Source organism: Sminthopsis crassicaudata, chromosome 5 (genome assembly GCF_048593235.1).
Source record: "Sminthopsis crassicaudata isolate SCR6 chromosome 5, ASM4859323v1, whole genome shotgun sequence".
NCBI lineage: Eukaryota > Metazoa > Chordata > Mammalia > Dasyuromorphia > Dasyuridae > Sminthopsis > Sminthopsis crassicaudata.
The window spans coordinates 226,103,433-226,175,521 of record NC_133621.1 but is presented as its reverse complement, the minus strand read 5'-3'; the positions used below and the strand labels follow the sequence as shown (position 1 = coordinate 226,175,521).

The window sequence follows — 72,089 nt, the reverse complement described above, 5'->3', positions numbered from 1 at the left end:
GAGTGCTGATAATCAATTTTCTCTGTACCCCACCTCTACCCAACATGCATTTACTATTTCCATAGAACTGCTAATTTGTTCCTTCTACCCCAAATTTTTGGTGTTCAAACCTTCACTAGGTTATCTGGGACCTGCCCAGGGGGTTGTAGGTAAATATATATAGCAAGTTCTTTGAAAAATGCAGCTCACACTTTAAAGTTTAATCTGCATTATTATTAATTATATATTATGATATCATTTTCCTATCACTTTCTTAACTGTATACAATCAGTAAATCAAGCCATGATTTAGCAATTTATCAATCATCTCTCACAAGCCAGTGAGTGCTAGCTCCCATACATCTTTGGACCCACTGTTATATATAGCTCAAAAAGCTGGTAAAAGTCCAGTTCAGAGAAACAAATCTGTGGATCTTCCCACATCATCTACAATCTCTGCAGAATCCATTGCTGGTTACTTAACTTTTAATGAATTATAGTGCCAACTGGTCTGTTTCTTTCTGGATTTAGAAGTTAGTTTATCACAAAACCTCTCATTTAGAGGACAATTGTTAAATGTAGGAAGAAAAAGGAATGGAAGAATCTGATAAATTATTTTCTAGAACCCCAAATTTTCTTGAACCTAACACTTTTGGAAAAAACCTCTTCATCCATAAAATGAGGATAAATAATAGCAACTGCCTCTAGAGTTACTCTAGATCACAAGATACACAGTGATTAGAACATGAAATTTGTAGCAATGAAGATCTAAGATCAAATCCCACCCTAAAGATTAGATAAGAGATCCTGGATTGCCATCTAATCTTTCTGTGTCTCACTTTCCCCATTAATAGAATGAGGATTATAACCACACAGGGTTGTTGTATCAAATAAGTAAACCTATGAAAAAGGCCCTGCAAAATTTAAAGTACCATCTGCTTTATGATGAAACACTAGGTTGGGAGAGCAGTTCAGAATGTGAAAAACTCACAAAGGCAGTCTCATAGCCAAAAGGAGTGCTTTATTTAGTGAAAGGTTCATGACCAACTAAAGAGAATCTAGCAGGGACTGAGAGTGAAGAGCTGAAAATTTAGGGGCAAGAGGGAAAGGAGAAATAAGGTCAGGGATTTAGAGAGTTAGGGAAGAGGGTCCTAGGGAAGATCGAACTGTCATGCACAATATGTCTACCTCAGCAAGTGCATGATGATAATCCATGAACAAAAATATCATAGTGCATGGTAGTGGGAGTGCTTTTGTCAAAAAGGTTACTATTAGATAAAAGTATGCTCTTAGTGTATCTACTCAGGGGGAGGGATAGTCCCTCAACCATAAGATCCTTGAACTAAGAAGTGCTCATTATTTGGCCCCAGATGCAAGCTAGCAGCCCAGACTTTTGGATGACAAACCAGAAATCCTTGAAAGATAGCTGAGAGGAATAAAGATATCAGGTCTAACTTCCTTTTTTTTTTTTGTCACACATATTATGCCACATTAATAGTCATTTCCTAAGGGGATTACATCATTCTCATGGCTAGGTAGCTGGGGCTTCTTAAAAATTTGGGGAGTTTCTATTACATCACTTCCAAAGGCCACATGTGTCACATCACTTTATGCAAAGTATTATCATTATTCATTTAAGAGAGGAAAGAGACCAATTTGGAAGTTATTGTAATAGTCCAGGTACATTCAATGAGAACCTGAATTAGGCTGATGATTCTGGAGAGAAGAGGATGAATACATTCATCATAGAAATAAGAAAGTTAGAGTTGTGAGGTTTGCACTTCATGAAGGTGGTGTCATATTGTAGTGCTTGATGTACTTTGGTTGTACCTTTGGTTCAACCAACCCTCTTGATAAAATTGTCATCTTGCTTGTGGATGTGGCCTATGACCATAAAATGCAAGGGCCTTGGAGAACAGATTGTGTCAAATAATTAGTCCACTGTGTTTTCTTTCACAACATTAATATGGAAATATAATTCCATGACTGCACATACATAATCTATATCAAATTGCTTTCATTCTTGGTTGAGAGGGAAGGATGAGGAGGGAGAGAATTTGGAACTCAAAAATTTTTAAAAAACAAATGCAATATTTTTTACATATCTTTAAGGAAAATAAAATATTAAATTAGATATGGCTGCCTGTTCTACTTCAGTCCCTTGGATCTTGACATTCCAAAAAAAAAAAAAAAAATCCAAGTTTTTTACTTAGTTTCACATTTGGTTTATAAGCCCTTCTGAGTTTACTTCTCATTCTTTTTTTTTTTTTTTTAAATCCCTATTTTCTTTTTTTTTTTTCTTTATTAAAGCTTTTTATTTTTCAAAACATATGCATGGGGGCAATTAGGTGGGGCAGTGGATAGAGCACCAGCCTTGAATTCAGGAGGACCCCAGTTCAAATCTGTTCTCAGACACTTAACACTTCCTAGCTGGGTGACCCTGGACAAGTCACTTAACCCCAGCCTCAGGGGGGGGGGGAGAAACATATTCATGGACAATTATTCAACATTGCAAAATCTTGTGTTCCAATTTTCTCCTTCTTCCCTTCACCCTCTCCCCTAGATGACAAGTAGTCCAATATATATTAAACATTGTAGAAATATATGTTGAGTCCAATATATGCATATATTTATACAATTATCTTGCCAAAAAAGAATCAAATCAAACCAGAAATGAAAATGAGACGCAAAATAAACAAATGGAAGTGGTCTGAGTCATCTCATTGTTGAAGAGAGCCACATCCATCAGAGTTGATCATATAATATTGATGTTGCCATGTACAATGACTCCTGGTTCTGCTCATTTCACTCAGCAGCAGTTCATGTAAGTCTCTCCAGGCCTTTCTGAAATCATGCTGTCAGTCATTTCTTACAAAACAATAATATTCCATAACATTCATATACCACAATTTACCCAGCCATTCTCCAATTGATGGGCAATCACTCAGTTTCCAGTTTCTTGCCATTGCAAAAATGCCCTTAGTTTTTCAGAAGGGAATTTCTCCAATATTCTATCAATGGTATGTTTTCTCTATACATGGGGTGAAAGAGAAGGTCAATAATGTCATTTTCATATTTGAAGAATTTTACCTTATTAAACTAATGAAGCATCATGGCACAAAATGACCACTATTTCTCTCGGGCTAGCTCCTTCAATTTTCAACATTGTGGAACAAGATGCTATTCCCATGATAAAGTCTTTCACTTCTAATCTCATTACCATACTGCTAACTCGGGGCCGGGAGGCACCATATCCCTCAGCATCCTCTTCCTTCTTATTTGAAGACTGGAGAATGGAGTATCAAAGTCCTCCCCAAACCAGCCTTTTTAGAGAGCAGAGACTAAACTTTCAGCTCACTCTGCTTTGCATCTGCTGCTCTATCTGATTTTGATTCCACCTGGTCTTTTTCCTCCCAACTCCATTCCCTAGTCTCTTACCTCCCAATCCCACTTCTTTCCTGCCTCCTTTAAATGTGTTATCATTCACCATAAATTGCAAGCTCCTTGAAGATATTGTTTTATTTAACTCTTTGTGACCCCATTTGGGGTTTTCTTGGCACAAATATGGAGTGATTTGCCATTTCCTTCTCCAACTCATTTAATAGAGGAAGAAACTGAGGCAAATTGGATGATGGGGCTTGCTCAGGTCACACAGTCAGTAAGAGCCTGAAGTTAGATTTGAACTCAGGAAAATAAGTCTCTCCGACTCCAAGCCAGGTGCTTTTATGCACTATGGCACCACCTAGCTGAGGACTGTCTGTAAACCGAGCACTTAACACAGTGCCTGACACATAATAGGCACTTAATAAATGTTTATTAAATTGCATTTAATTACTCCACCAACCTGTCCTCCTGGTGCCAGGGCTGTGGTTCCCGGAGAGCCATACTGCTGATAATTCAAAATCTCTCTCATGGTTCTAAAAATAACCTTGGTGTGTCCCAGATATACTCCTACTACTCCAACAATGTAATTCCTGAAGACCAACTGATAGGCTTCCAATTCATACAAAATTAGTCATCTCTATGACACCATTAGCTCAACTTAAAACATTTACTTAATGATAAGGTAAAAACAAAAATAGTCACAGTAACATAGTTCCTTAACATAAGGCAAATGTAGCAATAATAAAAATATCACAGTCCATACATTAATCTGGGACACAAATGCACATAATATTTGTTGGGGGAGAGTGGGCACACAATCATAGAAATGGAGTAGGGAGGAGAAGCTAGGTGGTGAAGTGGATAGAGGACAAGCCCTGAAGTCAGAAGGACCTGAGTTCAAATGTAGCCTCAGACATTTTAACACTTCCCAGCTGTGTGACTCTGGGCAAGTCACTTAACCCCAATTGAGAAAGAAAGAAAGGAAGAAAGGAAAGAAAAGAATTGCACATATTTAGCAAATATTGGATTGCTTGCTGTCTAGGAGAGGGAGTGGGGGGGGAAGAGAGGGAGAAAAAAATGGAATGCAAGGTTTTACAGAGGTGAATACTGAAAACTATATATTCGTATATTTTGAAAATAAAAATTTTTAAAAGGTTGATGTCATCATTTTTCCTTATACAAGTTTTTTTTTTAATCTGCCTCCTTTCACTAATCAAACTTTTTTTTAATATGAAAGAGGAAGCACTTTATACTAATTTATATTTGCCTGGTGATTTATAACCAAAAAAATGCATTCATATACATGAATTATCTCTTTTGAGGTAGTACAAGAATGATTGTCACCATTTTGCAAATGGAAAAACTTAGGATGGGAGAAACCAATTGACAGATGGGACAAGGACTTGAACAGAGGTCTTTCAGATTCCAAATTCATTGTCCTTTTTTTTTTATCCTGCTTTTTCTTTATTAAAAGTCCAAATTCCAGCTTAGGTCATTGTTATCAGTCTATTCTCAGTATGATAACATTGGATATTCAAAACAAACAAAATGTTTGCTTATTAACTGAGTTTAGTAATGTATCATCCCAGCACTACTGTGTTTGCTGTTGGTGGTGCTAATTTAAAGATAATGTTTAAGTTGTGAGCTACTCGGTTTCTCACCTCAATTTTCTTCAGAACTATCTACATTGGAGTGCACCATTATCCTATGCCTTAAAGGTGCAATCTATCATAAAACTAATCAAATGTTGAAGTCAGAAGGAACCTTAAAAATAATCCAGTACAACTTATCAGACCGAGGTCTTTCTAACTTAGATTATTAAAAGCTCATTCTGGGTATCGAAAACATTAGTCATTTTCAGTAGGAGTTCTTTGTCACCATTGATGAGTGAGATGATGTGTGGTCCTAAATTTATAGCTTCCACATCTGATTTGTGGCAACAGCTTTACCCTTCAATTACTCTGACTGATCACAACTGACATTCTCAGTGGATGAAGGCTTCAACACATTGATGATGTCTTCTGGCAAACTCAGGAGGAGCAGCTGGGCCAGTTTACCAGAATGGAACTAGGGTTTTATTTTATAATGTATAAAAAAAGGAGAGGGGAGGGGAGGAGATTAGGGGAAGTAAGCAAAGAGAAAAAGACAGGAATGATAGTAAGCAGGAGCACTCACAAATAGATGCACTACTTGGCAATTTGGTGAACAATAAATATTTAGAACAATGTTAAAGAAAAAAAAAAAAGAAATTTGTGTTTTCCATCCATATTTCCCCCATATTACTCTATTCCAAAGGCTGCTCTCCTCATAATAGATATCTATGTGTTATCAGTAAATCAGTCACTTGAACATCTCACTAAAAACAATAGAGATAGATATACAGAAGATATGAAAGTCATCTTCACAGCTCCTGACTTATAATGGTGGGGGAGGGGTATACAGATGCCTAAAATATACAAAAACTTGCAATGGTACATTGAAATAATTGCAAATTAACCTAGTGTAATTGGGATAGTGTTCAATAAAATTATGCAGTAGAGAAACTTTGTTGGTGACAACTTTTTGTTGATTCTTGTCAAGGCCTAGTGACTTCCCTCCCAAACCACCTTATATTTAATGTATTTGGGCATTATAATTATGTATATGCCTTGAACTGTTGTGATCCCTTAAATACTTAGCTCAGGGTTGTACAAAAATAATGATAGCAATAATTGGCACTCATATTGTATGTTAAGGTTCACACAATGGTTCCTTAATGTTTACGTAAATATTATCATCCTCATTTTACAGATAAGAAAACTGAGGCTCAGAGAAGGTAAATGATTTGCCCAAAATAATAGCTTAACAACAACTCACACTTATATAATAATAATAGCTAGCACTTACTATGTACCAGACATTATGCTTAGCACTTTACAAATTTTATTGCATTTGATCCTTTCAAGAACCCATGGTTATAAGCACTATTATTGTCACTATTTTACAGATGAAGAAACTGAGGCAGATGGAAGTTAAATGACTTACCTAGTGTCACATAACTAGTAAGTATACGAGGCTGGATTTGAATTTATATCTTCCTGACTTGAGGCCCTGTGCCCTATCTACTGTGTCACCTGGCTGCCTCTTAACAGCACTTTAAGGGTACTATAATACCTAATACAGCATTTCTAAGTTAATGAAGCAGTGTCCTTACAACTTTGTGAAGCAGGTAATACAAATATTATAATCCCCATTTTAAAGTTGAAGAAACAGAAACTTAATGAGATTGTGATATGGCCAAGGTCACATTACCAGTGTCAGAGATGGGACTATAAATCAGGCTTTTGGACTCCAAGACCAAGATGAGACAACATACCAAAATTCCTGAGATTTGCTAAGGCAGTGCACAAGAGAAAAAAAAATCATCTCTCTATGTTTATATATTAGTAAAATATGAAAAGAGGATTTATGAATGGAATGTGAACTTTTAAAAAATTGAAAACCAATAAAAATAAGTACAATGAAAAGAATATTAAGAATTATTGAAATTAATAAATTGGAAATCAGAATAGAAGTGATAAAATTAAAAATATGTTCTGGGAAAATACTATTTGATCAATTCTTTTATTGTTAACATCTTGCTATATCTTCTTATTTTAGGTACATCATCTCAACTAGGAGCTAGTTTGGAGAAAAAGACAGATTCACTGAGTTTTTGATGAGAACAGGATAACCAAATAGAGCTTATGGAAATATACTGGGAGAATTATGGGTTCATAGATAGAACCAGAAGGAACCTTAGTCCAAATCTTTCATTTTACAAATGGGAAAACCGAGTCTCAGAATGATATAGGGACCTGTCAGAAGTCATACAATGAGTCACCAGCAGAATAGGGACTAGTCTCCCAACCTTTGTGCTGGTACTCTTTCAAAAATACCAGGCTCCAAAACACTCAGTGGAATGCTAAATTAAGTTTATCGTAAATGGATTATAGTTTTTGGTATTAGCAATGATAACATCATTAGAGGAAGCTGCATAGCTTCATAGTTTCATTTAGAAGGCAGATAGAGATATAGGACAGACACTTAGCAGAGATTGGACTGGAGATGTAGATTTCATATCTAGACAATCTAGGGTGTGTTCATAAATATATTAACAACCAGCTCTCTGAGGGAAAAATTATTCATGATACACTTTTCAGTTTAACTTGCATATCAACATTTTTTCCATCACTTTTTTTTTTTAATTTTATGTATTTGTTGTTTGTTATATATTTTTTTAGTTCCAAGCTGTCTTCTCCTCCTCTCCTCCCACATTAAAAAAGTGAATTAGGGGCAGCTAGGTGGTGCAGTGGATAGAGCACCAGCCTTGAATTCAGGAGGACCCAAGTTCAAATTTGATCTCAGACACTTAACACTTCCTAGCTGGGTGACCCTGGGCAAGTCACTTAACCCCAGCCTGTGGGAGGGGGGGAGTGAATTAGAATATATATTGGTGGAACATACAATACCTACTTCCATATATCAGTTCTTTCTCTGGAGGTGGATAGCAGTTTCCTTCAAAAGTACTTCATAGTTGATTGGAATGATCATATTACTCAGAATAGCTTAATCATTCAGGTACTCTTTGAACAAAATTACTGTTATTGTATACAGTATCTTCTTGGTTCTCTTTTTGCTCTGTATTATTTTTGCAAGTCTTTACATGTTTGTTTGTTTTTTTAAACCAAGAGTCCTGATTTAGATCCAGGTCAAGATCTCAGTAGAATATGAAAGAGAAAAGGGGTAAAATAGAAAGAGCAGGGGGGTAGGAGATAGTCTTACAGTAGTCTTTAATACGGGGGGGGGGGGGACTTGGGTATGAATTATGCCTCTGAAATTTGCTAGCTTTGTAACCCTAGAAAGGTCATTTTCCAAGTCTCAGTTTTCTCAACTCTAAAATGGGAATAATAATGCCTATATTATCTGTTTCACTGAGCTCTTGTGATGATGAAATGAGATAATTCATACAAAATCCTTTACAAACCTTCAAGCATTTTGTAAATATTATTAGTTAACTGTGTAATTTTGGGGAAGTTAGTTTCTCTGGTTTCAATTTCCCCAGATTTTCAAAAAGAGAATATTAGACCAGATGAATTCAAAGGTCCTCTCCAGCTCTAATATTCTATGACTTTATTTCAATCAAATTTATCTGGTAAAAACACAGTTTAGAAGATTGTGCAGAAAATGGGAAAGGTTCCCAGAGTTCCCTCTTGTGGAACCTTTTTATAATTGCATGTCCTTTTTCTACAAGGGCAGTGTTTTAGTAGACATAAGTCTTAGTAAAAGCCCTATGGTCCAACTTTATTTCTTAAAATATGAGGAAACTAAGGCTCAGGGTGGATAAACCAAATGAATAATAATAATAATTAAGCACTTTGAACAATGGAATACAAAGAAAAAAAATAGTGGCCATTTCTCAAAGAATTTTTACATACATATATATGGCAATGCTAACAGGTAAATAGCCAAATACAAGAAGACAATCAAAGAGGGGAGGGTATTAGTAGCTGGGGGGGGCTGAGATTTCCTATAGAAAGTGACATTTAGCTAAATCTTGAAGAAAACCATTTAAAAATTAAGATGCAGAAGGCCATTTCTGGTATGTTTGCATTGTGGGATAGTAGAGGATGGGGAGGAGTAAAATGTAAGAAAATTAACTTTTTACTAGTCTGTGAATACATGAAGACTTTCTTTTCTAAACTTAAGGCAGAGTCTAACAGAAATTACATTAAGATAAAGATGCATATGGAGGGCATTTTGTTCATTTCTTTCCAACTTTCCCCCAAACATCAGAAGATCTATAATGCAGATGTAAAGGAATATATACTTCAGGGATTTAGGATTGGTGTAGGAATTCCCTGTATGTCAATTCCTATCACCAAGGTAGACATCAACTTTTTTATTATTTATAGTCTTAGAAAGGTTTTTGAGATTCAGAGAGATCACATGACTTCCCATAATCATAACTAGTAAGTGTCAAAGGTAGGATTTGGATCCTTAATCTCCCTGACTTTAAGCACAGTACTCAAATCACCATGTCATGTACTCTAAGGTTTATGATAAGGCTTTACTGGTCATTTAAGAAACCTTCAAAGTTGAATTTTTTTAAATAAAGGACTTTGAAAGACTTTGATTCAATGACTATTTCCATGATAAATGTTAGTAGTTCTCACATGCCCTCAGCTTTGGGCACTTTCTCTGATTCTCACCCCAAGTCTGGAGCTTCCCTTCCCCATGTCTGCCTCCTGGTTTCCCTTCAAGTCCCAATGAAAATCCCACCTTCTACAGGAAGTCCTTTCCAATCCCTCTTAATTCTTTCTTCTGTAATTACTTAAGTAAAAGGAGCACATATATTGTTTGTATTTGTTTTCTTCTTGTCTCCCTCTTTAGACTGGGAGTTTTTTGAAGGCAGGGACTGCCTCTTACTTTTCCTTGTATCTTCAGCACTTAACAAAGTACTGGCAGAGAAGGTATTCAATAAATGATTTTTGACTATGTCACTAATTTCATACCTGAAAAATAACCTGAAAATATCCTTCAGATTGAAAACTGATGTCTACCTTTAAAAAATTCATCTTATCTTTCTTGGACAAAAACATCCTTGCCCAAACATATCCATAACTATAATAAAGACAAACATGTTTTGTTTTCTTTGGGAAAGACAATGAGGCTTTCTTGCCATCAACTGTTGAGAAAATGAAGCTGAGACTTCCTATCTTGAATAAAACTGTCTTAATTTGCTAATTACTTAGATTCAGCTGCAGGCTGAAAATAGTCCATTTGTGTTGGTGGTGGGTTTTTTGGTAATTGCCTAATAATTGCCCAGAGTGGACCATTCCAGGCTTATGCCTGGAGTAACATCTTGTGTTTTAGGAGCTGGAAACAGGCTTCAAAGCACTTATCTTTTTTTTCTAGTCAGTAATTTATATTCTGCAGTCTGGAGATGTTTCCTTCTGAATATGATGCTGATGATGATGAAGCCTCAACAATTTTGCTCTCTCTCTCTCTCAAATTTATTTCAACAACTATAAATTTCTTTTCACTCTCTGAAGTAGTTTTTTATCACTCTCTTTTCCAACATGTTTAAAGCTGAGACAACACCTGCTCCTTTTTTTTTTTTTTTTTTAACTTGCAACTATTCTGGTTAAAACTAAGAATTTTACAGAAAGCTTTTATAGCTCATAAAAGATATATGACTCATGTATCTTTGTGTAACTTTTACCTTTTTAAATTAACATTTGTTTTTTTTCTCTTCCCCTTTACCTCCCCCTGAAAAAAAAAAGAAAAGAAAAATGAGGCCCTTGTAACAAATACTGATAGTTAAATTATCATATTCCACAATAAATTATGTAAATTTTCACATTTATGATGTCCCCCAAAAAGTTTCATTCTGTATGAGTTAGGAAGTAGGGATAGCATGGTTTATCATCAGTTTATTGGAATCCTGATTTGTTATTTTATTAATCAAAGATCGAAAATCTTTTGAAGTGATTAGTCTTCATAACATTATTTTTATCAATTTCTCTTCTGCTTCTTACTTCATTCCACATTAGTCCATAAAAGTCTTTCCAGGTTTCTCTAAAACCATCTCATCATTCCTTACAACACAATAGTATTCCATTACATTAACATATAATAATTTCTTTACCCATCCCCCAACTGATGGATACTTCCTTAGTTTTCAGCCCTCTGCCCCCACAAAAAGAGCTATTATAAATATCTTTGTCCTCATTGGTTCTTTTGCTCTATCTTTGATCTCTCTCTGGGGTCCATATATGAATTTTTATGACTTATAAAATGAGGATAACAATAGTACTTATTTCAGAGGGTTTTTTTGAGGATCAAATGAGATAATGAATATAAATCATTTTGAAAACTTGAAAGCTTTATATAAATGTCAATTAGAGGCATTATTATTATTCCCTTAATCATATTGTTTTCTGATAATTTCAGAAGGACTTATTGTGAGATAGTTAGTTTGTGCTGGTTATGCTGCACATAATAGTTATAGATTCCAAGTTACTATAGCATCTAGACGTATTACTAACTAGGGATTTTTGTGCCTAAAGAAAGTTTCTCCACAGGAACATCTTTACTTACAGCTGACTGAAATGAGGGCATTGGTTTGGGGATTGGTTGGCAAAAGAACATAGTAATATGGGCTTGAATAGGGCAGTTGGAGATAGAAGACAGACCCAAAAGTTCTTTTCCTCTTATTATACAAGACAACTAGAACAGGTAAGTGGCTCAGTGGATAGAGTATTAGCCCTGAAGTCAGGAAGATCCAGGTTCTTAGACACTAAACAAAATAAAGCCCTAAGTGATACAGACAAAATAAAACCAAGTTTAAAAAAAAACCCAACAAGAAGGATAATAAAAAACTCTTTTGCTATCTAACCAAGGGATAATAGTGGGAACAATACTATTTTTTCCCATTTCCTTCCTTTGCAACCCATCAAGATAAAGTCTTCTAATTGCTCCCAGTTGTTAATATTCACCCTCCATATTTATTTATATTGATTTGCTGTATATTTTATATTTATTTATCTGCATTTTGATTCCCCCTCCCCACCCCAATAGAAAACAAGCTTCTTGAGGGATTGGTTTTTTTTATCCCTAGAGTTTAGCACAATATAGGTAACTAACCAGTCGATCTACAGGCATTTATTCTGTGCTAGGTACTTAACAAATGTCAGAAGATTGAATTGAATTAAATTAAAGCTTATCTAATTTTGGCTTGAATAGCCACATTTCAGGATTAGCTAAAGTCAATATTGGATAAGAACAATTAGCAAATAAATACATTACGATTCTATTAATACTTCTGTTTCTGTCATAATTCCTGTTTCCCCTCTACAGTAAGACATCATATCTTGTATTCAAGATATGATTTCAAAATATGAAAATATTGACTTGTCCAGCTCCTGCTTTGAAATGCAAAATATTTACATTTCAAAGATATTGTGGAGAACTCAAACACATTTTCATTCCTTCATAGATATTATTAGCTGCTGTTCAAAGCAGTTTCTTCCAAATCCTTATGGTCAAACTTGATAACAAAGTATGAAACGAATCTTAATTTATATATTGAGTAATTCTTCATTTCTCATTTAGTCCTTAGCTAGTATGTTTGTCCTTTGATCTGGAAGAGGACCATGACATTAGGGAGGGGGCAAACAAGTGAAGTGGATTTAAGTAAAGCAGGGCTCTGAAAAGTCGCCAACTTCACTGTCTACTCCAGAGCCATCTGAGTCCTGATGACTGAAAATGGCCCTGAATACGGTGGGAGATAGACATATAAGGAATCCATAGAGTGCTGTCCTAGGGTCCTTTCTTTCTCAACCCATGTTCTGTAGATACTTCTCCTTTGTTTATATTCATTGGGCTCATGAGAAGAACATGAAAAGCTAAAAAGCTTCTATTAGCTGATGGCAAAAACTTCTTGTAATATTCTAGGCACCTGGAAGCTGATTTGTCATACCACAAACTTCTCCATTATATTTACCCCATTCCCTCCTGCAGTTCAATTCCCATGATTGCAAACTCTCCAAGATCAGGGTTTGTATCTCTTTTTTCCCCCTCTACATTCCTCTTCGCTAGTGCATGAGGCCAGATGAGGAATGTCAAGGGTACTGGCAGATTATTAATCTACTTGATGAAGGCCTGCCCCTACAGACTTTGGGACCTGAAATCTTCTAACAAAGGATCATTCATTACACTCTGAACCTGTTACTCTTCCTGATCAGTGTCCTTAAAGTATAACCTCTTTGACCCTTTTCTTCTTCTTTCTATTCTTTTGTCTTCATTCCTTCCTGAGGTAGCCTGTAATGGGAAAGAGAAATAGCCCCAAAGGTCTTGATGCTTTTCCCCCACTCAGGTTTCAGGACATGGAATGAGAAAGAGGAGGTTGGAGAAGGGGACAGTATATGTTAAGCCTGGAAAGAAGGCCAAGATGAAAAGGACTATCTAACAGCTTCCTATTATATGCCCAGGGCCCTCCTCTGTGCTACTGACATGCCATTATTAACTAGCAAGCAGGAAGGGAGAAAGAAGGGAAAGAAGGAAGGAAGGAAGGAAGGAAGGAAGGAAGGAAGGAAGGAAGGAAGGAAGGAAGGAAGGAAGGAAGGAAGGAAGGAAGGAAGGAAGGAAGGAAGGAAGGAAGGATTTGCAGCCATCATAGCTATTGTAACAAGAACTCACAATTTGACAAAAACTGCTAGAAAAACTGAAAAGCAGTCTGATAAGAAATAGGTTTAAAGCAACATCTCATACCATGTACAAAGATAAGCTCTAAATGGGTACATAATTTAAATATAGTGTGATACTATAAATCAAGGAAGAAATTACCTCAGATCTATAGATAAGTAGAGTTTATGATGAAATAAGGGATAGAGAAGACCACAGATATTAAAATGGGCAATTTTGATAAAATAAAAATTAAAAGATTTTTCACAAATAAAGCCAATGCAATGTTTTCACTTTAGGGGGGGATTAGACCTTTACAATAAGTAATTTTTACATGATGAGAATTTGTCCAGTTAAAATAAATGTCAAGCCTTTGTCTGTGATAAGTTGTCTAGAGATCAATGTATGCTCAGAAGCCATTATAATTTTACCTGTGATCTGATCTTGTCTTTCAAGGGCTTCTTGTTTTAATACATGATAATAGATAATAGTTATATAGAATCTTGTGTCCAAGTTTTTTCATATGTTATCTCATTTGATCCTCAGAACAACCCCATTAAGTAGGTGCTGCTAGTAATATCTCCATTTTACAGATAAAGAAACTGAGTCTGAGAGAGTTAAGCCTGTTTTCACATGACTAGAAAAATTTGAGGCAGGATTTGAATTTATATCTTCCTGCTTCTTTTTTTTGTTTATTTTATATAATAGCTTTTTATTTTAAAAACATATGCAAAGATAGTTTTCAACATTCATCCTTGCAAAACCTTGTGTTCCAAATTTTTCTCCCTCCTTTCCTACCTTCCCCTCCCCCAGACAGCAAGTAATCCAATATAGATTAAACATGTGCAATTCTTCTAAACATATTTTTACATTTTTCATGCTATACAAGAAAAAGAATATCTTCCTGTTTCTAAGTCCAGTGCTTTATGCACTAGGCTATCTACCTGCCTAAAATAATACAAACTGAAGGCAAGCATGAAACTGATATTTAGCATAGTCAAGGAAAGAAAGTAATAGCTTCCAAATGTTCTTCACTATAATTTTCTTATCACTCTGTGGATTTGGTAAAACTGGGACACTAATGCATTGTTGGTGAAGTTGTGAAATGATCCAACCATTCTGGAGCCCAGTATAGAACTATACTTAAAGGGGTATCTTTTAACCCAGCAGTGCCACTACTGGATCTGTATCCCACATGTGCAAAAACATTTGTAGTAGCTCTTTATGTGATGGCAAAAAAAAAATTGGAAAATGAGTACATACCCATCAATTGGGGAATGGCTGAATAAGTTATAGTATATGAAAGTAATGGAATATAAAGAATGGTGAACAGATTGATTTTAGAAAGACCTGGAAAAATTTACATGAATTGATGCTGAATAAAGCAAGCAGAAGCAGGAAAACCTTGTCCACAGTAACAGCAGGATTATACGACAATCCCAATAAACTTTGGATGGAAAAACGCCATCCATATCCAGAGAGAGAATTATGGAGACTGAATGTAAATCAACACATGCTATGTTCACTTTTTTTACTTTCTTCTGTTTTATTTTCTCTCATGGTTTTTCCCTCTTATTCTGATTTTTCTCTCCCAACATGATTCATAAGGAAAAAGTTTAAAAAAATGAATGTACAGGTATAACCCCCCCCAAAGGAAACCATTATTTTATAATTAATGGCCAAATAAACAAAAATAAAGGAAATACTAAATTTCAGTTAATGCGTTTACTGAAAGTAAAGATTTTCCCCCAAAAAAAAGTTACTTTCCAAATTGGGAAAATATTTTTAAAAACAAAGGTTCTGACAAAGGTCTCATTTCCAAAATATATAGAGAACTGACCATAATTTATAAGAAACCGAACCATTCTCCAATTGATAAATGGTCAAGGGATATGAACAGACAATTCTCAGAGGAAGAAATTGAAACTATATCCACTCACATGAAAGAGTGTTCCAAATCACTACTGATCAGAGAAATGCAAATTAAGACCACTCTGAGATACCACTACACACCTGTCAGATTGGCTAAGATGACAGGAACAAATAATGACAAATGTTGGAGGGGATGTGGGGAAATTGGGACACTAATACATTGCTGGTGGAGTTGTGAAAGAATCCAGCCATTCTGGAGAGCAATCTGGAATTATGCCCAAAAAGTTATCAAACTGTGCATACCCTTTGACCCAGCAGTGCTACTACTGGGATTATATCCCAAAGAAATACTAAAGAGCGGAAAGAAACATATATGTGCCAAAATGTTTGTGGCAGCTCTTTTTGTTGTAGCTAGAAACTGGAAGATGAATGGATGTCCATCAGTTGGAGAATGGTTGGGTAAATTGTGGTATATGAAGGTTATGGAATATTATTGCTCGGTAAGAAATGACCAGCAGGAGGAATACAGAGAAGGTTGGAGAGACTTAAATCAACTGATGCTGAGTGAAATGAGCAGAACCAGAAGATCACTGTACACTTCAACAACAATACTGTATGAGGATGTATTCTGATGGAAGTGGAGGTCTTCAACATAAAGAAGATCCAACTCACTTCCAGTTGATCAATGATGGACAGAGGTAGATACACCCAGAGAAGAAACACTGGGAGGGGAATGTAAATTGTTAGCACTAATATCTGTCTGCCCAGGTTGCATGTACCTTCGGATTCTAATGTTTATTGTGCAACAAGAAAATGATATTCACACACATGTATTGTACTTAGACTATATTGTAACACATGTAAAATGTATGGTATTGCCTGTCGTCGGGGGGAGGGAATAGAGGGAGGAGGGGTAATTGGGAAAAATGAATACAAGGGATAATATTATAAAATATATATATATATATATATATAATAAAAAAAAAAAAGTTACTTTCTGCTCAACTTTAGGATTTGGAGTAGAGGAGAAGGATGAAAAGAATTCAGAGCAGGATCTCACAATGGAGTCAGAATACTCTAGAGGAAAGGCCAATTCTAGAAAAGGCTTCTCTGAGGATCTCTCAATGCAAGGATATAGCAAGTGTAATAGCTAGAGCAATCTTTCACATTTGTAAACTGCCAAAAAGGCTAAGTCAAGTTCAAGATACTGTGGGAACATTACCCACTCTAATTACTGCAGCTTCTGAACCCCTATAAATGTATTTACTTTGACCAGTCAGCAAGAGGACATGTTAGTTCAAAGTAAAAAACATTTGAGTGAAGAACATGGTAAACAAAGTGATAAAAGAAAGGACCTCCATGCTTACTTGGGATATAATTTCTCACAGGTAACAAAACTGCCAGTAGAGAATTGTACAAACACAGAGAACGTTTGTGAGCCAAGAACATGTATGAAGGGGAGGGGCAAACATGACAGGAGGTTATGTAATTGTGTGACACTAAAAACCATTCTCTTCAATTCAAAAGATAAAAATAAAAAAAATAAAAAACCTAACCTCAAAGAACAGCTGGATGGCACAGCAGTTTCTTAGCCTGAAGTCAGGAAAATTCATCTTCCTGAGTTCAAATCTAGCCTTAGCTTATTTGCTATGTTAGCCTGGGTAAGTTGCTTTAACCCTGTCTGCCTCAGTTTCTCATCTGTTAAATAAGCTAGAGAAGGAAATGACAAACCAAATATTACTCTTTTTTTATGTTTATGTATTTTCTACAGGATGAAGAAATAGGCACGGGACCCTCCTCCAGCCCAGGTGTTTGCTCAAGAAAAGCTAAGGTATATTTTTGGAATCTTTGAATTGGATAAATTTCAACTTCCTTTCTTTTGTGCTGGAGAGGCATATATCTTTCTTTTTCTCTATTGTATGAAATCAAGAAGTCTGGATTTCAGTCCTGATTTGCCCTTAATAAATGTAATGACTTAAAACAAGAGATGTAATCATTGTGAGTCGGTTTCTTACCTGCAAATGAAAGGGTAAAGCTAAATGATCCATCCAAATTTACTATGGTTAAATTTAGATGGTATTAACAAAATACAGCAATAAAAATTATTTGAAAAAAAAAGTTTCTGTAATACCATGTTCAAATTTTATTATCTCTGAGCCTCTCTTTTAAAGGTGTTTTTTTTTTTTTTCCCTCCCAAAGAGTTTAGTTTTTTTCTAGAGAGCTGCAACCTGATACTGGAGTGATTTGTGAGCAGAAATTGAGAGAAATGAAGGAATACTATTTTTTTCTGTCCTCATCAATTCCCTAGTTCCTTACCACTTATTATAATTGGTGATTCTCTATGTGGACACTCCCCAAGGGATTTTATTTTCCTCTTCTTCCTTCACTGACTTGTGAATGCCTTTTCAGATAAGGTGATAAGACATGTTGGAAGGGCTTTGATACTAACCACCTTTCATTCTACTTATGGTGGATAACTAGATCCTCTGGTTCTTCTCTCATATTAAATCTGGCTTCCTCTAGAAGCCATCCAATTATTGTACAAGAAGCTCTGACCAATCCCAGTACAATGCTATGTTAATGTCACACGTCAAGATGTGTCAAAATGCTTTCTTCCATGATATGGCACTGAAGATTTGGGTAGAACCATCTAAGTATTATATATTTCTGCCTTCAAATATATTTACCATGTATATATGTATATATAGTGTATATGTATACTTATAAAGGCATTCCTTCAGACTAAAAGATATTTTCCTTCTCTGAACTTATTTTATTTTATTTTTTGCAGAGGCAATTGAGGTTAAGTGACTTGCCCAGGGTCACACAGCACTGCCCTGAACTTCTATAGCACATAATTCAATGCCCTATTAAACTGTGAATTCCTTCAGTCTTCTGTTGTCCTTCAGTCATTTCAGTCCTGTCTAAGCCTTCGTGATCCCATTTGAAGTTTTCTTGACAAAATGAAATAGTTTGCCATTTCCTTCACCAGCCCATTTTGCAGATGAGGAAGCTGAAGCAGATTCAAGTGATTTGCCCAGGGTCACACAGCCAGTAAGCATCTGAAAACAGGAGTCTTCCTGACTCCAAGTTTGGTACTCTATCCACTGAGTCACCTAGCTGAATTGGTCTAACCAACATGAAAATCAATTTGTATCTATGCCCTCAAAGTTACAAAACGTGCATATCCTTTAATCCAATAATACTGCTACTAGACCTGTTCTCCAAAGAAATGAAACAAAAAGGAAAAGGAGACACATACAAAAATATTGATAGCAGCTCCATTTGTGGTGGCTAAAAATGAGAAGCTAAGAAGATATCATCCTATTGGAGAATGGCTAAATGAATTTGGACATATGAATGTAACAGAATATTACTATGCCATAAGGAATGATGAAACAAGCAGCTTAAAGAAAACTGGGAAGACTTCTGCGAATTGATGCTAGGCAAAGTGAGCAGAACTAGGAGGATAATTAAAAAGAAAAACAGCTCTTGGAAGACTTTAGAACACTGAATCAACACAAATGATAGACTACAAGTCCAAAAAAATAAAGATGAAACATGCTAGTTACTTCCTTTTAGAGAGGTGATGAACTTAAAATATAGAAAGAGTCATATATTTCTTGATATGGCCAATATGATAATTTGTTTTGGTGGAATATATAGGAATATTGAGAATCTTCTTTTTAGGTTTAAAAAAATGCTCAAAAAGGATAAGATATAGAGGGAAAGGTACTTGGAAGCACAGATTAATTATTTTTATTTTAAAATTTTATTTATTTTTAATACACATTGCTTTATGAATCATGTCGGGAGAGAAAAAATCAGAGCAAAAGGGAAAAACCATAGGAGAGGGAAAAAAAACAGAAAAAAGAAGTGAACATAGCATGTATTGATTTATATTCAATCTCCATAGTTCTTTTTCTGGATGCAGATGGAGATTAATTTTTTTAAAAGATAACAACAATAAAGGCTACTTATGCTATAATACATCATATTTCTTTCTATATAGTTTATTGTTTTGTAGTGGTGTTGTTCTAAATTAAAACTTATGCACTGAGCCACATTGTCAAAGAGTAATGAAAATATACTGCATAATCTTGCTACTAAAAGAAAATGTTATATTAATGAACTCCCTTCATTGAATAAAACTGTCCGTGATATTATTAGTAGTATCGAATGGGAAATATGTATTGAAAAAATAGTGCATTAAGTGCATAGCATTTAAATGCTATGGGGACCTCCCTTATATTTTAAATATATTATGTTGCTAAGACATTTGTCTGTGTAACAAGATAAAAAATTGTTAAAGAGTTAATATTTTTCTTTGAAGCATACTTACCTGCAGGCTCATAAATTTGCCTATCACAAGTAAAACAGGTTTCTTTGGTTTGTGTGTGTGTGTGTGTGTGTGTGTGTGTTTGCTTTCTTTTTTAAGCTTCTACAAAAGGCTTCCCCCTTACTCCTTGAAAAAAGTAGATTTTATCAAGAAATTTATTAGTATCTGAACTATGCAGACTATGCATCCTGAGATGGTAACTGCCAGTGTTATTAATCACACATAATCCTTGGGCTCATTATGGGAACTATCCTATCTTAGAATTTTCCCAGACAACAAGTGCCTGCATCTGAGGCTACTGAGAGTCAAAGACTATTCTTGAACATAGAATAGAATTTACATGCTAGGTACTTGTGTACTGTTCAATTAGCACCCAGAATAGACTACTCTGTGAGCTCAGACACATGCCATCTGACCAAAAAGCTTTCTTAAATCTTCAAGACCATTTGAAGAATAAGGAATGAGATGATGAATGGAAGGTGTTTTGTTTTTCCTTTAAACTATATAACCAAGAATAATCCAGCCTCAAATCACGCAATTATTCCACTCATCCCTCCCCACACACACCCAATGACTTCCACAATATTAGTATTATGTGGAGAAGGACCAGAGGATACTGTATACTTTATAGACCAGGAGGAGTATATTTTTTATCAGCAATTGGGGCCACTGGAATTATTAGTACTACCAGCACTCCATATCCATCCAAAATTCAGCTGGCCATAATTCAATAACCCTGTTCCAATCTGTTCCAGTATTAATTCAGCTCTGAGATAACTCATAGTCTCCATCATTTCGGAATTTCATGAAACTTAAACATATTCTGAGTTTTGCTTTCATTTGTGTGTGTGTCTGAATATTTATTATATAAACTTGTTCATACCTTCATACCATCTTGGGAGTCTTACCAGATTTGCCCAATATGCTGGAAGATTTCTAGGTCTTTTGATATTTCATGGATAGTTGTGTGATGCTCAGTCTTCCCATCTTTCACTACAAGACAGATACATGTACCATGTAATATAATATACCTGTTAAAGAGAGAGAATAAAAATAAAAAGAGAGAGAGAGAGAGTACATTGATTTGGAGAGGGGACTGTCTGCAGAATCAGGAAGACTCAGATTTATATCTTACTTCTGACATATAGTAGTTATGGCATCATGAGCAAATCGCTTATCCTCTCAGATCTCCAGGAACTTGAAAGACTTTTATGATTATATAGTAAATTACAAACAAGTTATCAATCTTCACTGGTGGAGGGGATTAAATCTAAGCAACAGAAGTTTCCTTATTTTTCCCACCTCCCCAGTGCTCCCTCCAAAACATAAATCACCAATATATACATACTTACATGTAACATGTGTAAATATACTGATAATGATGACTATTCATGTCGTGTGAAGATGTTACATAAAGCAAATTATACTTTTTCTGATGTTCCAGCAATAATCTTTGGTCATTTAGATGATGCAGTAGTTAGAATGTCTGGCCTGGAGTCAAGAAAAACTCTTCATGAGTTCAAATCTGGCCTCAGACTCTTACTGACTATGTGACCAGTGTCTCATTTAACCCTGTTTGACTCAGTTTTCCCATCTGTAAAAAAATGAGCTAGAAAAGGAAATAGTAACCCCTCCAGTATCTTTGCCAAGAAAACCCCAAATAAGGTCATGAAGAGTTGGACATGGCTGAATAACAGCAAAATATTAATTTTAACCTTATACCCACACTCCAATCCTGGATGCTGGGTTCCAAACTTCATCCTAACTATTTTTAATTTCCTTCCTTAAAATGGCAGTCCAAGGGACTGAGCTCTTCTTAGGTCTAGAGGAAAAGTAGCTGATTGGTGGTCAAGATGAAGAAAAGAAAGGAAAACAACTGTATCTGGGAATATTTAATCAATGTTCATGAAATAAAGCAAAATGAGAACAGGAGTAGAGCAGCAAAGTTAGTCAGCTGCTGCCCAGGGAAAGATCGTAAGACCTGGTCATTAAGCCTCAAGGACTCTGAGGTTCAGAACTAATTGCCCATGTAGTATTTCCTTTTTTAGATGCCCCAAGAGACCTCAACAGTGGGGAAACAATTGGCGTGAGGGCAAATAGAGTGAAGGACTTAGAGGAAAGAGGGACATAAGTTAAGATCCTGCCTCAGTCACTTACTAGCTGTATGGTTTCTGGATAAGTCATCTAACCCCTTAGTTCCACTTCCTTCATATGTACAATGGAGGATAATAATAGCACCTACCTCATAGGACAAATGAGATTAAATGTACAATGGAGGATAATAATAGCACCTACCTCATAGGACAAATGAGATTAAATGTTTAAAGTATTCTGCAAACTTTAAAATTCTAATGGGAACTATCATCATCATCATCATCTTATGAGAAACTTGGAAAGAATAGCTAGAAAAAATTAGTGCCATTAACTGGAATGAGAGTTGGATGAAGTGGGTTTCAACTTGGAGCTAAGCAAAGAGTTATCCATATGGTAGAAATGCAAAAAGATCCAAGAGACTCCAGAATTAAAAACTAATAAAAATTAATTCTCTCTCTCCCTCCCACTCCAAGGAGAGTTTTGCCTAAACATCACCCTGTAGTTTTCCAATATCAAATTCTCAGTCTTCATTTTTGGACCATTGGAAATTTGGGTAAAATTCTCACATTAATAACCAAAACTCACAACAAACTTTCAGTTTTAGAAAAATAAATGGAATCAGTTTGGTGGGTGATCTCCAGGTTCTGGTTCAGATAAAGTCATTGTGGTTATATACCAGAAGACTCCCATTGACAGCAGTTCTATTCTTATACTGAGCAAAAGAAAATATACTTAAACAATAACAAAAGAGATTTTGATCATGCATAAGAAAGCTCCTCCTTGATAAGCCCTTATCACTTCCCTTTTGGATGAAGGGGAGCTAATTAATGACTCTCAGGCACAGCAGCAAAGATGCTAAGATTCCTATGAGAAGTTTTTTGCTTGGTGGTCTTAAGAGCCCAGATTTTATCTTATGCCACTGATCCAAAATGTTTTTTCTAGGAGTACCCACAGTTTGGCCATGTGTTTGTAAAGACAAAAAATAGAAAGAGAGAAGGGGGGGGCAGGGAAAGGAGGAAGGGAGGGAAGGAAGAAAGGAAGGAGGGAAGGAAGAAAAGAAGGAAGGAAGGAGGGAAGGAAATAAAGAAGAAAGGAAGGAAGAAAGGAAGGAAAGAAGGGAGGGAGGGAGAGAAAGGAGGGGAAGGAGAAGAAGGAGGGAAGGAGAGGAAAGCAGTCTAATTTAATCTTTTTTCTTCTTGCTAAGGCTGAGATAAATGGACTTTTTTCACTTTCCAACCTGCCTGTGATCATTAAAATCCAGTGAGGGGTAAATGAGGAGGTTCATGGAAGCTCTTTCCTGAGAAATCAGGATAGAATTTCCTGTGACCTAAAAGGGTTCAAGACAGGGAGGATAGACTGGATTCTTTCACACCCTAGAATTCTCTGCGTCACTCAGGCTCCTGGAAAGGAAAGGATGATTCAGAAATCTTTACAGCCTTACATGGAATGACAATTCTAAACTGTTATCTTTTGGTCAGTACTGGGACATGCTCTTCTGGGCACAAAACTAATGTCATTGTAGAATTAAATACTTTTTCCCATCCTCTAACCACCTACCCCCACCCCTTAGAGAATCACCAGCTCTTGGAATCCGGCTCTGCTGTATCCAACAGGTGCACACATGCCCAGCATCTAGCTCTCCCTGTATGGCGTAACTTGCCTTCCTGTTGTAGGAGCACTCTCTCTCTCTCTCTCTTTCCCCCTCCCAGGGCTTGGCCCTATTGAAAACTGGTTTTTAAAGAAAGACAAAGAAAGATCTAGTGGATTGACTCTCTAGGACCTTCAATCCATCATTCATTCATTCTAGAAGCATTGACTAAGTGCCTACTATGTGCCAAGAAATATAATAAGCATTAGGATATAAAAGCAGCTTATATTCTATCAGTGGGAAAATGTACAGAGAAAATTAAATGCAAATACCCATCTGTGTATGTACATATATGTATACCCATGTGTATACACACACACACACACACACACACACACACACACACACACACACACAAATGTTGAAGTAATTCCTAAGAGAGAGCTTCAGTCTCAGAAGAGACAGAAAGGCCTGATTCATTTGACACGTTGATCACTCCCTTCTAAATACTCTCTTTTCTCTGGCTTTTGGTGATTCTGCTTTCTCCTGATTTTCCTATCTGTTCTTTCTCAGTCTATTTCCTAGATCATCATCTACATTCCACCACCAATTTATGTGAATGTCCCCAGTGATGTGATAGTGAATGTTTAACAGCTGGCTCTGGGAAGAAAAAAATATTACAAATCATGCATATACTTTAAATTTAATTTGTATTATTAATATTTTCTCTATGGCTTTATTATTTCTAGACAGTCAACAAAACAATAAATCAAATTCTGGTTGATAGTTTTTCCTGATTTCAAAATGTAAATGGTCACACTCAAAATTTAACAATTGGCTCTTGGAAAAGAGTTCAAGCTAACTCTAGTACAGCCCTTGGTGTGTACCCCAGACTTCTATCATAGACTCTTTACTCCTTGACACATTGGCACTCTTCATCAGAGTCCATGAATCCTATTATCTCTCTAAGGATTACTCCTGAAGCTACACAACCAATCTTTGTCTGTTTGGAGTTTCAGTCCCATACCACCAATTGCCTCCTGGAGACATGGAGAATGGACAACTCAGAAGCAGCAAACTCAAAAAATCCAAAATAGAATGCATTATCTTTCCCAAAAAAGACTTCCTTCTTTTTTTGATCATTAAATAAATTTATTTAAGGGAAAGTCCTTGTTCTACAAACTTCAACTTAAAGCAAATCTAAGGAACATTCTTAAAGTCTACCCCGGACCTACATGAAATGTGTGTCTTTTTTTCTTTCTTTCTTTCCTTCATTTTCTTTCTTTCTTTCATTTTCTTTCTTTCTTTTTCTTTTTCCCTCTTTATTTCTTTCTAGCTTTTCAATAGTGTTTTATTTCCAAATACATGTAAAAATAGTTTTCAATATTTATTTTTGTAAGTTTTTGTGTTCCAATTTTTTCTATCTTCTCCCTTACCTCCCCCTCCCCAAGACAACAAGCAATCTAATTTAGGTTAAACATGTGTAAGTATTGTAAGCATATTTCCACATTTGTCATGATGCGCAAGAAAAATTAGATCAAAAGGGGGAAAAGCATGAAACAAACAAACAAACAAAAAACAAAAAGTAAAAATACTATGCTTTGATCCACTTTCATTCTCTATAGTTCTCTCTCTGGATGTGATGGCATTTTCCATCAGAAATCTTTTGGAATTGCCTTGAATCAACATATTGTTGGGAAGAACCAAGTCCATCACAGTTAATCATAACATAATCTTGTTGTTACTGTATTCTCTTGGTTCTGCTTACTTCACTCAGCATCAGTTCATGCAAGTCTTTCCAGGCTTTTCTGAAATTACTTAAGATCTTTCAAGTGAGCCCTGAGATCTCATTGAGCATGTAAGTTAATTTACTTACTGTATTGTCAAGTCTACTAGACCAAAAATGAAGAAAACCACTCTGGAAGATTGATCTCCCCTATTTTAAATTTCTTTCTTTCTGCTGAAGGCATCATCCTTACTTCTAGCCACTCAGATTTACCAAACTGGAGTTAATTCAAATGCTTACCTTGCCAAATTGTCAAGTCTGGTCAATTTACTGCCACAGTATCTTTTGCATTTATTACCTTCTTTCCATTCACAGAACCACCGTCATCTTTCAACCTGGAGAGTTGCAATTGTATCTTTTTGTTTGTTTGTTTTGTTTTGTTTTGTTTTGTTTTGTTTTGTTAAATTATAGCTTTTTATTGACAGTACATATGCATGGGTAATTTTTTACAACATTATCCCTTGCACTCACTTCTGTTCCGACTTTTCCCTTCCCTCCCTCCACCCCCTCCCCTAGAGGGCAGACAGTCTTATATATGTTAAACATGTTAAAGTATATCTTAGATACAATATATGTGTGCAGATTCATACAGTTCTTGTGTCGCACAAGAAGAATTGGATTCAGAAGCTAAAAATACCCTGGGAAGAAAAACAAAAATGCAAACAGTTCACACTCATTTCCCAGTGTTCCTTCTCTGGGTGTAGCTGGTAAAATTGACCAATGCAACTGAATTAGATCTTCTCTTTGTCGAAGATATCCACTTCCATCAGAAAACATCCTCATACAGTTTTGTTGTTGAAGTGTATAATGATCTCCTGGCTCTGCTCATTTCACTCAGCATCAGTTGATGTAAGTCTCTCCAAGCCTCTCTGTATTCATCCTGCTGGTCATTTCTTACAGATGCAATTGTATCTTAAGTGTTTTTCTTGTCTCATATCTTTCCCCTCTTCAATGCATCCTCCACAGAGCTACCATTTGGATGTTCACAGAGCATATATAACTGGGGCCTTGTATAAATACACAATTCTCCTAATGCATGAAGGAGCCTCTGATTAGCTGAGTAGGAAGAACTTGAGGTGTCTTCTAAAGACACTAGTATACCCTTGACTGATTCTTCTTGTGGATCTCTGTTTTTGACTTAATTTCTTCCTTTGGCAATAGCACGTAGCCCAACGCCTGGTGCATAGTAAGTACTTAATAAATATTTTTTGACAACACCTGATCTTGACAGATGGTGCTGTAAATTGTATCTTTATACTACTTTATATACTTTATACTATTAAAAATTATTATTTAAGATCTGTCCAAAGAATTTTTGTTTATGTGGGTTATATTTAGAGATATTTACCTTATTAGAAATAAAAACTAACTTTGAATTTGTAGCCTTCCTGAAAAGATTTCAGAATTTTCTGGACTATACATTGTCCCTATAAAGCTGACATAGGGCTTTCAACCAACAGGCAGGTAGCTGATACACTGGATAGAATATTAGGCCTGGAGTTATTAAGATCAGAATTTAAATCCAATCTCAGATACTACTACCTGTGTGAGACCATAAACAAGATATTTAGCCTCTGTCTCAGTTTCCTAATCTGCAAAAGTTATAATAGCTACCATTTATATAGCACTTGCTATGTGACAGGCATTGTACTAAGTGCTTTACAATTATTATCTCTTTTGATTCTCATAAGGTGCTATTATTATCCCCACTCTACAGATGAGAAAACTGAGGCAGGCAGTAGTTAAATGATTTCCTCAGGATTTCATGCCTAGTAAGAATCTGAGGTTAGATATGAAATCAGTTCTTTATGACTCCATGTGTAATGCTCCATCCACTGAACTACCTAGTTGCCCCAAATGGGGGTAATATATAGCACCAATCTAGCAAGGTTATAGTGAGATCAAATGAGATGATATTCATAAAGTGCTTAGCACTTTATGCTATGCTAACTATCATTACTATCAAACATATGATTCTTTTGATTTAGGTGAGAGAAATTTATCTAGTGGATCTGACCTTGGGAATTTCAAAAGACCAGGAAAGTGAGCTTTCAGGAGACTCAGAAATACAAGAACCTTGCAGTCACAGTCTCTCCTTGACTTTGTAGATAGCCTTTTACAGATTCCCTTTGGGATCAGGGAATGAGGACCTTCCCTTACAGGCATCTCTTTCACATTTGGGCAAGAATTTGATGAGATCCGAGTTTATGAAGAAAGTGTTCTAAGAATGAGCTGGGTCTCCCCGGAGATTAAAGTGATGTGGGGTTTTTAGGGTTTTGTTGTTGCTTTTAAACTATATCCTCAAAGTAAATATCACTTTGTAATGAATATTAATTAGTTAAATAGAATTGCAGAAGTAGTCAAAGTGGACCAAGATTGGAGAGTACATAACTGGTAAATCAAAGACAGTAGAGAAAGCAACCCTAACCCCTCAAAGCACCCTTAGACCCCTGAAGGAGTGATGCAGTTGCATAAATCTGGGAAAGTGAAGCCAGTAACCTTGCATTACCTATAGATTTCATCATATTACTTCTCTGCTCAAGACCATCCAATGCCTCCCCCTTCCCTCTTAGATAAAAACCACAAATTCCTCCATCTATTTGTTTTTTAAATCTTTCACAATCAGGCTTCAGTCTATCTATACAGGTTTATTGCATATCTCTGCACTTCATGAATTCTCTATTCTAGTCCAGTTTCTGCTCCTTCTAAGTCTTTACACAGAATGCAATCCCTTCTCACCTTTTAGAATCCCAAGATTCCTTTGAACTTTAGATTAAGTGTTGTTTACCACTGGAAAACAATCCAGATTACCTTCCTAGTCAGTGCTCCCACTCAATTAATCAAGTCAAAAAGCATTTACTTTAAAAAGGGGGGGAGGGGTATTTTCAAAACATATGCATAGTTTTCAACATTCATCTTGCAAAACCTTGTGTTCCAATTTTTTTCTTCCTCCCTTTTCCCCACTCCTTCCCCTAGATGGCAAGTAATCCAATATATATTAAACATGTACAATTCTTCTATACCTATTTCCACAATGATCATGCTGAAAAAAAAATCAGATGAAAAAGGGAAAAAAAAACGAGAAAGAAAATAAAATATAAGCAAACAACAACAAAAAAGATGAAAATATTATGTTGTGATCCACATTAAGTCCCTACATTTCTCTCTGGCTCTCTCCATCACAAAGCCATTGGAACTGGTCTGAATCACTTTGCTGTTGAAAAGAAGCATGTCTGTCAGAATTGATCATCATATTGTTTTTATTGTTGCTGTGTACAATGTTCTCTTGGTTCTACTCATTTCACTTCGCATCAGTTCATGTCAGTCTCTTCAGATCTTTCTGAAATCATCCTCCTGATCATTTCTTATAGAACAATAATATTCCATAACATCCATATAGCATAATTTATTCAACTATTCCCAAACTGATGGGCATCCACTCAGTTTCCAGTTCCTTGCCACTACAAAAAGGGCTGCCACAAATATGTTTGCACATATGGGTCTTTTTCTCTTTCAAAAAACATTTACTAAACACCTACTTTGTTCTAGGCACTGTGCTAAGCCCTGGGGTTATAAAAAAAAGGCAAATGAAAATCTGCTTTCTAGCGGCTCAGTCTAGTGGTTGTCTTTGTTGTGTATTCAATTTTCTGTGAATATATTTTCCCCAAATAGAATGTAAGCCCCTTGAGGATAAGGATTATTTTCCTGTATTTTCATCCCCAGTGCTTAACACAGTACCTGGCACTTAATAGGTGCTTGGTAAATACTTGCTGTTTGAATTAGTCTAATGCCTATTTCCTTATGCAAATGAAGTGTTTTAAGGAGCATAGAAGTCCTATCTCTAATTGACTTGGAAGGGTTTCACCAATTCTGGGCCCTCATTATAGAGAAGACAATGATAAGGTGAACACTGTTCACTGGAGGTTAAGTAGTAGATAAGAGTCTTCATTTCATGTCACAAGAATATTGTTTGGAGGATCAGAGGGTAGTTAGCATGGAAAAGGAAAAATTGGATGGGGCTAGGGAGGTGGCAGGGAGGAAGCAAGAGCCATCTTCAAGCTCTAGAAAGACATGTAGAAAAAAGGCAATTGGATTGTTCTGAATGGCCCAAGAGGTCAAATCAAGAGTCATAAATGGGAGACACACAAAAGATGGATTTTAGATCAGAAAAGAGTTCCGTAAATTAGAGCTGTCCCAAAGTAGAAAAGTAAGTGCCCCCCTTTGAGGAAATTTTCAAATAAAGGCTGGATTATCATTTATTCTGTATATTGAAGTGGAAGGAGGTGAGATAGGGTGGGGAACAGCTTAGACCAAAACTCAGAAATTCAATAAATCTAAAACCATCTTCTCAAGGTGAGGCACTACTTATGGGGAGACCAAAGTTCCCTGGTTTTCTGCTAACCCTGTGTGTAAAATTACCTTTAATGATGGTAATTACTGTACCAGAGCAGAGTACTCCTCAGTGCAGCTTTTCATCTTCAAAAGGGCTTCTGAGTTGGAATATTAACCTTTGACATGAAAGTCTCTGGAGTTTGAGAACTGAAACCAAAGGTGCCCTACCTACTGTGTGGGCTGAGGCCCCTGCGGGCTGCCTGGAAGGCTGGTATCCAGGGAGTTAGCCCAAACAATTCCTATTATGTGGCCTCCGGCGTAATGGCTGGACAGACCCTGATAACTTTTATTGTCCCAGAGTCTCTGAGGTCTCAATTCCAGTGTTACTTCAGCAACTTCTTGTTTGGAATTTTGGGTAATTCATAGGAGCATCAGATTAAGATCTGGAAAAGATTTGAGAGGTCATTTTGGAGATCTAGAGATCGTCCTTCTGCTTACTTGTACAGATAAGGAAATTGATGGTCAGAGAGGAAAAGTCCTTTGCCTGGGTTCCCAAAGCAGGCTTTTGTTGGTTGTTTAGTTTTGTTTTTATTTACTATTTTCATCCCTCTGGGTATCTATTTTTCCACCTAGTGACTGACCTTCTGACGTCCCTTCCCTCACACACAACACTTGAGGAGGTATTCTTTTTTTTTTTATTAAAACTTTTTATTTTCAAAAAATATGCATGCATTATTTTTTAACATTGACAGTTGCATAGCCTTGTGTTCCAAAATTTCCCCTCCTCCCCCCACCCTCTCTCCTAGATATTAAGCAATCCAATATATGCTATACAATATTCAATATATGTAAACATATTTATACAATTATCTTTTTTTTATAATATTATCCCTTGTATTCATTTTTCCAAATTATCCCCCTCCTCCCTCCACTCCCTCCTCCCATGACAGGTAATCCCATACATTTTACATGTGTTACAATATAACCTAGATACAATATATGTGTGTAAATACCATTTTTTGTTGCACATTAAGTATTAGATTCCGAAGGTATAAGTAACCTGGGTAGATAGACAGTGTAGATAAGTAACCTGGGTAGATAGACAGTAGTGCTAACAATTTACATTCACTTCCCAGTGTTTCTTCTCTGGGTATAGTTATTTCTGACCAACATTGATCAACTGGAAGTGACTTGGATCTTCTTTATGTTGAAGATATCCACTTCCATCAGAATATATTTTCATACAGTATTGTTGTTGAAGTGTATAGTGATCTTCTGGTTCTTCTCATTTCACTCAGCATCAGTTGATGTAAGTCTCTCCAAGCCTCTCTGTATTCTTGAGGAGGTATTCTTAAGGACAACTGGCTATTATCTCCCACCTTCACGAGGCCAAAGTATTTGAGTATTTTGAATACCTGCTACTAAGGCTCCCAGACAAACTGAAGGTACTCTATCCTGGAGGTCAGTATGCAGAAGAAACTTTAGCTGAGCACATCCCTCAAAGCCTTCCTGAAAACAAAGGCTTATCTGTAGTTATTTAGGTGAAAGTGCCCTAGGAAAAGGAACTTTATCTGTTCTTCCATTTCCCCTTCTTTTCTCTTTTTTGGGTCTTCCCTTCACTCTAGGTTCACTCTGCCCCTCACCCCATCCTTCTATAACCCACTAATGCTATAGTAGGAGATCTCTGTGTCCATGAACTCCAGTCACCTGGGCTGCCAAGGGTAGAAACTCTTTAGCAATAAAACTCAGAGCCAACCCCAACCAACCCCAAAATAGCTCCCTGCCAAGGCAACAGAATCTGGGTTGCCCGATGGAAGCCCAGCTAGTCCAGACCTGAGCGAGAGAAACGGACAGTTTCCTGACAGGCAGGGAAGGCGAGCTGGTACTTGCCACAACCTGGAATAGTAACTGGGAAGTTGTAATGCCTGCTCTGAGCCCAAGTGAAACTCTGGGGCCTCCCCACCTCGGTGCTAAGTGAGAGTCCCGGCCCTCTCCAGTACTTCCACAACTGGCTTCTCCAGCCCAGAGTCAAAGGACTATGAACCTTTGTCACTTCCATCCTGCCCACAGGGCACAACCCCATGCATGAGCAGCACATGCATTCCAAGACAGAGCCTCAGATAGTACTTCTAAGCCTGAGGCTCTTCCAACCCTAGTTAGTCAGTCCCTTCTTCTCAATACTTATTTGTCTTCCATTTTCCTAACTCTTAGCATCTAGCCTTGCAAATTTCTACCAGTATTCTGAGAACTGGGGGCCTTTTAAAATCATATTTATTTTATTTTTAATTTATGGAGTAAAACAAACATTTTCATATAAGAGAATAATAATATTAAAAAAATGATTGCACATGAAACTGAAAAACTGTTATGTACATTTTGCTATTCCTTTTAAATATATAATAATGTTTTCATGCATTTTTATTCCTCCCTGCCCCCTGGCTACTATTAGATCCAATTATATATATATTTATATATATATATGTATATATGTACACATATATGTGTGGGTATTATATGTGTGTACTCACACATTTTTTATATCATTCTATGCATGGTCTTATTTATCAGTTTTTTACTCTGGATGCAGATAAGCAACTTCTTCCATGAGTCCCAGGCCTTTTAAAATACAGAAAAATTCATTTTTAGAAATGGAGTTGGATTCAAATTCATTACTTGTCTTCCTTTGAAGTTCAATTTAGTCATCAATTCCTCCCTGCGTTACATAAATAACTAGTATTTATATACTGACTTAAAGTTTGCAAAGTGTCTTACAAATGATATTTCATTTTACCCTGATGACAATCCTTAGAGATAGGTGCTACTATTATTCTCTCTTTAACAAATGAGGTAACTGAAGCAGAGGCTAAGTGATGGTCATACTGTTGGTGGGCGTCTTCAGGGTGGATGTGAACTCAGATCTTAAACCTCACTAGAGATCCAGCCTTCTTTTCCAAGAAGCCACCTGGCTCCACTGTCTCCTCACTCAATTTTCTCTCCATTCATTTTTTTGTGTGTGACTGTAGTCTATTCCTTCCCCCTTTTCCAATGGAATTTTAGCTCCTTGAGGAAATAGAGGGTTTTTTGTTTGTTTTCATTTTTTATATCTCTAGCACCTAGCTAAGGGTACTTGGCATCTAATAGCCATTTAATTGGTGATTGAAATTAGAATGGAATGGAACCTATTTTAAAAAAAACTGGAGTGTTGTAGAAGAAAATATTATGAAAAGAACAATTTTTTTTTTCTAGCCATTTTGAGAAAGGGAACAAGACAAGTTCTTTCTCTTCCCCTTTTTCATTGGATTAGCCATTCATTGACGTAAAGGAGCTCCTAGGAAAGGAAGCTCCACTCACTAAAGCCATTCTGCAATGGATAACCAGGAGGTTTGGGGGGGAGGGAGGAAAGGAAGAGGGTAGTGAGATTAGGTAACTTGTTTTAGGATAAAGCCGATAATTAGTGGTTCTAAGCTAGACTTAAATCAAAAGAAAACCTGGTGTGACCGTGGGCAATTTACTAAATTGCTTTGTGCCTCAGTTTCCACATCTCACAAATGTGGAAAGTTAGAATTGATGATCTCTAAAATCACTTCATATCCAAATCTATGAAGAAAGTTGGAGTTTTCCTGACTGAGACTACATCCGCTAGGATGTGAATATACAACATAAGAAGAGTGGAAAATAAGGCAGTTTGATTAGATGATCCCATTACCTAATTTTAAGCAGCAATATAGAGAACTCTAAGGCTTATTTTCCTGAAAATAACCCTGAGATAAACTGATAATGTGGATATTATTTGTTATTATTCCCATTGTATTAATAAAGAAAGAGACTGGAAGAGGATAAGGTCGCAAATAAATACTACACATCTTAACAATTTAGAGTTTCATTTTATAAAACTTGTCTGATTTTCAATGGTAGTCCATTGAAATAGTAAACATAATTAACATATTTCCAATTGGTCAGTTGGGGGAATGGTGTAAAAAGAACTTCACATGTACTTATGAGAAACTGTGAGATTAGTGTTCCCCTTCCCCTCACTTTAAATCAGGCTAAAGTTTAGTCTACACTGATCCTTTCACATTTATTGTTTTATGTCCTACTTTCCTAGAATCCCACTTGCCTTCATTTCCTTCTATTTATCCAAAAGACAGGCTCACTTTATTTCTTTTGAAGATGTTTTGGAAACAGCTGAGCAAGAACATAGATGTATTCTCTGCTAGCTGAGGAATCGACTCAAGTGACAGTCAAGAACTCTCTGGTTAGGAAAAGTCCAGATTTCCTTGATAGATACCAGAGGCCATTATTCCTCCCAGAAAGGTGAATCCTGCTAGCCTTGGTAGAATAATACTATGGAAAGAACAAGAGAAGGATACATTAAGGTCCAAATTGTGGTTCTATGTGACTTCAGGCAAATCACTTAATCTCACTAAGATTAGAGAAAATTAGTTCAATTTCCTCATCAGTAAAATGAAGCAGTTGGACTACAATGGCCCACACTTTGCTTTTCCTTTCATTCTCCTAATAGTTTACACATGATTTCATAACTCTGCTCTCTGCCAGCTGAATTTTTAGGGCTCAGCTGAGCTTAAATGAAATCATATTTACAAAATATTCAGCAGTGTCTGGCACATAATAGGTACGTAATAGATGCATCTTCCCTTCCTCCTTGTTACCCTTTCTCCTTTTTTAACTTCCCTATCTTCCTTGACAGTGGGTATCCCTGCCCACCTTCCTTTCTTCCCCCGACCCCAGCATCTTCCCCCCCAATCCAATTGGTTCAAAGTTTCCTGTCTCTGTAAAAGATAAAAATAGATTCAGAATGTTAGGACTGGAAGGAACCTTAATGGTCGCTTTATTCATTTTACAGATGAGAAAAATAAGGTCCAGAGAAAGCAAATGATTTGTTCAAGATTATATATCTAGATAGTTATGGTAGGACTAAATGCCTACCTATTTTGACTTTTTCTATAGTACTCCTCTTCTGTGTTCCTCTCTTTTTCTCTTTTGTATACTTTGGTATATAATAATTCATTAAAGCATAAAGGTGATTCAGGCCAATTCCAATAGACATGATGGAGAGAGCCATCTGCATCCAGAGAGAGGACTATGGAGGTGAATGTAGAAACATATATTTTATTTTCACCTTTGTTGTTGTTGTTTACTTGCTTGTTTTTTCTTAGTTCCCCCCCCCCCAATTTTGATCTGATTTTTCTTGTGCAGCTTGATAAATGTGGAAAGATGTTTAGAAGATTGCATATGTTTAATCTATATTGGTTAAATTGTTTAATCCTATATTGGATTGCTTACTATCCAGGAGAGGGGAGAGTGGGGGTGGGGGAGAGAAAATTTGGAACACAAGGTTTTGCAGGGGTGAATATTAAAAACTATCTTTGCATGTATTTTGAAAAACAAAAAGCTATTATTATAAAAAAAAGCAGACTATAAAAGGCTGATAAATATAGCTACTATTGCAAATAATTCACTGACTATTATGTACTGTTGTAAGTAATTCACACTCTCTAGACTTTCTTCTTTATTGTGTGATACAACAAAGGTCCTCTAATTCTAAGATTCTGATTAATGTGACTTTAAAACATTTTTTGCCCATCTTTATCCTTTTTTCCTCCTTTTCTTTTCCACTGATCTTGTTCACACCCTCATCTTCTAAGGCTTCTAATGTCATGCTTCCATTCATCCTATTCTGTCAGTTTCACCCTCCTGATGTTTGTTCCTTTATTTAAAAACCTCCTTCGACTCCCCATTGTCGATGAAATCAAGGCAAATCTCTTTAGTCTAGCTCAAAGCTCCATAAACTGTGGGTTGCAACCCTTTATAAGGAGAGGGGATATTGCTGGATGTGGGGGGTCACAAAATTATGATTTATTATTAGTAAATATTTGATCTGAATACTTATTTTATATGCTTATATACCCAGGGATGCGCAAAATTTCTTAGGGAAAAAGAAGTCACTAGTAGGAAAAATTTAAGAAGCTCTGGCTTAGATGGTGCTTTAGCCTAGAGTTCTGAGCCTAGAGTCATGGTTAAACTCAGCCTCAGACACTTATTAGCAATGTGACTCTGGTCTTTTCCCTCCCTCCCTCCCTCCCTCCCTCCCTCTCTCCCTCCTTTCCTCCCTTCCTCCTTTCCTCCCTCCCTCCCTCCCTCCCTTCCTTCCTTCTTTCCTTCCTTCCTTCCTTCCTTCCTTCCTTCCTTCCTTCCTTCCTTCCTTCCTTCCTTCCTTCCTTCCTTCCTTCCTTCCTTCCTTCCTTCCTTCCTTCCATTCCTGAGGCAATTGCGGTTAAGTGACTTGCCCAGGGCCATACAGCTAGGAAGTGTTATGTTATGTGTCTGAGATCAGATTTAAACTCAAGTCCTTCTGACTTCAAGACTGGTGTTCTATCCACTGCACCACCTAGCTGCCCAAGTTAATATCTTTTTAATATCTGTTTGCTTCTGTTTCCACATCTGTAAAATGTGGATATTAACAATACTCACCTCAAAGGATTATTGTGAGGATTAAATGAGAAAATATTTGTAAAAAACAGCATAGTGATTCCATAGAATACTTAATATTTCCTTTCCCTGATTGTTAAGCTTCCTTTATACCTTCCCCAACACCTCAAATGGGTTCAAGGTTAATTCTCCAGGCTTATTAGAACTCATACAAATAGAATAACCTTTTCTTCCTTAAAGTCAGAAGGCTTTGATTCCTCTTTCTTTTCTACCTTTCATCTTTGTTGCTGCAATCCCCTATCCCTAGAATATACTATCCCACTATCCATCCATCTCTGCCTTTTAAAATTTGAAATTTGTTTGAAATTGGAGTCACCTCCTTTCTCCAAAAGCCTTTCCAGAATGCTTCAGCCAGAAGTGATCTCTCTTTCCTCAAGTTCTTATCCAGGATTTTGTACCTTTATGTCAATCTATCTTGAATTATGGTTATGTGCCTACTATTTTATCTTCCCTAATAATGATAAGGCTTTAAAATGAGAGAGCTTTAGTATCCATTATCTCACTGGATAGCCTCACAATGAAACTATAGAATAAGTTATGCAAATATCATTTTCCTCTTTTTGCTCCTGAGAAATCTAGTGATCATAAAGGTGAAGGTATCCACCCAAAGCCACAGAGCTAGACCTGTCAGAAGGCACATTTTGAACTCACAGCTAGACATGTCAGAAGGCACATTTTAACTCAGGTCTTCTGGCTGTAATTCCTTTCACTATACTTTGCTGCTTTGAAGTATGAAACCTCCTACAGTACTTGGCGAACAGTGCACCTTTAATTAATACATGTTGAATTAATATATGTTGGATTCTCTCACCCCACCAAAAAAAATATATATGGGTGATTTGGTGGTGAAACTGTGGTTGGAAATAACAGCTGATCTTAAGAAAGAGAAAGTTCTCACGGTGGTGAGAGGGGTGTGGTTGTAGGAGACCAGGAGGGAACTCTTTATCAGTTCTAACTGTCAAAGGGCCCCATTCAAAACCTTCCTTCTTGCCCTTTACTCCATACTTGATTAAGAGAGGAGGATACAGATGCTGGAGACATTGAGGAGATGGAATTGACAAGATTTGGCAAATTTGGCTCTTGGGAATGAGAGCTCTGCACACATGACATTGCAGTTTACCATCCCTTCCTCTGTATTTGCTTTCCCTTAGACATGAAAAACACTTTATTCCTATTTTTGACTTTTGCAGTTTCTGGTTTAATTCAAGAATTAGCTCAAACGCCACCTTCTCCATGAAGCTTTTACTGTACCAGTGCATTCCCCGCTAAACTACCTTATAATCATTCTGAATAGGTCCTGTGTATACCTATCTAGATATATAGATATATACATGTATGTGTAAGTAGACACATAAACACATACTCAAGAGCAGCTATGTGGTACTTTGATGCAACAGTGGGCTTGGAATCAGGAAAACAATCTGGCTTCAGACACAAACTATAGGATCCTGCCCAAGTCACTTAACCCTCTTTGCCTCAGTTTCTTCATCTATAAAATGAACTGGAAAAGGAAATAGCAAATCATTTCTTTATCTTTTCCAAGAAAACCCCCAATGGGGTCATAAAGAGTCAGACATGACTAAAATATCCTTACTTATCAGGATTATTCAAAAGGCTTTAAAACAAACTTAGGCCTCAGTATCTAATCTGCAGAGAGAAGAAAGGGTTCCCTGATACTGCTACCATCAACATCAATCCTATTTCCTCAAAACACATCCAATAACTTGGTTCTCTTAGACACATACCGTTATATTTTGTTAGGCACATATTATGTAAATTAATTGGGAGTTGAGGGGATAGAGGTTATTAAAAGCAGAAGATTCTAATTACAGAATAAGTACAATTTAAAATTTTAAAATGAGCTTCAATATCAACTACTCAAATCTTCTTATTTTACTGGTGAAGAAATAGACCCCAAAGCCTTAAATGGCAGAAAATAATACACAATAAGTGCTTAATAAGTGCTTGTTTCCTTCCTTATTCCACCTTCCAAATGTCTTGCCCTAAATGCTGGAACAGCACTTTTTCCCTCAGGGCATTCCTTTTTCTTAAACTAACAGATAAGAAGAAATAGGTCTTTTTCTTTTTTCTTTTTTCTTTTCTTTTTTTTGGCCCGGGACAACTCACTATGAATATCCATGCTAAATGGCTAAGGTGGATAATAATCCAGGAGTATTTATTAATCTCACCAATTTTCTAGTAGATAGGGAGACAAAGAAATGAAAATGTCCAGGTTGTTGAAGGATTTACATTTAATAGGGAGACAGCATGTTTGTTCATTTTTGGGGAGGGGTAGTGAGAATGGAGGAAGTAATGGATGGAGAAGGGAGAACCTCATATCTGTGATCTTATCAGTGTATAGAGCTCTGAGGTAAGGAACTTCTACCAAAGTAGACTGGCAAATTCTCTATCACATTTGGCAATTCAAAGATTATTGGTTAAATAAATGGCCAAACAACATGACTTAAACAGTTCTCAAAAGAAGAAGTACAAAATATTCATAATCACATGAAAAAAATGCTCCAAATCACTAATAATAAGAAAAATACATATCTGAACAACACTGAACTTTTATTTTTTACCCTTCAAGTTAACATAAAGCATAAATAGGCATTTGTGTGTTTTTCACTGACTCTCTCCAAGGTTACTACTAATCTGTCTTTTAAATTATTTTAAACTTTCTTTTTAGTGATTTTTTCTATATCTTACATCACTATAGTATCCTATATATATATCACTCCCTTTCCCCCTTCTACAGAGAGATCCCATACAACAAAGAGTATTTTATTTGAGAGGAAAAAAAAGTGAGCATAACTGAAAAATACATTGGAAAAAATCCAAAAATTAAGCGTAATATGGGACTCTTATCTTCTGCTATTTCTTCAATTGAGTCGGATTTGATCTTTATGGTTTTGTTTACTTAAATTTTTTTTCTTTCAGTTTTCTTTATTTTGAACTTAAATATAAACAACACAAAAAAATGCCTATTTATGCTTTATGCTAAGCAATGGGAATGGAAAGAAAGGTAAAAGATAGTTCTTGCCCTGAAGGAGTTCACAATCTTATTAGGAGCTCGTGGGGAAAACAAAAGCAAATAGCCATGTACAAACAATGCTCAGGATAAAAGGGAAATAATTAACAGAAGGAAAGCACTAGAATTAAAAGGAGTTGGGAAAGGCTTCCTGTAAAAGATGGGATCGTAGCTGGGCTCGGAATAAAAACAGGAAAGCCAAGATGCAGAAATGCTAAGGAAGGACTTACCATACTTGGGAGACAGCCCAGTGAAAATGGAAATGGGGTTTTTGTTTAAGGAACCCCAAGGAAGTCAGTATCAGAGAGAACTAGATGGGATGTAACATGTCTGAAGACTGGAAAGGTTGGGGGGGAGAAGAAGGCTATGAAGGACTTTGAACCTCAAACAGGAGTCTATATTTGATAATCCAGATGTGAAGAGTTGATGGCCTGACCAAAGTGGAAGCAGTATCAGAAGAGAGAAGAGGGCACATTTATTACATGTTAGTGAGGTAAAATTGACAGGCTTTAGCAACAGAGGAGCATGGGGGTGACAAAAAGTGAGGAGCTAGAATGATACCTAGCTTGAATCTGAGAGATTGGAAGGATGGTGATCCCCTCAAAAGTAATAAGGAAGCTTGGGAAAGATAATAAGCTTAATTTTGGTCATGCTGAGCTTAAGAGATCAGTAAGATTTAGGGTTGGCTGGATAAATGTGAGAATTGTAAGCAAAGAAATGATAACTGAATCCATGGGAGCCTATGAGAAATAATATAGAGAGAAAAGAGTAAAGGATCCAGGACCAAACCTGAAGGACAGCAGTTTGAACTGAACTAAATGAGATTAGAAGTAAAATTACAAAGAATTGTGTTAGTGGCTAGTTTTGAAAATTGTTCGCTAATAGACTTTAAAAATTGCAAAAAAGCTTTATAGAAATCATCTCATTAATGATATAATTGTTATTTTCATTTTACAGATAAGGAAACAAGCTAAAAGAAATCAAGTGATTTGCTCAGACAGTCCCACATCTAGTAAATGTCTACTTACTATATAGAATTCTAACTCAGATCCTCCTGACTCCAGATCTAGTATATAATTTTAATTGCCTCTCTAGGGAGTGCCTTAACTGCCTACTTCAGGTTGACAGTTTAGAACTCATAAAACACTTTATCAGTAAACTTAGTAAAAACATTATTTCCCCAATTTTATAAATGAGGAAATTGAGATTCAGAGTGTATATTTGAGTTCACAGAACTAGTTCTAGGCAGACCACAGCAACTGATCCAGACCGAAAAGTATTTGGAGATTGTTATGTTTAAAAGACTTAGATCAATGTCAATTCTATTTCTCCTGTTTTCCCAATATAGACTCAGGTAGTGAGGGGAAAGGCCATATGTGTGAAACAAAACTCTCCTTAAGGGAAACATCCAGTTTGTTTAGGGGATAGAGTAAAAATAGCTAGCATTTTAAGAGTGACTTAAAGTTTGCAACTCACTTTCCCTTATTGTTCATTTGTTCCTCATCATAACTTTGCAAAAAGGCTGCTATTTTCCAAGTGAGAAAACTGTGTCTGACTGAGGTTAATTGACTTGCCTGGGTTCCAACAGTTAATAAAGTATTTGATGCAGTTGGAACCCAGGTGTTCCTAATTCCAATGCCACGATTATATCTCCGATAGCATGCCATGGAACAGCCAAATCCATTCATCTTCTGTGAATACACTACAGGGCCATCTGTCCATATTTCAGGGATCAAATAATTATATTTTTGTTTTAAGGAAGTACAACTTCACATCTCTTTGATATTTCTTCTTCCCTACTCCAAATCCCCAACAATGACAAAAAATGAAGATTTTATTTTAGGGTCTTGGGTGGTATGTTCCATCTTCTGGAAATGACACTTTGCTAAGGGCAAATTTGGAAGACAGAACTTTGAAAGAAAGGAGCCAATGCATCAGATGGTTATTATTCACTACATTCCCCCACAGACCTGGCACCTAACAATACTTAGGGTAGAGCCAGAAATGCAAGACTAGAAAAAAAGAAACAGGAGGGACTGAAGTTAGGTATCACCACACTCAGGATCCATTCTAGCAAGTAGAAAACTTCTCCAAAAGGAGAGTTTCCTTCACTTCCTTCCCATGCCTAAGCTCCCCAAAGAGCTAGAAAGTTCATTCTTATAACTAATCCTAATCACTTAACCCTCCTTGCCTCAGTTTCCTTATCTGTAAAATGAACTGGATAAGGAAATGGCAAATCATTTTAGTATCTTTTAGGAGAAAACCCCAAATAGGGTCAGGAAGAGTCAAACATGACAAATGATTAAAAAATTAAAAAATCCCTCTTACTTCAACATTTTATTTTTAAATGTGAGACAAGTCACCTGCCTAGCCCATCCTCAACTTTCACTTAGAAGAGGAGTTCTTAACCTGAGGTCCATAGGACCCCAAAGTATCTTGGAAGAGATTTCAGAGGATCTGTGAACTCAGTTGAGTTATCCTGCAATTGAACTCATTTATTTAAAAAACATTCTGAAAAGGAGTCCATGGTGCATAGGAAGCACCATATTGCCAAAGAGGCCTATTACACAAAAAAGCTTGAGAGCCTCTACCTTGTAAAAGGGATTTGTAAAACGGGGATAAGGATAGCATCTACTTTCCAGAGTTGCTATCAGATATGAGAATCAAATGAGATAATATTTTATAAAGTGTTGTGCAAATATTTAAGTGCTACATAAATGTTAGCTATTATAATTATTATGGTTCAAACTTATATAGCTACTTTAAAGTATGCAAAATACTTGACATATATATCTTAGCTGATCTTCACAAAAGCCTGATAAGATAGTTGTTATTATTCTTATTGTATTCTTTGTCCTTATTTTCCTATTTACACATGTAAGTACAATAAAAGATTATAACTTTACTCACTGAAAAAAATTATTAAAATTAATTATATGGGATTATTATTTCCTAATTTACAGTTATTTATTTAGTCTTTGAGACTGGGTTTGAATTTGGGCCTTACTGAATGAATCCAAGCCCAGAACTCTACCATACCCTAGCCCTTTACACAGATTCCTTTGTATCTAACCTATGACAAAGTCCATTTTTCACACCTCTTGCTCACTCCTGCCCTTTGAGGCAACTAGAGACAGTCCATAATTAGTGGACTGGAATATCTTGCGACACCTTTGGCATTCTGATTAACATCTCTGCCCAGTGAAAGGAAGCCCACTCTCCTCTTGAAAGCCCCCGATAGGGTGGGAATGAACACATAGGCGAAGGGAATTCCCTATTGCCATGAATCAAGGCCTGTGTTCTGCAATATGCTCCACACTGCCGAAACTCAGACTCATGGCTGAGTCAGCTAAGCCCCACCTGTGCAGGAGGAAAAACACAGGGGAAACTCCAGATATGTACCTATAGAGGGAGTTAGACTCCTGAGACCCAAAGTGAGGATATGTTCTGAGACCCAAAAGACTATGATCTCACCATGAGAGGGTCAGCCTGTCTCTTTTCTTTCATTTAGGACACTTTCTTCCTTAGGCCAAATATAGGATCTTAGAATTAAAGGAGAAGGTGACCTCAGAGAGGTCTTCTGTTTTAAGTCTCCTCCTTTAACAAATGACGAATAAGACCTAGGAAGGGTTGTGACTTGTCCACAAAGTACAAAAAGTGAACACCTTTATAAATTGTCTCAAATTGTACTTCCACTGAAGAATGTGTTTATACTCTGCCAAGGTAGTATAGAATAAAGCTTCTTAAACCTGGGTTGTTACCCACTATGAGGATTTCATAACTGAATGTGGAGTTCATGAAATTATGATTTATTATCAGTAAATGTTTGGCTTATATACCTATTTTATATACCTCTATACCCAGATTTGCATTAAAATGTCTTGGACAAAGAGGGGTTGCAAGTGGGAAAAGTTTCAGAAGCCTTGGTCCAGTTCAATTCATATTATCTCCAAGAGTCAGGAAGTTCTTTAATATCTAAACTTAATCCCTCTTATTAGGGGCAGTCACTGAAGAGAATACTGGGTTTGAATTCAGGAATCTGATCCCAGACACTTACTAGCTGTGAGATCCTAAACAAATTATTTAACTCCATTTGCCTCAGTTCTTCAGCTATTAAATGGGCTGGAGAAGGAAATGACAAAGTATTTCAGTATCTTTCCCATGACAACCCCAAATGGGGTCATGAAGAGTTAGACATGTCTCAACAGCAACAAAATTCTTCTTATTAAAGTCAAGACTCATTATCATAGGACATCAACTTAAAGCTGGAATCGGCAACTTGTCCAATTCCACCATTTTACAGACAAGAAAACAAAGGTCCACAGAGATATTAAGTTGTAATTTTAGCCCAGTGCAGAACCATGAAAATAGGGCTGGATTTGTAGTTTGGGACCTGGATTTGAATCCTAGGTCTGGGACAAATTACTTGGCATGTCTGGGCTTGAGATTGTTCATTGATAAAATGAGAAGTTTGGACCAGATATATTTTTAGGTTCTTTTAGGAGCTATGATAACAACTTCAGGGTTGGCATCTGATGGTATTATACATTGTAAATAAGAAGACTTTATCTCTCTGATGTCTTATTGTAGTGATATCAAACTCAAATAGAAACTATGGCCACAAATCTAAATATAAGTATCCCTGGGGGCAGCATATTTTAAAAAATATTTATAATATTTTTAATATTTCCTATATGTTACTCTATTTTTATTTATTTAACTCAATATTTCCCCAATTACATTTTAATCTGATGTTTTGGACTCTATAAGGTTGATACCTTTGCTTCAATAAATCCATTCTCTCTTTAATGCATGTATATACACATATATGTACACACACACATATATATACACACAATAAGCACACATATGTACCCACATGCATACACGCACTATATATATATATATATATATATATATATATATATATATATATATACACACACACACACACACACACACACACACACACGTTGAATTGCACCTTACTCAAGCCTCCCATGTAATTTTCTCCTGTCCTTTGGATCATTCACAATTTTAACTTTTCAGAGATTATTATTATTCTATAATTTCAATTCATAAAAATATCACTGAAAGAATATTGGTTTTTAAGAATGGGTTAAAGGTAGACAATTGTTTAGGGAAAAGCTTGAGTTTATGAAAAGAACCATGCAATTTCCAAAGGACAATTAATATGAACTCCTTGAAAGCAGGAACTTTTTTCTTTTTGGCCTTTCTTTGTATTGTATTCCTAGAACAAAGCATAGGGCCCAGTACAGAGTAAGTCCTTTTCTTTAAAATCTAAAACAACACCCTTTATGGGGGCACTGAGACAGGATCAGGTCAGGGCTGTGTCAGTCTTCTAGGATGGACATATATGTTAGAAAAATCCTTGCCAAGGATCAGGAAAACAAGTCCACCATTTGTCAGGATCCCCAGCACCCCAGTTCCATTTAGCTACTAACTGCCCAAATAGTTTTTACAAAGTAGCAAATATTTCAAAATGTATGGTAACAAATATATAAACATTCTCTTCTGACATGAGAGGCAGAGTCCTTGTCCCCCTTACCCTATCTCACTCTTTGGAGAGAGGAACAGGATTTGTTTCATAACTTAGTTTGATTCCTATATAGCATTGTTCTAATTCCAAGTCCAAAATCCTCATTGAGCTCTTGTCCTGGTTTCTTGGCTTCTTCCAGCCTCCCTGTCAGGTTGTCTGGATGCACCATTTGGCTGAGAATCCTATCCCCGAGGTCTCCAAAGCTCAAACTTCCAGTTCTATGGAAATTAGTGCTAGTACCTGATTAATTCCATGGTATTAGAGCTGTGAATAAAGTGTGATATTTACTCTTTGGACACAATAGGAAGAGGGTTATGTGGACCAGAGAGAGAGAGAGAGAGACAAAGCTTTTTCACAGAATCTTTTAAAAATATTAATAATAACTTTTTATTTTCAGATTATGCAAAGAGAGTTTTCAACATTCAGCCTTGCAAAACCTTGTGTTCCATTTTTTTCTATCCCCTAGAGAGTAAGCAATTCAATATATGTTAAACGTGCAATTTTTCTATACCTATTTCCACTTTATAATTTCATTTTTACTACTGAAACACTGATATTGGATTATCAATCAATCAACATTTATTAAACCAAATACTATGTACTAAGTAAGCACTGGGACTACAAAAAGAGGCAAAAGGCGGGCTCTGCCTTCAAAGCGTTTATAATCCAATAGCTCAAATTCTAACCTTATATAACTTATTATAAGGAAAGACCTACATAATGTGATACCCTGCAAAAGCAGGGATATAAAACCTATAGCCATGATGACTATGGATATGTTTTTAAAAGAAAGAAAAAAGGAGAGAAAGCAGATTCAATTACAGCCAGATTTTGACAATTTGAGAAGAGGTCAAAAGTAACTTCTTGTTTCCTTATTGTTAATTCATTTGGTTCTATTCAGTTAAAGGCTAAGGGTTTAAAGTAATATTTTATGTTTCATACAGAATTTTTTTTTTTTTTAAAGAGAAGCATAATGTATTGTCTTGACTTGGAGGCAGAAAGATTTGAGTTCAGATTCCACCTCACACAATAGCTAGCTGTGTAGCTTATACCTGTGAGACTAATTTTTCTCCTCTGAAAAATGAGATTAAACTAATTATCTCTAAAGTAGTTTTTGGCTTTTTAACACTTTATGATCCCATATTCTAAGTGAATATCATCTTTTTAAGGCTTGGCTTCCTGATTAATAGATGGACATTCCTAGGGACATGTGAGCAGACAAATCAAGTTGTGTACCTGGTTCCCAATATTTCACCCATGAAAAATCAGATTAAAAGGAAAAGGTTAAAAAAAAAAAAAGCTCAAAGATAAAACTAAAAAGTTATAAAATCAGAACTTATAGCCTGAAGGCTGTATACATGGGTTAGGGCAGCTGTATCTTTTTGTCTTGGTGAGGTTATGTGTTTGGGATAGAGAAAACAATGGATTGTTGGATAATGATAGGTCTTTTTTTTTTTTTTTTTTTTTTTAGATTTTCCAAGTCTTTACTCTAGACTGAGGTTCTTAAATGTTTTTCTTTTATAGACCCCTTTTGCAATTTGGTGAAACCTGCAGGACCTCAACCCCCAAAACAATGTTTCTAAATGTATAAAATAAAATAAATAGGATTGCAAAGGAAATCTACTCCATAAAGGCAGTCTAGAAGACCTGGATTCAAATTTAGCCTCAGATGCTTCTCTGTATAACCATGGGCAAAATCCCACCTAACGATGTCTGCTTCAACTTTCTCATCTGTAAAATGGAGATAATACTATCACTAATCAGGATTGTTATGAGGATTAAATGCTATAATATTTGTGAAGTACTTAGCACAGTGTTCTAGTAGTTATTTAATAAGTGCTTGTTTAATTTCTCCTTTATTGAAATATAGTTATCAAAACAGACCCCAGAACCCTTACCCTAAACTAATAACCCACAGAAATCCCTCCATACATTTCAGAATATTAATAAAATAATCAAGTGATTAAATCTTTGCTAATATTTTAGCTAGTTAAATTGTTGCTAATCTAGACTAGAGTTAGAAAACACAGGCTCTGAATACTTATTTTGCTATTAATTTCAAATCTGTTTCCTCATCTGTATTTTTATTTGGTACTGCCTCTCTCAGAATTGCTGTGAGTTGTGTGAAATGAGCCAATATATGTGTGTGTATTTACATATACACACATCACTTTTTAATAATAAAAGTTGATATTTGTGGAGTGCTTTATGCATGTTATCTCATTTGATCCTCCGGATTACCCTGTGAAATCAGTACTGTTATTATCCATATTTCACAGGTTAGAAGTTAAGACGATCTTATAGCTAATATTTCAGAGGCAACATTTGAACCCAGGTCTCTTTTGATTCCGATGCTGATACTCAGTGACCCTGTGTTTCCAAAGATCATGCCGACAAAGCTAAATTCCTAGCAGATCCAATGAAATTGGCCCTCCTTGAGCAAGGACCCTTTGGTTGTATGACTGTCACCCCCGAGGATGGAGAGGCTCATCCTTGAAAGGTGGCTACCAAGTGATGATTGCTTTTGAATCATGACAACTTATGTAGACTCGGCTGGTCTATAAGTCAGGGAGGGGATTTCTGTCTGCATGGCTGGGAGGAGCACTGACTTCAATGACATCACAGATCTTTACAATTGTGACTTACGGCAATTTCGGTGAGTGAGTAAAGTGAAGGATCATCTGACTTTCCAGAATGAGATCACATAAGTGAGTGTTTTCATAGGTTCTGAAATCCCAGCATTGGACTTAGGCAACAGGCTGCATTTGGAAGAGCATAAGATATCAGTTCAAATATATCTGCTCCTTATGCCCTGTGTAAACATGGAGCTGGTCATCCGACTCCTTTGGGCCATAATTTCTTAACTGTAAAAGAAGGGGTTTGAACTAAATGATTTCCGAGGTCTCTTTTAGGTTTAATCCTACAATCCAGAGAGGTCACCAGATACAGAGAATAACAAAAGTGATCCTTCTATCTATTCTAAACTCTCCACTCAACTTGCCTAGCGAGCAGAGTTCCTTGGTTGGGACTTAATGTTTCAATGCTTCAGGCATACCCAGATCCCCTTCGGAATCACCTTTTATCAAGGTTTTTCTATATAAAAGGCAAGCTTTTCGAGGGCTGGTTGCTTGTGTTTGTATCCCTTTCACTTAGCACCTAACACATAGAAAGTGCTTAATAAATGATTTTTCTAATTTATATCTATAATCTATCCATTATCCATCCATCCATCCATCCATCCATCCATCCATCTATTTCTAATTCCTGTCACTTAGGGAAGAGAGGTGCTAAGGGGCAACATCGGAGAAAATCGGCTCTTGCTCGTCCGGTGCTGTCCGCAGCACCTGCCGATCACACAGGAGGTGGTCAATAAATGTTTGATGAATTGAGCTGAGAGGCCTTGCTGTTTTGTTTCCCTGCTTTGACCAGGCAGTGTCCTAAGGCAAGTCCAGAAGAATTAAGACTGTCTTTTAACAACTTTCACTTCAAACCAGTAGCACCCAATCCCCCGAGGGACTAGTTGCCACACCCTCTGCCCCGGAGTAAATGACCATTTCCTGCGGACTCCACTCTCCGAGCGGTTATTCCCACGGATTAGGTTTTGAAACGCGGATGCCGGGACTAAGTCCCAGATCCGAAAAAGACCTGGCGCGTGGTTCCGGTGAGTAGGGGAATTGTAAACTGCACGTTTTGATTTGAGGGCCTGCCCCTCCTAAAGATTTAAAGACTTGCCCCCTGAGCCTGTGACACATACCACCAGGGAATGGCCGAACTTCAGGGATGGCTCGGCTGAGACGAACTCTGCTGAGGGTTCGCGGACCTTTCTCCGTTCCAAGACAACCGCTCGTGGTACAAAGGAGCGGACCCTAAGTCTGGGACTTTCCCCCGCCCGGGGCGGATCGAAGCGGGAGGGAGGGAAAAAGACCGCGGTGGAACGCGAAGTATCACATTCCTGGCGGCGTAGCCAATCCCAGCGCCCGGGGGCGGGGCTCGGGCTACCGGGCTGCGGGGAGGGGGTGGGGAGGGACCGCGGCGGTGACGTGAGCTCCTCGCACCTGGGCTGGGCAGGTAAGGGCTGGTGTGGGACTGGGAGCGGAACCTGGAGTCCCCGCCCGGACAGAGCCAGCCACCAGTCTCCTCGGCCGGCCTGGAGCGCAGTGGTGACGGGTGAGCTTAGCTGAACTCTGTTTGGAGAGCCAGTCCGTTCTGGGGCTGGTTAAGAGGAGGGACGGGACGTCCACTCGGGGGGCACTAGGCTGAAAAAGAGGGCAGCACCGGCTCCCCCGAGAGCCGGTGAGTGCAGTGCGGTGGGGGCGGGGTGCACAAAGTCTCGGCGGGGGACTAGTTTCGGGGAAAGAGCCGAACGCTCCTTTTTGTAGTCCAGGTAGAAATGGGCTGCTTCCAGAGCCCGAGAGGGAGCCCTCTCTTTCCTCGCTGAAATGGGACATGTCTCCGTCCCACTCCCGGGCCCCTCACCTGGTACAGGTAGGGCTTTCTCGTATTCGCGGAGCCGCTGGGCGCCAAGCTCCGGGAGGGGGTTTCCGAAGCTGCTCCTCCGAAGTTTGGTTTTCGGGAGATGTGGGGGATGTGGAGGAAAGAGGTCCAGTGACAGGTTATTTCCCTTTCTGTTGTTTTGACATTCCCTGGTCCCTTGCCTTGGGCCTGGGAAACACCCACAGACAGGCTCCAGTGGCCAAACCAGGTGCCACAGAGGGAGAGGCTGAATTGGCCGGGTGTGGTGCCTTTTTTTTTTTTTTTTTTTTTTTAAAGGGGAGTGGGGGATTGGGAGGGGGAGGTGTGACACTCTTCCTTAGAGATAGAGGGAAAGAGTTGGGAAGCGGAGAGGGAACATCCAGGAGAGAAACTCTATCAATAAACTTTTATTAAGTGCTTGCTATGTGCCTGACGCTCTACCGAGCAACGGCATGCAAAAAGAGGCAAAAGACAGTTCTTGTCTTCAAGGAACTTGCAGTCTAATGAAGCAGAGAACATGGAAACATATGTGTGTGTATACACACACACACACACACACACACACACACACATATCTCTATCTACAGACTAGAGGGAAGGCATTGGAATAAAGAGGAGGAAGGCTTCCTGTGGAAGATGGGATTTTATTTGGGACTTAAAGGACAGTCAGGAGTCAGAATTGGGGAGGGACAGCTCATACCGGGAAAATGCTGGGAGCAGAGATGACTTTTTCGTGGGGCAGCTGGAGGCCAGTCAGAGGATCAGAGTATTGTGCTGGGAAGTAAGGTATAAGAAGAGCGGAATGATTGGAGGGGTAGGTCAGAAAGGATTTCTTGAAGATCAAACAGAGCATATTGTATCTGCTCTTGAAGGCAATAGAGCCACTAGAATTTATTGAGCATATAATGGGGACATGATATGTTTGGAGCTTTGCTATAAGAAAATAATTTTTAATGGCAAAATGGAGAATGAATTTGAATAGACTTGCAATAATCAGGGCAGGAGGTGATAAGGGATTATGTTAGAGGGATGGCAGTGTCGGAGGAGAGAAAGGGGGCATGCAGTCTTACAAGATATCTGCCTCTGGTGAAGAAGGGAATGTTTCTTTCCCTTCCCACTTTCTGTCCTGTGCCTTTGGGGTGAGTGTTGTGAAGAGATGTATTGGTACATGCTGGAGGACCCACCCCTGGATGATCTCCTCCCCATTGCCCTCCTTATCTCCCAGTTCAACCAAAGCTGTGTGGTTTTGGAGTTCAATAATTATTTTGAGGAAAGAAGAGTTGGGGAATAATTGAACAAAGTGAAGCAATGCCCCTATGTATCTGTCCAGAAACAAAAGGTCTCACCGCTAAAGGACTTCAGATAAACAGGGCATATTAATATATTTTATTCAGTGAAAAATCTGTCCAGGCAATTTCTTTCAATTAGCTAGCGATTTGGTTTTAGGAGCAGCTTCTCTAAGAATCAGGCTTGATGGAGGCGGAGGAGGTTTTGTGAAATGTGCATGTACAAATGCACAGTTATATAGGCAATGTTGAAAGGAGGTCTGGCTGGAGTGGTAAAATGGATACCTTTGGGTGCCCACTATTGTGAGACAGGACAGGGAGCCATTGGAACTAAGTTCCAATTCCAGCTTGGTCATTTAGCACCTCAGTAATCCTGATTCTAAGATACTTGACTTCCCTATGCCTCAGTTTTCCTATCTAGTACAAAAAGGGGATTAGACGATGTGACTTTTAAAGTTTCTTCCAGTTCAGAGTTGCTTTAAGTGCTTGCCTTTGGAGGAGCAAATTTCAGCAGCGGGAGATACTAAGCACAGGGTTTCTCTGACCTGGGATGGGTGGCTATCTCTGGTGGGCTGAGGTACTTTGGAACTGCATTCTTGCACGATAACCTTCTCTAAGGGGAGATTTTGGATCAGGTATGATCATCCTCTCTCTTAACTGTTCCTTCCATTTCCTTTCCCAGTATTGGGATCCTTGTGGTTCTCTGCTGACTAAGGCTTATTTATTAAATGACATGGACATGAAGGTTGAGGAGGAATGTACTTCAGGAAGAGAAAGGGGTTTGTTTTAGCCTGTTCACACCTGAATTTCTCCCATGTCTATTTCTTCTTGTAATTGTGGTCCTTATATGAAGTGATCTGTGTTTGACAGATGGAGAAAATTTACTCGGCTTCCTGGAAGAGGTGGGCTGTTTGGAGTGGGTGTGCTTGAGGGACTTGTGAGTCTACACACAGTGGCTTTGATCTTCAAGGTAGAGAGATATTGGCACAGGTTGTTACCCCAAGAGGAGCCTTTGCCATGACCCCCTGAAGGGAGTTTGAGTGTGTATCATTTCCCTTGGTTGAATGCAGGAACACCGGGCTCCTGATTTGAGCACTGATCTTCATGGGCAGCTGCTTCTATCTTTTCCTCCTTTCTCTTCCCCCCTCCACCCGAAAAAACACATTGAAATTTATTCTCTGAGTACAGTGGCCTTTACTTATTGAATTGCAGATTAGTCCCTTTTCATGAAAGTTGATTATCAGGAGATAGATAGATGCCATTTCAGGCTCAAAAACAAGATCTGCTAACATTATAAAAAGAATTGTTGAAAAAATTTCTGTGATCTATCTGCGTTTCTGTATGGATAACACAACTGATTATGAAACACAACTATTTTCCACACCTTGGGGAAATTTAGATTTTTGGAGCTCTTAAAAGCAGTGGTTTCAGTGGGTGAAGGCTTGAGTTTGAGTTGGCTTGGCTACTTAATTTTTACCTTAATCACTGAGTATTCCCTCAATTTTCTCATCTCTAAATTGAGTAGGTTGGACGAAATCATTGTTCCTTTCTACTTCTAAATCTTGTGAAACTCCTAGTTGACCACTTCTCCCTCTTCACCCTCTTGCCCCCCTCTCAATCCCAAAGCCAGGATTCCAGGGGAAAGGGACATTTAGGGGTTAAATGCTCTCCTTACTCCCTTAAGTTAAGGCTTTGAGTTATCCTATCACTCATTCAAAAGGTTCCAGTTACAAGACCTTGGTAACTGGGTCAGAAGGTTCATGATGAGTACTGGCCCTGTTTTGTCTGGCGCCTGTTTTTTAAAGTGACCATTATGGCCAAGTTGACTAGGTTCCTCGGGTTTTAAGGAATCTGGCATGGGGGAAAGGAATTGGTAGCAGGTAGGGTCTGGGACCCTACTTGTTTTGTTTTGTGCTGGGCTCCTCTTGAGTCTTCTGTTGAGTCAGTTAGTTTGGTTTCTAACTGATTCAGGGAATCTTTCTGGGTGTGAGGATGACTACTCCTTTTCCTCTCCCATCTCCTCCTTCTTCTCTACCCCGATCTGTTGTGTGCAGAGCAGCTTCCATCAGAGCTTGGGAACTTGAGATGGAATCACTCAGGGAGATGCCAGGAGGTACAGTGGAAACTCTTCTGAACCTGGAGTCAGAAAATGGTTTTGCCAAAGACTTTTTAAATGTCTTTTGTTTTTATAGCACGTTTGTTTCTATATATTCCTCTTTATCTCCTTTCCCCATTGAGTCATCTCTTGTAACAAAGATTTAAAGAGAAAGGAGCCCGATTGCCTCTATTAGAAAAAAGAAAAAAAGTTCAGCAAAATCAGTCAGCAGGTATAATAAATATTTCTGACAAAATGCACAATCTTCTATACTGGGCAAGTCCTTTAATCTCGGTGAGCTTCAGTTCTTCATCTGTAAAATGAGATTAAAATCGATGATTTAAAATAATCACCAACCACTATCATTCCTCAAAAATACAAAAAAACAACTACAATCCATCAAAAATTATTCAAACTATTCTTTCTTCCATGGCTTTCTGACTCAGGCTTGTCTGTTTCCTGTTGTTGACTTGGGTTGTCACATTGTTATGTATCATGCCAATAAATTTTTTTGAGAATCGATTGCAGACTTTACCCTGCTTAGCTGCTGCAGACCAGCTGGTTTCAGTTCTCACAGATGCTGCCAGTCTACCTTTATAGGCCTACCTAGGTTAGGAAGGTGTGGGATGATTCAGGGGATGAATGACTTTTGCAAGTTCTCTGGGGGTGGCAAATGTAGTGTTTAATAGTTGCTGTTAGGCAAAGGAACTAAGTTTTTATCTGCTTTCCAAATTTCCAGTATTCTTCCTCTGTCAGAGGAAGAGCAGAACCCTCCATGGTGTTTCTGTATGAAAAATAATGGTCCTATTGCTGTGACTTTTTTCTCAGGGCAGATATGGGTCTTGGGAGAGATGAACTCCAGACATAGAATCCAGGGAGACTTGGGTTCGAAGTTCAGTTGCATAGAATTGATTTTGTTTTTTTGTTTGTGCAACTTTAGAGCTTAACCATGTTTGATAGGTAAGAGGCCCTTAAAAATGGTTGTTGAATTGAATTGAATCAACATTAATTAGGTGGCCTTGTGCAAAATCATTTAACCTTAGTTTCCTTCATTTGTAATTGAAGATAATTATACTTGTAGTCCTTATTTTTAGTGATTATTGCAAGGCTCTAATAAAATAATGCCAGGAAAGTGCTTTGTAAACTTTAAAACCTATGTAAATGTCAGCTATTATTATTCCTGGCATGGCATCCTGTGAGTAGCTAAGATGAAAGGAAGGAGACTTGAAGGCCTGGGACTGCTGAATTCGGATGGGGGAATTGAATACTAAATTTAGTGTAAGCGAGGACTTTGGAATCTGGTATTCTTTCCTGTGCTTCCGCTTCCTCTTCCTCTTCCCATTTTTTCCTGCTGGGCCCTCTTATTTTCTTAAATGTTTCTTTTTCTTTCAGTTCTCTTGTTAAAAATGCAGGCTGTTGCCCTCTTTACTTTCCTTCTCCCCAACTTTGTGTTTCTAAAACCTTTCTTTCCTATGTTCTGAGGTGAGATTGTCAAGCAGCAGTCTCTCTTCCACTTGTGGAAGGTGCTTCAGGAAGGCTTTCTGTGTTCCAGCAGGGATGACATCACCTTTTATTTTTCTGTGGCAGGATTTAAATAGAAGCAGAAATGTGATCTGCTTGCATGATAAGTCTGATTTGGCTAGCACATGAAGTATAAATGGCTTTGGAATAAGAATCAAAAGAACCTTTTAACCTCTTTTCTTTTCTTTCCCACCTGGCATGGTTTATTCCCATATTTGGTTTCTGTACCTTAATCTGATGAAACTGCAGCTCTATCTATCATGAGTGAAAAGTAGCTGGGACTGGCTCCCAGTGACTGGCCTAATTCTCATGGTTTGTTTTTTTCCCTCTCCTTCAAACCAGATCATGGCTCTCCAACCCCGAAGAGTCCGGCTGAAGCCCTGGCTGGTGGCCCAAGTGGACAGTGGCATGTACCCTGGGCTCATTTGGCTACATAGAGAATCCAAACGCTTCCAGATTCCCTGGAAACATGCAACCCGACATAGCCCTCAACATGAGGAGGAAAATACTATCTTCAAGGTAAAAATGTTTAAACCCCTTTAGATTTCTCCATTTCTTTTATTTTGGCATCATTTGCCCTAAAATAAAATTTTTTTCTGGATTTATGAAAATATACCTATTTGCATGTATTATGCCCAACATTAACAGGCTCAAAAAATATCAGATGATTCAATGTGTGTCTGGGTTGCCATGGCTGGTTATTAATTGTCAGTAATCAGCGGTATCTAGATCTTACCACTGAAGAAAAGGGGTTAGATATGTCTAGATTGATGGGTCAGACTTGACTTGTTTCTGAATGACTTAAAATAATGTGGACCCACTGGCAACAATCATCCTACCTGTTAGGAACTCAGACATTCTCTTTTAATGACTTTTCCCCTGACCCCAAACCTTTAAACCTAGGAGTGTGATTAGTTTTTGGTTTTGTTTTTAGCGTTGGTGATGATTTTTTCCAGATCAGCTGCTAAATAAACCCGCCTTTTGGTCTGCCTTTCATTGATTTTGCTTGTGATTAGATTTTGTTTTGTTTTTTTGTTTTTTTTTAATATTAGGCCAGATAGCTTCTAGAGAAATATTGTAAAGATAGGAATAGTCCTCAACTGTTCTATTCACTGAATCCTGAGGTGGACTAGGGGTCAAGGTAAGCAGAAATGTACAGTGCTACCTTCTATTAGCCAAACTATTTAAAGTTAGAGCTACATTGGGTCCCTTAAAATGAGTTCCAAAGCTGTGTTAGGGAAAAAGTATTCCAAGTATAGGAAAGAACAGTCTGAAGATAGGAGGCAATGTTGGGATAGAGGGCTTGTGGAAAGACCTAGATTTAAGTCCTGTCTTTTGATCCATAATAATTGTGTGAATATGGACAAGGCATTTAATCTCTGTGTGCTATTTATGAAGTTCCCAATACAGATGAAATTATAGGACTATTGAAACCTTTCTCTTCACATCTCCACCCACCCCCTCATCTAAGAATATATACTAAGGAGGACCAATTTATTGGGTGGTTTTTGTTTTTTTTTTTCAATTTATTTATTTTGCTGAGGCAATTGGGATTAAGTGACTCACCCAGGGTCACACAGCTAGGATATCTGAGGTCAGATTTGAACTCAGGTCCTCCTGACTTCAAGGCTGGTGCTCTATCCACTTTCTTTCTTCTTCTTCTTTTTTTTTTTTTTTTTTAATAAATTGAGTTAATCTGGCCTAGCCTAGCTAGGTCAGAGTGAAAATGAGTCCTCTTCTTCTCTTGCTCCTGATTTCATTCTGCTACATTTTTTTTCCTGTAGATTTGTTCTATAACTGGGTTATTTTCTGAATGTCAGGCCATGGGTAGGCACTGGAAGAAAGGGGCATTCACCTTATAGTGAATGGTCTCTATCAAGACTCAGACTTTGTTGTGTGTTAGGTGGTGGAAAGGAGGCCTTTTTCCACTAGGTTTGTCTTCATATACCTTTGGGCACACTATGTAGGGGAGATTTGAGGAGGAGTCTAAAGGATGATAATAATTGTCTCTTGGAATGGGTCTTTCTTCAGAGTACTAGGCTCCCTGAACACTTAGAAAGCTGTAATTGTGTCTTGGGTTTCAACTCTTAGGAATGGAATAATACCATTGAGTCCAGGAAGAGGGAGACTGGACTCATTTATGGGAGATGTCCTTGGTGTCTTAGGTCCAAATTGCCAAGTGCTTTTTACCTCCATTACACATATTGAAAGTTCCATGATTTTGTTGGTGTGGATGTTCACTCTACTAATCAAGATTATCACTCCTCCATACCGAGTCTTTATTCCCTAATAACTTCAGTGGACTGTCTTCATGCATTTCTGGGCTTCCTCCACATCATCGGCTGATGGTCAGCCCTTTCTGATTTAGCTGCACCGGGACTCTGATGATAGGTTCACAATCTGGTTCTACAGTCATGTTCATAGTTTTTCTAGCTTGGCTAGGACCTGCCAGAGCTTGCCCTCTGCTCTGTTGACACAGCCTCTGAGAACTTAGGGTCCTGCAAAATCATTGGAGTAGGAAATGAATGAAAGCTCGCCTCCATTGTCTCCTATTTCTCACATCCCTGTAAGTTTTGGAGGGGTAAAGACACTGAAGAAGTCAAGGATTTCTAACCTAAGGACCCTGACCATTTGGGAATCATAGCCTTGGAACTGAAAGGAACTTTTGAGTTCATCTTGTCCCACCTCCTCATTTACTGATGGGAAAACAGAGCTCAAGAGTTAGAGTGATTTGAGTAGTATGCTTTTGCTAGATTTATATTTACTCCTGGGTGTCTGCTGACAGGGATAGGGAGCATGTGGTAGGAGCAGCTGTGGACATAGACATGGGAAGAAAAGGGTCAAAAGAGTGGATATGAGCAGGAAGCTGGGTGCTGAGTAGGATAGAAGTCATCCACTGAGATTCCCACAATCTGTGCCCAAATTTGCCTAGCTTCGGACAGTAGGCTTTAGTGGCTAAGGTAGGAATTGAGGTCAGAGGCAGCTATCTGAGGAGGTTGAGAAAAGTGATATTTCTTCTGACCAACCTGTCCATCCCATGATTCCCACTGAATAATAGGAAACAGGCTTAGGAAAATCAGGAAGGGTGGACCCCAGGTGAGGTTCAGGGGATGGAACAAGAAGAGGACTCCTTCTTTTCTCATTTGTGGCAGAGAATGGAAGAGTTTAACAACCTGGTAGAGTTTATAATACTTCTAGGTTTAGAAATTGGTACCTGAATACAGAATGAGGAGATAATCCTAAACCTCTGCAGAAGGTTGTTATATGACTTTTTAGGGTTGTGATCTAATTTTAAAAAATTTAACAAAAGTTTATTTTCTTTCCCTCCCACTTGTTACCTCTTAAAACAAAGAAGAAAAATAAAGGCTTTTAGAAAAAATGAAATTAAAAAAAAATTCCTGCGTAGGTCATGCCCAAATAGACAGACAGATAGATATACACACACATGTATATCTATATTATTATATGGTTATCTATAATCTATAATTTTATTATAAAATCTATAATAGTATATGATTGATTCCAGAGTACTAATATATATTTAACATTATATATTAGTATCTATATATAGAGATAGATAATGTATATCTATCTGTCTTTCTATCTACCTCTAATCCACTATTTCTGTCAGGAATAGCATGATTTATCTGGATACTCTAACAATAGCTAACATTTATATAATGTCTGCTATGTGCCAGACACTGTGCTAAGTGCTTTACATATATTATTTGGTTCTTGTAATAAATAAAAAGGCCATTTTTATTAATTTTTTTTTTTGGCTGAGGCAATTGGGATTAAGTGACTTGTCCAAGATCACACAGCTGGGAAGTGTTAAGTATCTGAGGTCAAATTTGAACTCAGATCCTCCTGACTTCAGGGCTGGTGTTCTACCCACTGCATCACCTAGCTGTCGCCAGTAACCCTTGTACTAAATAGGTACTATTATTATCCCTATTTTATAGAAGAGGAAACTGAGATAAACTGATCAGGTGACTTGTCCAGGATCACATAGCTTAGAAATATCTGAAGGCAGATTTGAACTCAGGTTTTACTGACTGAGCCCAGCACTATCCAATGTGCCATCTTATAGAATTGTAGCTAATTATTTTGTTAATTAGAATTCTTAATTTATTCAATGTTGTTTTCCTTTACTATATTGTGGTTATTATATAAATTGTTTTCTTGGTGTTTCTCACTTCACTCAATATTAATTCATACAACTCTTCATAAATTTCTTCCTTCATCATTTCTTACAGCATATAGCTTTCCTATTGCATCCATATATTAGAATTTGTTCAGCTAATGCTTATATTAAAGAACTTTATGAGTGTTAGACATGCGGATTAGGGTCTCCTTTCCCCATCTTAAAACTATGACAGAAAGCCATTATTCTGGACCAGAAAAGAGCTGCAGGCCTCTCTAAACCAGAGATGTGGGATAAGATAATCCCTGAAGATGTTTTCCTGTTATCCAGTCTCTTGACTCTTTTTTAATATCTATTTTATGTCTATAGCTACAACTACATCTGCTTCCTATCACTCTAGAACTTCCTTTGATCCAAGTCAGCAGACACACAGAAGAAAAATATTAATCTAGTAAACTTCACTAGCTTGAGACTCCTATTTGAGTGTTTTTTCTGTATTAGTGTTTTTGTCAAATGATTAGTTCTTTTGAATTTGACCAAAACTGAGATATTTCTGGAGAAAACTTCAGGTTTTAGTCATGGAGAAAGAAGGGACAAATTAGGGGAAAAGTAAATATACTAGCTAGTTTACCAGAAGCAATCTTGGTTTTCCTCTCTATTTCTAATTGCATAGGCTTGGTCTGTGACTGGGGATGATATAATTCTCTTCTGAGGTGTTCTTTGTCTTGATTTCTTCTGTTCTTGGAATGTTCATAATCAAATTCATATTGCCAAGGGCCCATTGAACTTTCTCAAGGGAAGCTAGGTTTAGACATTGGAGCGTATGGGATTGATATAAGCTGATATTTAGGCAACAAGCATAAATTTGTGAGGATGTGGGTTTTTTAAAAGAAATCTCTTCTTTGTTATGACTTTAATTTTTAAAAAAGTTACCAAGGATGTGCTTTTCTCCCTCTCACCCCTTTGCCCATTGAAAAAAAGAAAAACAGAAGCCTTGTAACAAGATGTAGATGTTTAGTCAACCAAAACAAATACCCACATTGGTCCTGTCTAAAAATTCAGCAAGTATTTATTAAAGCTCTTGTTATGTGCCAGGCATTGTCTTGGTACTGGTAATAAAAGGCACATGACCTCAAGGAGCTTTTGTGCCAAAATCCTGGACAAGATCATTAGCTCATTGATCTAGAGCTTGAAGAGGCCATTTGGTCCAACCTGTTCTTTTATTAGTGAAAAGATAGGAAATTGGGAACCAGAGCAAGACAGAGCTTTTAGATTCATGACCCTCGGCAGTAGGGGCTGAGATTGGGTGACTAGCCACTAGAATTCCAGGGAATATATTTGTTTCCTCACTTCCTGAACGGTTTTAGTCTTTGGCCACTAGGTCATGACAGCACTTTATTTACATTATGGGACTGAAAAGCAAAGAAAGTGGAACAACCAAAATGCACTCCTAATTCATCTGCCAACCAGAGGCTAAAAGAGGGCAGCGACAGAGTGCTAAGATGCATTTTCTACTTTTAAGGGAATGGTGAGGTTTCCCACTGCAACTTTGCCTTCTATGACTTCGAGGCTGGGGAAGTGGGAAGGCAGCTGGGGGGAGTGTGTTAGTGAGAAACATGGCCTTTTAGATGGTTCTGGACAGCAGCATGATTTCACTGCTGTTCCCTGTTTTGCCTCCACCAGGCCTGGGCTGTAGAAACTGGGAAATACCAGGAAGGGGTTGATGATCCCGACCCAGCCAAGTGGAAGGCCCAGCTCCGATGTGCGCTGAATAAAAGCCGGGAGTTCAACCTGATGTATGATGGCACCAAGGAGGTGCCCATGAACCCAGTGAAGATATATGAAGTCTGTGATATCCCCCAGCCCCAGAGCTCAATCATTAACCCAGGTGAGGCCCCAGTTGCCTTGGGAGAAGGTGGGCAGTTTGCCAAGGACTGGAGTGACTCTTAAAGAGATAGTAGCTTTTAAGATAGTTTCATAATATCTAAAGATTGTTTAAGTACATATTTTTTCTTTTCCTCAGAGGGACCCAGAAAACAAACAAGCAAAAAAACCAAATGGCCAGCTTTCTAGGTGATTGGAAGTAGAAGGGGTGGGATAGAAGATATTGTATTGGACTAAGTAAAGGGCATTTCTCTAATTAAAATGAGATTGTTTAAAGAAAAAAAAATCTAAATCTGAAAATTTACAGATGATAGGCTGCATGTAGGGCTAATGCAAGCCAAATTGGAGATGGTGTGGGGAAATATGTGACTCCAGTCAGTCAGAAAACATTTATTAAGCACCTTCTATAAGCAGACGTTGTGCTAGGAGCTGGGGATGGAAAAAGACAGTCCCTGTCTTCAAGGAACTCACAGTTTAATGGGGGAGACAACATGCCAATAATCATGATCAAACAAATTATATTTAGCTTAAATTGGAGGCAATCAACAGAGAAAAGGTTCTAAAATTAAGGGAGCTCAGGACAGAATCATGTTCACACAAACTATATTTAGCTTAAGTTGAAGGTAATCAACAGAGAAAAGGCACTAGAATTAAGGGAGCTCAGGACAGAATCATGTTTAGACAAATTATATTTAACATAAATTGGAGGTAATCAACAGAGAAAAGGCACTAGAATGAAAGGGGCTCAAGACAGGTGTCCTAGAGAAGATAGGATAAATATGGTAACTCACCAGGACAAGTTTAGGGGACCGCTTGACAAATTTTAGCTGGGAAGCCAGAAAATGGAAATGAGGAGGAAGAACAATCAGAGAAAATGCCCAGAGTTGGGAGATGAGGTGTCTTGTATTAAAAATAGCACTGAGACCAATGTAAGTGGATGAGAGACAGAGAGGGACAGAGAAGGGAGGAAGGGAGGGCAAAAAGAGGGGAGAGAGATATTTGTCTTGAAGTTTGATCCTTCAAACCAAAATCTATGCTGTTTGCCCCTAAGATGGAACAGGTCATGATAAGAAGTGAATTAAACATACGGACAAAAATGTAATCTGAGCTGTTAATCCTTAAGGTTTTGTATATCTATGCCTTGAATAGGGTCCACAGGATCTGCCCCATGGGATGAGAAGGATAACGAACTAGATGAGGATGAGGAAGATGAGCTAGATCAGTCTCAACCCCATATCCCCATCCAGGATGCCTTCCCTTTCCTGAACATCAATGGTAAGTGAGAGGGACAATTAAAGAATTTCAAAGATGCCATGCCCCTCCTCCAGGAAAGCTGAATCTATCTACATGAGGAACGCTGATATTCATTACTCTCTTCTGGGTTCTTGATGTTCCCTGCCTGACTCCTACCTTAAACAGTTCTTGCCAGGAAACTACTTTACAAACCTTGAAATTCTATTTAAATGTGAGGCTTTAAAAATTATTATTATTAATAACAACTTTTCATTAATGTCTGTTATTATGAACTAATTTTAAGTATTATTACTTGAGTATAAAATATTTCTGAAGTAATACCAGGAGATTATTTTATACCCAATTGAGGAAGTTAGGTACCTACTTTAACTTTCTTCTGTTTATTTATTCATTTATTATTTTTATTATATCTTTTTATTTACAAAACATATGCATGGGTAATTTTTTCAAATTAACCTTTGCAAAACCTTCTGTTCCAAATTTTCCTCTCCTTCCCCTCACCCCTCCCCTAGATGGCCAGTAGTCCAATACATGTTAAATATGTTACATTATATGCTTTAACTTTCTTTTGCTTCATATTTGATTTCCCCATTTTCTTTCTTCACAAATAAGGTCTTATGCTCTATTTCTTTGCCTTAGAAACAGCATGAAGTTTCCATAGCTGACATCAATATTACTTTAAATGTTGTTTGAATATTATAGACTTTTGTCTTCTATCCCTTTTAGATCTAGCCTTCTAGACATATTAAGTTCAGAGACTAGTGGAAACCAGATGCAGTGGTGAGATGCTAGAAAGGCCGCTAAACCTCCCGTTGTACATTCCTTTGGCTTAGCAAAAACAAGTCAGCCAGACTGAGATTCTGCTCTCTGCTGAAATGCTCCTGGCCAAATGGAGCTTTTTTTTTTTTTTTTTTTTTTTTTTTTCTTAAAGTAGGTTCCGGTTAAGCAAGTTTTAACCATCATTTTCTTATGGCTGTCTTGTGTCCCCCTTGGTCAGATGAGATATCTGAAACCATCTGGAAAACCTGGATTCACAGAAGAGCCTGAAGAGGTTGCCCTTAGAAAGACCAGTGGCTCTTTAGTTCAGTGGTTCATTTATAACTTAGAGTTTGTGAACTTAAAAAAAAAATTAAAAACTTTTTTAATATAATTAATTTCTATTTTGATTCTATGTATTTTATTTTATATATTAGGAAATATTATTCTAGATAAAAGGTTCATACCAGACTTTCAAAAGGGTAAAAAATATTTCCAAAACCATGTTTTAAAATAATTGGTTTCTGTTGTGAACCTGTATATTTTACTTTATATATTTAAAAATGTTTATTTTGAGAAGAGGTCTGTAGGTTTCACCTGACTTTCAAAAGAGTCTATATCACAAAAATAGTTTAAAAAAGCCCTGATCTGAGGTTATAAATTGGAGATAAGTTACTAATCTTTGACAGTGGAAGTTCCTTTGTTTAGACGAGGATAAAGCCAAACTTCCCTTTCTCTTTCCCCTTTCCTTTTTCTTCTCTCTCTCACTCTACTCTCACTCCTCTCCCCTTTACTTGATTCTCCCTCTTCTTTTCCCCCTTTTCATTTTTTTTTCTGACACTTTTCGATCAAACAGAAAGAATTAATTATCTACCATGTGCCAGTCACTGTTCTAGATAATGGGGCTAGAACTTCAAAATGGCATGGCTGCCCACAAGGAGATTATAGTCTCCATTATCACTACTGCTACCTTTGCAACCTAGGCAATAAGTAGAATAGATTTTGGGGATGACCTCATATCCAGGGTGCAGCAGCTCAATATTTGTTTGTTTGGTGGGGCAGTTTTTATCACATGCTCTGTTCCTATCTAGATCTTGAAAGCTAAGCCTCAGGAGATCTGGATTCCCTTCCCAGACCATAGATTGACTCACCATGGGACCTCTTTGGGAATTAGCTTCTTGTCTATAAATAGAATACATTGATGTCACCATATGCGCATACACAGTTATCTGGACAACACAGGTATTTGATAGACTGAGGAAGGAAAAGAAATTCCTTTTCTTGGAGAGCATACCATTTAAACTTTTAAGAAAATTTTATTTTTTATTTTATTTTTTTTTAATTAAAGCTTTTTATTTACAAAACATATGCATGGATATTTTTTTCAATATTGACCCTTGCAAAACCTTCTGTTCCAACTTTTCCCCTCCTTCCCCCACCCGATCCCCTAGATAGCAGATAGTCCAAGATATGTTAAATATGTTAAAATATATGTTAAATACAATGTATGTATACATATTTATACAGTTGTCTTGCTTCACAAGAAAAATCAGATTTAGAAAGAAGGTGAAAATAACGTGGGAAGAAAAACAAAAATGCCAGCAGACAATAATAGAAAGAGTGGAAATGCTATGTTATGGTCCACACTCATTTCCCATAGTTCTCTCTTTGGATGTAGCTGGTTCTCTTTATTACCGAACAATTAGAACTGTTTTGGATCATCCCATTGCTGAAGAGCGCCATCAGAATTGAAGTCATACCATTTAAACTTTGCAAAAATTCCACTTGGTTATAAAATTTGAATTGACTGTTTCCTTTCTCTCCCTACATCTCCTGTTCTTCATCTCTCTGCTGAGCAAACCCTTCTTTCTTTTCTCAGCCAGCACATTCAGTGTCTCTCAAAATTCCATGAAAATCTAAGGCCCCGACAGGAGAGAAAGGAGGAACAGAGGAATTCCATTCCTGGCAGGCCTGCCTAGTTACTGTTAGGCCATGGGCTGGTTCAGCGCTTGTTTTAATGCTTGATTGAGGCTCATAAATGGGTCTAGTGATGAGCTTGTTTTACAGTTCTTGGAGCCTTGGGCCATTGTGTGTGTGTTCTCTGCCTGTGTTCCAGGCTCTCCTATGGCGCCAGCCAGCGTGGGCAACTGCAGCCCTGAAGCAGTGTGGCCCAAAACAGAGCCCTTGGAAATGGAAGTGCCCCCAGCTCCCATGCAACATGACTTCTTTAGTTCTCCGGAACTCTGGATCAGCTCTCTCCCAAGTAAGTGACTTCTGCTGCTGCTTGTTGGGGGTCCAGAATTCAGTCTGCCTCCCCACCACATCTGCTACTTGGGTTTCCTGACTTTTTCAAGGGCCTATGAGTGCCATATTTGTGGGCCCCCTTTGCAGCTGAGTTCTGGGCCTCCTGGCTGGCTGGAGCTTCGATTGGTGAGTCACCAAAGCTCTGTTTACCAGGGATAGAGAATGCTGAAGAAAGTCAGGCCATTCTTGCCTGCTGACGTGAGTGTTCTCATTGGTCAAAGCCCCAGGTTACTTACCTGCCTGGTAGCTCAGGAGGCTTGGGCATGTCTGTGCTAGCTAAAGGACTGGAGGGCAGGGCCTGTTCAGAGACAGGGATATTAATGGCCAGTGACTGGATCTACCTAGGGAAGCTATTTATGTTCATGGATTTGGGAAGATCTATGATCTACAAGAAAAATCCTATTTTGAATTGGGTCAACTCACCAAATAATAAATTCTACCCTCCCTATTTCTCCCTCCTTCCCCTACCTCTATCTTTGTTTTGGGGGGAACAACTTGTTTTCTAAATAGGAGGGAATTCACTTAAGTTCAGGGTGAATTTGGAGCTTCTAATAAACTGAGACCCTGGGGTGGAACAGGAATCTGTTCCTAGTATATCCTAGTTATAGATTGTTGAACAGAAAGCTCATTATATTTGGAGTTTGAATTCATAGGTTTGATTCAGCTATTCTATATGTGGAATCTTAGGCAAGCTGATCTCACTGGGCTTTGGTTTCCATTGCCTTAAAATGCCTTAAATTCTATAATGGATATAAATTCTATAGTGGGTTAAAAAAAACAAAAACCTGTCTCTATCTGTGTCAGAAATTCCTGGGCCAAAGTCCTTCCACTTTCCCTATACCATCTGTGTGTCCTTAGAAAGTTATTTAGCTTCTCAGTATCCTGAGGTAACTATATTAGACTGATTAGTAGGTGTCTACCTATATTGGTAGAAGGAGTTTATTTACTGGGAGTTCCCTGCAAGAATGACATCATAGGTCTAATAAAAAAAAAAAATAGAGCAGCTAGATGCTTAGCACATGCGTGTCTGGACAAATGTGTGAGCTTGTTAATTTGATCTCTATAGTGTCTATAGCGTGCTTAAAGTGAAATAGTATGTGCAAGTTTATATAAACTAACTTCCTAGTCCAAGTCTGTTAGTAAAAGAACCCATATGCATGAGGCAGAGGTAACAGGATAGAGCTAAGAAGAGGTCCAAGCTTTTAGGATCTGAACTTCAGGGTTATCTTTAAAAATTGTTTTAAATATTATTATTTTTCAATTGACACATTTATTTTTTCCTTGCTCGACCATTCCCCTTACCCCTAATTGAACAATAACAAAAAAGGAAGAAAACTCTTGTAACAAGATTACAAAGTGAAACAAACTCTTATGCTGCCCATGTTCAAAGGTGGATGTCTCATTCTTCATTTTGAGCTTTTACCTTTGGTCCCTAGAATCATTCATTGTCTTTAACATTGATCAGATTTCTCAGGTAAAATAGAGGCTTTTTAAAGTCAATTTCCAAGGATAATCTTAATTTCTTTTTTTGTTCATGGTTCAGAGGAAGGGGAGGATAAGCTATTGATGCCAGCCTGGGTTGAATTCTTGACCCTGCTGGTTTTGCATAGTCTCTCTGGTGGGGGGGGGGGGAGCAGTCGGTAATATTTCCCTAACCATACCCTCTCTATCTTTTAGTGACTGATTTGGACATTAAATTCCAATACCGTGGGAAGGAACTGGGGCAGACAACGGTGAGCAACCCTCAGGGCTGCCGACTCTATTATGGTGATCTGGGGCCCATGCCAGACCAGGAGGAGCTTTTTGGTCCTGTTAGCCTGGAGCAGGTGAAGTTCCCTGGGCCAGATCAGATCACTAATGAGAAGCAGAAGCTGTTTACCAGCAGGTTGCTGGATGTCATGGACAGGGGACTGATTTTGGAAGTCAGTGGCCATGCCATTTATGCTATCAGATTATGCCAGTGCAAGGTGTACTGGTCTGGGCCATGTGCCCCTTCACTTGTAGCCCCCAACTTGATTGAGCGGCAAAAGAAGGTCAAGCTATTCTGTCTGGAAACCTTCCTCAGCGGTGAGTTTTTCCAAGCAGTCAAAAATGCCTCAGAGATTTCTGTCCCTAAGCTTCTTCTCTCCTCACTAATTTGAGTGTTGGTAGGAGTGGGGAGAAACATGAAATTTTATTAATAAGGCTTGTGTCAGAGGTAGAGAATGGAGAAGAATGAGGGATAAAAAGTAAAAATAAAAAGAGAGAAACATAAATGATAATTTTGGCTTAAATATCAGAGGGAAACACAGGCTAATTGATAACTCCTAAATCTCATCCCAGGTCAAATGACTGGTAATGTCTATGCTTCTAAATGGAATGATGGGAGCAAATGGGTTGGAGGAGTGGGAAAGAAAGGCTTATGATCCTAGCATATAAAATAAATAAGTAAATGAATACATGGGAGATTGCTAAACACTCTATACAATTTCATTATGATCAGTTCTTCTCTCTTCCCTTGTACTTATCTGTCCCAAAGGAGAAAAGGGAACTGAAATCTTTTTTTAAAAATTCCGTCTATGTTTAAAGTATTGGGGCTTTGCATCTCTACATCTATAAGGGGGAGGGAAATCCTCGTTCTGATTAGTAAAAGTAATTTAACCACTCAGGTAATTTAGCTTCTAAATTATGATTGGGATCTGACTTGTGTCTTGGCTTTCTCTTACATCTCTGACTGTACTAAAGAGGCTAGAATGACCTTCTTGCCAATAAGCTATCCAAAGCTATGATTTATTCCATTCTTAGGAATTTGATGTAAGTAGTAAAAATTAATTAAATTGGCTGTTTTTTTGTTTCTACTAGGGTTCTCTTAATTTGAACCTAAAGTCACATTCCCCCCCTCCCTTCTTTCCCCAGTCTCCTCTTCTTTTCCCTGAAATTCTGAATTTGTTTTATTTTACTTTCTGTAGAACTCATTGCCCGCCAGAAAGGACAAATAGAGAAACAACCTCCTTTTGAGATCTATTTGTGCTTTGGGGAAGAATGGCCTGATGGGAAACCTCGAGAGAGAAAGCTCATTGTGGTTCAGGTGAGGAAATAGGAGTAATTGTTTTGGTCCTCTCTCTAAACTGAACCTGGAAAGACAATTTGGGCATTCCAGTAAATCTTCTGAATTGGATCTGTCAGGGCCCAAAAGGCCTAGCCAGCCCAACTAGTTTAACGCCACTATATAGTAGCAGATTTGAAAGTAACAGACAGGGAGTTAAGCTTTTGGACTGTAGGAATCTGCTCAGAAAGTAAGAACCGCTCAGAAAAGACCAGTTTTACCTTCATTAACACTAAAAATAACACCTAATAAGTTCTGAGCTTGTCTCCTAGTACTGTAAGCTATCTTAAAACCAAGGTTTCTGAATTGTTTTAAGGTGCAGGGAATATTGAGGATAAACTCAGAAATAAGTGACAGAATTATCCCCCAAGAATTGATAGGCAAATACTTAATTAGTAAAAATTAGTTTAAAAATAGTAAAATACTTAATTAGTAAAATTAGTAAACTAATTCATAGCATGTCCTAATTTTAGCCTTTAGCATTATTAGATCCCTTCTAGGGCTGAATTGTTACCTTAAAGTCCTTTGCTTCCTGTTTTGGCAGGATAGCATTGAATTAAGCTCAAATACCTGACAGCATCTCTGCCTTGAAGGTGATCTGTATAAGAGAGGCCAACTATTAGCTAGTTTTTCCTATTGGAAATAAAATTCTTCCTTTAAATCCTTCCTACTATAATTTTAAAAATATTAATAAAATTTTTCTATTTAGTTATGAGTTTAAATATTAATAAACATAGATGTTTCAATAAGAAAGGTTAGAAAAGATTGTATACGAACTAGTGAACTTCTCTTGCAGTTTTTTTTTAAAGTTACGTAGTAAATTAAATAACAAAACTGTCCTGCTTACCACACATTCGCTTCCAATTTTCGAGATCCTGTCCTCTCTGTATTTGAGGTTCTTTCTTTTCTTATATCACTGTGACTAATTCTCTCCTCTCCCCTTTTTGCATTTAAAAAGCCCATTTCCTCAAAAGACATGTTCTTCTGTTTCCTGAGCAGGTTATTCCAGTGGTTGCAAGGATGATCTACGAGATGTTTTCTGGCGATTTCACCCGGTCCTTTGACAGTGGCAGCGTCCGCCTGCAGATCTCAACTCCAGATATCAAAGATAATATCGTTGCCCACTTGAAGCAGCTATACCGTCTCCTCCAAACCCAGGAAAGCTGGCCTCCCATGAACCCTCCCCCCAACATGCATATGACCCCAGCCCTACCAGCTCAGTGAACTTGGTTGCTGCAGCCCTCTCCCCTTTTTCTAAATATTGTACATAAGGATATTTTTTATTATTCAGATTTGTTAACTGTCTTTTAACTCTATCCCCCTCTCTATAACAATGTTAATAGTTTCTGTATGTTTCCTACTCTGCCTAGCTTTTTAAAAAACTCGATTTTAATTTATATCAAAAATCAGATTGTATAAATTTCCTATTTCTTATTTTTGGAACACCCATTGGGGTAAACTGTAATGGCCTAATATAAGGGAAAGAACCTAGAATGGAAATCAGGAAATCTAGCTTCTAGAGTAAGCTCAAGTTATTGACTTGTTATTATGTGACTTTGACCATGCCCCTGGGCCTCTATGAAAAAGGAGGCGATTGATCTCAATCATCTTTGTGTTCCCTCCAACTCAAACATTCCATGACTCAGTGACTGAATTCCCCCTTGTAAAAATATCTCAGAACAGAATGCCCTCCCTTGCATTCTCTCCCACCCCCGCCTCCACTAGTGGTTTAGTAGAAAGAATCTTGGTTTGGGAGTTATTGAACCTCTATTTGAATATCTGGCTCTGTCACTTAACTGCTTGTGTATGGAACCCAGGGAAAATTATTTGATCTCTCTACATCTCAATTTTCTTATTTAAAAAGAAAAGGATTTGGAATACATGCCATCCAAAGTCCTCCAACTCTGAACCTGTTTCCCTACATTGCTTTGTCCTTGGACCACCAAAATCGTCTGTGTTTCATTAAATTTCCCTCAAGTGCTAATTGTTCAGGATGGAGCTCTGTTTGACCTGCTCATCTAGAAAGCAAATTGCCAGCTTGGGGGGAGCTAGAGGGAGGGACTAGCTGTGGTTGCTTAGAAACCTGGCTCAATATTTAAATAGAAGTGGGTGCCAAAGTCTGAAAGTCACCTGTGTGTAAAGTCTCATAAATTGAACCTCTAAAGGGAAGCTGTCGACAATAGCTAGCTCAAGGATTTGGTGGAAGAATAGGTTATGTTTACCCTGTCATCACTCAAATACATGTGTGTGTATGTGTGTTGTTGATATATAGATGGCTCAGGGTTATTCTTTCTAGAAGAAGGATGGAGGTTTTGTCTTTTTTTCCAAGGCCACCTTGGGAGTGGGTGGGTTAGGTTGGGCTTCTGCTATTTGAGGATTAAATTCCCATGGTAACAGAGGGGCCCTTTAGAATTCCTAGTATTCTTTATAGGAGGAAGCTTAATGTTAAACCAACAAACATTTCTTAAGCATCTATTATTGTCAAAGCATTGTGTAAGGGATGCTGTAATTGAAAAATAACAGTCCTTGCCTTCAAGAAGGTTTTTGTCTTCTGAGTATATACAACATTTTGGGTCAACTAAATGGGCCAGGGACACAAAGGCATTTTAGGGTTTTCAAATGGTTTTATATACAAATGCACTTGATTTTCACTTGTGAGGTAGATGTTATTATAACTAAAAGGATATGTATGCGACTTGCTGATCTGACACAGAATTCAGACTCAGGGCTTCCTAACTAATGCCAATGCTATTCAGTATGACACCTAGCTGCCTTCTTTGAAGAGGATGAAAGACAGAATGTGAAATCAGCCTAATGGTCATTTGGACTGTATGAAGATATGAGCCAGTATGTATTTTATGAAAAGTAGTAAATGCCAAACAGAAGACTTTACATTTGATCCTAGAGGCAATAGGAAACCACTGAGTTTAATGAATAAGGCAGGGTAATATAGTCAAACCTATAATTTAGAAAATTTTCCTGAGTAGAAGATGGATTGAGATAAGTAGAGACTTAAGGCAGAAAGATCAATAAGAAGGCTAGAGCAGTGATGAGGACCTGAGATCATCCCTGTATGACTGGAAGAAAGGGGTTCCATATGCAATGGATGTTACGGAGGGGAAGATGAGAAGATTTGGCTGTGGATTGAATTTGAGGGGTAACAAAAGGGGAGGATTAGGAATGACACCAAAGTGGAGCACTTGAGTGACTCGGATGTTTCTCTTAACAGATATCCTAAATTCATAAACTTCAGAGTGGGCATGGTTTGGAGGAGAAGATAGTGAGCTGTGTTTTGGACATGTTGATTTTGAGACACCTTTAGGACATGCAGTTTGAGATGTCCAGGAAAGGAGCTGATGCTGAAAGAAAGGAACTAGCATGGAATAGGACTGGGTCATCTTTGACAATCATCTTCATAGAGAAAATCATTGGACCCAAGGGAGCTGATAAAATCAAGCAAGAGAAAAAAGAAGAGGATCCAGAATGTTAGGAGGATTTAACACCTAAGAATCAGGAAAGGCAACTGGGAAGGAATGATCAAAAAAATAGGAGGAAAATCAGGAGAGAGCAGCATCATGAAAACCTAGTGATGAGAAAGTATCCAGAAGAAGGTGAATGACAATGGTAGAAGCTGCAGGGAGATCAAAGGTTAGAACTAAAGTAAAGGCCACTAAATGTGGCAATTAAGAAAGGACTGGTAATTTTGGAGAGATCAATTTTGTTTGAATTACGAGAGAAGTCAGAAAGTGAGAAAAAGGAGACACTTATTCTAGGTGACTTTCCCAAATTGTTTAGTTTGTAAAGGAAAGGAGATATAGGATGATAGCTAGCAGGGATGGTAGGATCAAGAGAGATTTTAATGATGGGGAGGCTTGAGAATGTGGAGACAATGGTGAATATAGTAGATAGTATATAGATCAAGAGTAATTGAAGGCAAGAGAGTGAAGATAATAAAATTCCTCCATTGACTGGAGAAATCTGTAGTGTGTGTGTGTGTGTGTGTGTGTGTGTGTGTGTGTGTGTGTGTGTGTGTGTGTGTGTGTGTGAGAAGGAAGAAAGGAGAGTGCGCTCTCAGTTAAAAGTCTTTCCTTTTTTTCAGAAAAGTAAATAGAAGTCATTGGCTGAGAGGATGGACAAGGGGTGTGGTGGAAGGCTTTTGGAAAGATGAGAGTTTGAAATGGCCACTGTCAGAGGGTGAAATATTGACTCCAAGGGTAGAATTGAAAGTTTACTTAAGTATAGTAAGGATCCAGTTGAGGACTGTTTTTTAAGCTTTTACAAAGGGATATTAAGTGAGATATAGCAAGAATAGGACTATTAATATCCTCCCAGACTAGGGGGATATACTCTAACCTAAACAGAGGGACTGGTCAGAGGGGGAAGAGTAGACTCAAATTTAAAGTAGATGAAACTTTTGTCCCATCACTTCACTCATGAATTAGCAATAGATGAATTGTTATTACCACTTTTTGACTGTCTTTGCTCCACTGCCATACTGGGTCAAGCTTTATTCCATATTATTTATTCCTATTCCATATATTTATTCCTTATTAAGCTCTCCAAATTCTGATTACTCACTCCCTTGACCTTTCAAAGTTCATTCAGTC

At 37.7% G+C, this 72,089-nt stretch overlaps 1 protein-coding gene across 6 annotated transcripts; it reads left to right on the top strand.

Moving 5' to 3' along the window:
• The first annotated feature begins 47,268 nt into the window (after window positions 1–47,268).
• Window positions 47,269–69,466, top strand: IRF6 (interferon regulatory factor 6). Of its 6 annotated transcripts, none has more exons than XM_074270178.1 (8): window positions 47,269–47,336; window positions 54,398–54,574; window positions 59,883–60,087; window positions 61,233–61,358; window positions 64,210–64,356; window positions 66,075–66,464; window positions 67,346–67,464; window positions 68,482–69,466. In XM_074270178.1, the coding sequence occupies exons 2-8, from the start codon at window positions 54,401–54,403 to the stop codon at window positions 68,704–68,706; spliced, it is 1,386 nt and encodes a 461-aa protein (XP_074126279.1). In that variant the 5' UTR covers window positions 47,269–47,336; window positions 54,398–54,400; the 3' UTR covers window positions 68,707–69,466. The 6 variants fall into 6 exon arrangements, with proteins under 6 accessions (XP_074126279.1, XP_074126280.1, XP_074126277.1 ...); XM_074270179.1 differs by lacking the exon at window positions 47,269–47,336 and adding an exon at window positions 48,221–48,341; XM_074270176.1 differs by lacking the exon at window positions 47,269–47,336 and adding an exon at window positions 48,673–48,847.
• The last annotated feature ends 2,623 nt before the right edge of the window (window positions 69,467–72,089 follow it).

What these genes read in the sequence shown, in the direction of transcription:
- IRF6 (XM_074270178.1), top strand. Translation starts at nt 54,401, where the DNA reads ATGGCTCTCCAACCCCGAAGAGTCCGGCTGAAGCCCTGGCTGGTGGCC. An exon ending in GAGCTCAATCATTAACCCAG is followed by an intron (nt 60,088 to 61,232) that starts GTGAGGCCCCAG and finishes TGCCTTGAATAG; the next exon opens with GGTCCACAGGATCTGCCCCA. An exon ending in GAAAGCTCATTGTGGTTCAG is followed by an intron (nt 67,465 to 68,481) that starts GTGAGGAAATAG and finishes TTTCCTGAGCAG; the next exon opens with GTTATTCCAGTGGTTGCAAG.